At 37.0% G+C, this 72,089-nt stretch overlaps 1 protein-coding gene across 4 annotated transcripts; it reads right to left on the reverse strand.

Moving 5' to 3' along the window:
* Nucleotides 1-2,198: 2,198 nt before the first annotated feature.
* On the reverse strand, nt 2,199-40,777 carry LOC124380328 (calcium-binding protein 7). Of its 4 annotated transcripts, XM_046841189.1 has the most exons (6): nt 40,066-40,777; nt 39,636-39,854; nt 8,091-8,234; nt 7,513-7,625; nt 6,171-6,321; nt 2,199-6,002 (listed from the first exon to the last, which is right to left on the reverse strand). In XM_046841189.1, the coding sequence occupies exons 2-6, from the start codon at nt 39,742-39,744 to the stop codon at nt 5,872-5,874; spliced, it is 648 nt and encodes a 215-aa protein (XP_046697145.1). In that variant the 5' UTR covers nt 39,745-39,854; nt 40,066-40,777; the 3' UTR covers nt 2,199-5,871. The 4 variants fall into 4 exon arrangements, with proteins under 4 accessions (XP_046697145.1, XP_046697144.1, XP_046697147.1 ...); XM_046841188.1 differs by having other exon boundaries at nt 39,636-40,777; XM_046841191.1 differs by lacking the exons at nt 39,636-39,854; nt 40,066-40,777 and adding an exon at nt 37,653-37,698.
* Nucleotides 40,778-72,089: the final 31,312 nt, after the last annotated feature.

A 72,089-nucleotide genomic window follows, 5' to 3' on the forward strand; every position in this document is an offset into this window, starting at 1 on the left:
TGCCAAAAATGATTGACATATATGCACACAACATACTTAGGCATACATTCACATGTCAGAAATTACTCTGAACTAATACACCTCTTTCATCTTTATACAGCTCCACATGGCAGTATGAACATCCTCTTTCCTAACACAGCAGCACATTTCCTAATTAGCACTGCTTTCTATTTTACCCTAATTCACCCAATTATGCTTAAAAATAGTGATCATGTCCTTTACGCACAGGTATATTGCATATTTTAGTTAGACTATTATTTTATTGATTTCATTCATCAATATTTCTGATTGAATTAGTCATAATTGACATCATTAATTAAAGAAATCTGTAAGGTCCAATAGTCTGTTGCTTTTTGACTTCCGTTTCTGCTGTCAGAGTTTAACTAATCCAGCAGATACTGTTTGTTGAGTGAAATTATGCGACTGATCATAAAGGTCAAACATCCTGCTACAGCATCCAAAGACATCTGTGGTAGCAGCATAGAGAAGAAGCAAATATGGCTGAAAAAAACAGGTGTCCCAATAAGGTTTTCCATATAGTCAGTCTAATCTATCTATCTATCTATCTATCTATCTATCTATCTATCTATCTATCTATCTATCTAGCTAAATATACCAGCTAGCTTTATTATCAAACAATGTCTATATTAGGGCTGTCAAAAGTAGCGTGTTAAAAACGCATTAACGCAAATACATTTTTACGGCACAAATTTTAATAACGTGCGATTAATGCAGCGCCATTTTTCTTTACCGTTTTTATTAAGCATATAAATAAATAAATATAAAAGAGGCGAAATTTAAACCTTCGACGCAACACACATTTAGTCATTATGTAATTGTTTTACTTAGATATAAAAAATAATAATAAACTCCACCAGAAAATTATTTTTAATCAGTAAACATTTGTTTTACTGATTCGCCAAGTCTCAAATCAAGCACCAAAATCCACACGATGCACACATCCGGCAATTAAAACCGTCCGTGTAAAAACAAGGCAAAAGTTCAGTTTGGTGTCCTGATGTTTTACGTAATTTAAAATGCCATAATTACTTTAAATACATTTACAAGTATATTTTGCCTTCATGCTCTATGTTGAGTTTGGTTTCAATAATAAACATATATTTGCATAATGCATCCATATTTGTGCATGTCCATGTTGATTGGAGTATTAAAAACTTGAAAAAGTACACTGAGAACAGATAAAAATATGCAAATTAAGTTGTGAATAATTGCGATTAAATATTTGAATTGATTGACAGCCCTAGTATATATTATTAGCTACTGTATCTTGCTTACGTAAGACTGCTATTTTTGTCATTGGAGTTGCTAAACATAACTAATTGCACAATGAAGCTTGGAGGTTACCTACTATTACCTCTCTTTGTATAATGAATAAAATAACATAATTATTCAACAGCATTGTTGGATTCTCGTATTTGATCTGTCAGATGCTGGAGCTGTTGCTTTTCTAGAAATTTCTATGGCAGCAACTCCAGTTCCAGCTACAAATTACAGGTTCATATTATTGCTCTTCTTGTAGTCAGATCATAGCTACAGTAATGTTTAAACAGAATTCATAAAAATATTGTAAAGATTTCTGATAGATGTTTATTTAAGCCAGGAGTCTCCAGTGTCAGCAGTTAAGCTTTTTACTTAAGCATAGAAAAGTCTTCCTAAAAGATAGTTTTGCAGTTTATAGATTAAGTCAGAATTTAATGATAGTTAATTACTGTTTTAATGCCAATAAAGGAGCAGAAAACTAATTGTTACACTTCAGGATGTTGTTAATGTTGTAATTAGAAAATAACCAGTTGGACAGATTCTTTCTGTTCATGTAAACGCATATATCTTTTAAAATATGTACTTTAGATTTTATTTTTGTAACTCTGGTTGCTCAGTCATGGATTCAGGCTTCTGGACCATCCTATTCATGGTAATAATTAGTAAGGCAGAAGTTTTTCCTGATCACTAAAACCCCAAAACCACATGGAACCTATTTTGTACGTGCAATTTGGACTTCCGTGTGCTGCTTTTTACATCTATATACTGTCAGTGGGCCACATTGCACATAAATTTAGCAAAAAATAACAACCAAATCTGCTGAGATTGACTAGTGAAACACAAAGATGAACCCCTGCTATATACAGAAAATCTAAACTGAATTATTAACCCCCACCACACACACACACACACACACACACACACACACACACACACACACACTCTTACCCAAGGCAATATTTAAAAAGCCTAGGAAATGCGTCATGAACAAACCCAGACATACAGCTTACTACATCATGAATAACAGGGTGGATTTTTCAGGTGGTGATTAAACCCACTCGTGAGATTAAATATACAGGAATACATTTCCGAATAGGATGTGAATAAACTGCAATAGGTTTTCAGTACATAACATTTCAAAATATGTATCGAATCTATTTTATATATCTATAGCATCTTTTTTTTTTCTATAATACATTGTGTCTGGACAGTCGCAACTTATCAAAGTCATTTCCTGAAATCACAGTAAATCGTTGGTAAGATGCACTCAGTGCACCCATCTAGTATTGTGTCATCTCTGACACATGATCATGCATCAGCAGTGCAAAGGTTGTTGTGATTAATGAGAGGAAACTATTACTGTACATAGGGTTGACCGCTTGGGTTATGCATAGTGATTTGCAGAAAAATAAAATGTTGAATTTTTTATTTATTTTTTTTGGTGTTTGATGCTTGCTCACTCATGTAATGTTGACAGTTTGAGCCTACTGTTGCTAACATAAAGAAAACCAACCAGCAACTGGTGGCTGAACAGAATAGTAAAATAATCACACACTTGCCTAAAAAGACACAAGACATCCTTCACTAAGCTACAGTATATAACAAACTTATTTTTAAGTCATTTGGAGCATTTACACATATAGACATTTGCTATTCGTAATTTTATTTTAGTTTTTTTACAAAATTTCACTCTTATTTGTGGAAATTTGCACATAAACGGTTCGCTAATGTGAATCCTAATTGATCAGCTTCGTCTCATATTAATAATGTGAGTTTCTGGAGTCATATATACTGTCAAATTTTATTTTTCCGATAACACACACACAAATTTCTTTGTCATTGAAGCAAAAAAATCATAAAAGACCTATAAGATTATCTATTTGATTAGGACAAAAGGAACGGAAGGAGAATTAGAGCTGATGAGCTGCGGTGGCTGAGCTGTATTACTGGAAGATTTAGCTCTCGCTACAATGCTCTTTTACTAATTAACCATGCTGTCATGCGGTGTCTGAGATTTCATTAAGTTTTGTGTCACTAACTGAAAGGCATTTGTCATGGGTATGCTTAGTAATTTACTTAATCAATACTTACAAAGGAATACTATACACAAGAAAATCAATGCTACTGGTATGTTTTTCAAATGAAGACTTTTTAGTTTAGTTTGGTTCTGGAAAATTTCACAACACAAATTTATTGAAGGATCAAGAAGCTTTTGGTTATGTCGCAGACAAGCAAGTTTGAGACATAGTTCATAGCTGTTTTTTAAAGCAAGTGTGTGATGTAGAAACAGGCTGTGCAAAGACTAAACTGGCATGCTATAAGTCCCCATTATTTGTAAGCAATAATAGATAGGTTATAGGTTTTGTCATCTTCAAAACGCATTTAAAAATTTAAATTTCTGGCCAAACATAAAGATTTATGTCTTGAACCAGACCTGCTTTGCGTTTTTCTAGAAACGGAGAACCTGCAGTTAACATCTCTTGAGATTGTGACCTCTTTTGCGCATCTATAATGTATATCTTGGAGTGCAAGGAGAGATGTACAAACTTTTCAAAGCAATCTATATCCTGCTGCTTTCGTGTCTTGATCAAGTCAAACATATTGCTGTACACCTTGAAATCCTGAGTGTGACCCAATCTTTCGTCTTCCCATTTCACCTTACAGTTTCTTTGTGCTATTTTTTGGGAAAGTTTGCAATCTAAAACCAAAGTGGCCAACCTAGAAAAAGCTGGTAGGCATGCTGAAGCTGTAAAGACACAGTTTTGTCAATGCTGCTTTACTGATTCCAATCCCAGTTAAAAAAAATTGACTACTCTGTAGTAAGAATAAAGGGGGAAAAGTCAGTAAGAAATTTTCACAGCAATGCCATAGAAGAGCCATTTTTGGTTGCTCAAAGAATCTTTCAGTAAATGATTAAAACTAACAAATATGCACATTGTTTAAAATTTTCCAACTTCTAACTTTTTAGTCCAATTTAGTAAATTGATTTGGGTGGGGGCGGGGCTATTAATATTATAATACAAATCCCTGTTGCTAAATCATAATAAGACGTTTCCATGTGCAGTATTTATTATCATTATTATTATTGTTATTATTTATATTGACAATTTATTTGCACATCTCACAGTTGTATACATACTCTGTATACTGGTTGGTGCTGCATCATTGTTGTGTTGTGTTGTGTTGTTGCACTGAATGTTGTTTGCACAAAGTTGCATACATGCAATCTATGTAATGTCCTGTATAAAGATCTGTTTGTTCTATTTTTTGTCTTATCCTGTGTTAATTCTTGTGGTTTTTTTGTAGCACCTTGGCCCTGGAGGAAAATGTGCTGTACTGTATATGGTTGACAATTAAGATTATTGGGTATAAATGACCTTTTTTTGGTTCTATGGATGTAAAAGGTTCTTCACAGGACCATACACCTTGACAAAGAACTATTGAAAAACCTTCAGTTTTAAGAGTAAACATGATTATTGCTTCCACATCAAAATGATTTTATTAAAATGAATCTTTCTCAAATTTGGTTAAGATTTATTTCTACTGTTATTAAAAATGAAAATAAAAAGGTGACGTTTTTTTGAAAGCCTGGTGGGAAAAAAACTTTCTACTAAAGATGGAATAACTAATCAAAATCACTGGGCCAATTACCAATTCGGGTTGTTTGTTTTCTAATGGCTATGTAATGGTAGTCTAAAAAGTTCCAAAACCTTAAACTAGAGAATCTGTTGTAAGGTTATTGCTAAATATTTAAAGACAGACTTAAATGTGAAGTCCAATGAAGACATACTTTTGCAGTCAGGAGAAAATAAAGCACAGGAGATCAAATTGTCATTACTAAGTCAAATTAAGTCAAATCTTAAGGGTTGTCAACGTCTGGTTCCCAGTTCCAGAAGAAATACAGAACCTACATCACCATAAGAAGACTTCAGGGCTGCTGCGCCCCCTTTGGCAGTGTGAAATATTATTACAATGTGCTCAGTGCAACATGAAAGAAAGCACAGAAACTGATAAACAACACATAACACACCCACACACACATTTTACAACATGAGCATATCCTGAACAGCCCTTGTAGTCATGCACATGGACCAGCACGCTTTATAGAGGGTATATTTCAAGTCTTTAAAAATCAGACCTCCTTGACTCCTTCACTGGCATAAAGATAGAACGACAGATGCTATAAGACTACTAGAAGTCCATGCATCACTTCATCACTTCATGCACTGAAGGAGGAGGACGAAGATGAGGACGAGAACAAGGAGGAGGAAGGTCCTGGATTGGAGGTTTCCATGCATCTGGTACATCCAGGCCATTGAGAAATGAAAGTTTCTTAAGTCGCATGACCTGATCAGGATGTGGATCCAATCAAACAGTCTTTTTCTTTTTTAATCCTTTGTATTTTTTTTTCCCTCATTTACTGTATTCAGCTGAAGGTCTGTGTAAAACAGATTCAGTACTTATTACAAATTTGCAATTAAATGAATTACAAATTGAATCTTATGGTTCATGTAATGCAATATTTTTTTTTTTACAGTGCTGATTCCAGTCAATGTCGAATGTTCGCAGGTTTGTGATTGGATGCCGACGTTATTTCATGCCGCTTCGGAGCACCTGATTGGCTGCGATAAGCATGACGCTGATGATGAAAGCGATGGCGAAGGCGCAGATCAGACTCTTCCTTACACACGTCTGTTTCACCTGTTGTGTCGGACTCTCCGCTGAGTAGACACAGTAAAGAGGAAGACAAAAATCAAAGGACAGTACAGCAAATGACCACCAGGGTTTTTTTCTTCTAACAATGGTGCCTGAGACGAACTAAGACAACAAAAATCTCAGCATCTCATTTATTCAGCTCACAGTGGCAGATTTCGTTTGAATCATCTTACAGTCGATGTCCACTTGGCAGTCCTCAGGATTCTCAATGTGGTTCTCCTCTGTCATGATGATGGTTTCGATGTCTTTCATGGTCAGGTGATCGCAGAAGGTCTCGTAAAGCAGACGCTTCAGCTCGTCTACAGTGAGCTTCTGCATGTCGCACTATCAAAAAGAGCCAAGTTCACAGTTTCAGAGTGACACATTATAGGTTTCATAACGGACATTAACATACACAAATGCTGTTTTTGTCGGATTTGATGTCACTTTGATGTAACACCTGAATCAAATGTTTCATGTTGCATGGCCTTTTGCACAAGTTTTCCACTTATACAGCTTGATTACTTACTTTGCACTTTTTGTGTTTTTGTTTGATAAGAAAGAAAAGAAAGCGGTAAAAAGGCTTTTTACTTGTCACATGTACATTACAGCCCAGTGAAATTCTTTCCTCTCATATCCCAGCGATGTAAGGAAGTTGGGGTCCCAACCCAGGGTCCACTATGATACAGTTCCCCTGGAGCACAGAGGGTTGAGGGCCTTGCTCAAGGGCCCAAGTGTGGCAGCTTGGCAATACTAGAACAACTGACTTTTTTGATCAATAACCCAGAGCCTTTACCACTGAGGTACCACTTGTCTTATGATGGTTTACCAATTTCCTAAGACCAATCACAATTTAGTCATTTTTTTATATAAAATGTATGTTCTTTATGAAGATTCCAGTCCACATGTAGTCTGTATTTGCTCTTGTAATACTTGTAATCACCAGATTTTGGAGCATGCTCGTGGAGATTTGTGTCTCATGTTAGTAAAGTCTGGCACTGATGTAGGTGAGGTAAGAAAGACTGGGGTGCAGTCAAGATTCAAATTTTTGTTCCAAAGGGGTTTAATAGCGTTGAAGTCAACTCTCTATAGCAGAAGATTGTCCACTCCAATTTATGTAATGCAGATCTTCATGGAGCTGGCTTTGTGCACAAACTGACATGATGCAGTGTGTCTTCCACTCGTATCTCTCTTATTCTTATACACACACACACACACACACTTCTGCTTCTAAGCATCTAGGGCTTTGCTCAAGGACACTACATCACAGAGCTGTGCCGGGACACCGCAACCAGCTCCACTTAATCCATTTCTAACCCACTGTTAAAATAAGAATTAGCACAAAAAAGTGCTAATTTTTATGCAAAAAGGAGGCCTAAGTTAGCTGCTTAATTAATGCCAAATTGCAAAGTAAGTGTGAGGGCAGATACATTCCTGATTTAGCTGATTTGGTGTGTGTGGGACTACGGGAGACACGAATGGAAGAACACACTGCATCATGTCAGTTTTAATAAGACAAAGTCACATAGTAATTACCTTCCAGAACACAGAGTCGAAATCGGTGCCGTTGAACTTGTCAGGCATTCCGGCTGCGGAGATCTTTGGCCCCAGGAGTGTCACAAACTCCTCAAAGTCCACTTGCCCATCTCCTGTGAGAGAATGAGTAAAGGAGACAGAAAAAGAGAGAGAGCGAGAGAGAGAGAGAGAAGAGGTAGAAGTGAGATGTTTGAGTAGAATTAATTCTATAATTTAAGCACTACAGGCAAACTGAAAGAGAATTCAAAGGTTAATGTGATTAGAGGTGCAGTCAGTATTTGTGTATGTAAATAATAGTGTAATGATGTTTATAGATGGTAAAGGTATGAAGGCTATGAAATTCAGACATGTAATTTTGCCTTTTAAATTCCTTTTAGAAAAAATTATATATAGCTAGTTGCTATCAAGATGGCTGCAGTTGCGGGTAATGATTTTATTGAACCTGGCAAACAACAAAGCACTTTGACTAAAATTGGTCAAGGACAGACAGTAGATCAGGCAATTTATGCAAAGAATATCAGCACTAATACCAGTGAAGACTGTTTGGGACACCATTTTTTTTATATGCTTTGCCTCACCATCCATGTCCAGTCTCTGGATGATGACCTCCAGCTCCACCTCATTGGGCATGTAGCCCAGAGAGCGCATGGCCATGCCCAGCTCCTGCTTAGAAATGAAGCCGTTCCCATCGCGATCAAACACCTTAAATGCTTCCCGAATCTCTGAGGGGTCAAAAAACACCAAGCCACAAAAAAGAGAAATTATTAAATCATCAGTTGTGCGAAGCAACATGTAGGAGCCGTTTGAACGTAAGACACATAAAACTAAAGTCCCAAAAGTATTGGGACACCTGACTTTTCTAGGCATATGTATATCTAATCCTCGTATCCAGAAAAGCTTCTAAACTTTCACCACAAAGTTTAAGTCACACAATTGTATTGGGTGTCTTTGGATGTGCTAGCATTTCATTATCCCTTTAATTGAACTAGCAAACTCCAAACTCTTCAATGATGGCGAACCTCCTTAAAAGTTTAAAGCCAGCTCCATAAATATATGAAGTTGGAGTCTCCAGGCCTCCTAAAATCTCCACAACCTCCCTCCAATATCTAGTGGAACATCTTCCCAGAAGAGTGGAGGTTATTATAAGAGCAAATTGAGGCTAAATGTGGAATGGGATGCTCAAAAAGCACATATAAATCTTATTTCCAGGTGTCCACAAACTTTCTCCAAAAATCTTTTTTTGTATATGTTATAATTTCTTTCACTTTTTATTTATCTTGTTTGGACACACTTTTGTCTAATTCTAGTCCTTGAGTAACTGTGAAGTATGTATTCCTTAAGCACTTTTATTATTTATTAATATTGTATTTAAAGTTTAATTTTAGCAAATATGTGAACACTAGTATTAATGTGTACAATAAATGACCTTAAACAACACACAGCTATTTTTTATTAGGTGGTGTTAGCTCAGTAGTTAAGATTCTGGGTTACTGATGGGAATGTCGGGGTATCGCCAAGCTGCCACGCTTGGGCCCTTGAACAAGGCCCTTTTACCTTTATATAAAGAGCGAATGACAGAACAGTGAAAAAAGATATCCATACCAGAATATTGGGTTAAAAGGATTCAGTATTTAAAACACTCATTGGAATGCATTCAGCTCACATATACAACAGTCAGTGCTGGTCTTTGAAATAAAAACTTCAGCATGGAGGTCGTGTTGAAGTGTTCGAGCTGAACTCGGTCAAGCAGGATATTGGTTATGCTTGAATGCGGCATTTCAAGTCTCAATCTCTTTTTTCAGCATGCTAAAATTATTAGGAACTAATAAAACATATGGGAATTGAGGTTATAGAAAAAATAATCAACAACAGAGTGGTTAGTTTTAAGCAGGGGCATGAAGCATGTGTCAGTGGCTCCTAAGGTACATACTGTATGAATATGACTTTATTTTTAGGCATCTACAAAATGGATTGTTTTTTCTTAGCTGTTTACTTGCAATACATACAATACAATACATTGCAATACAATAGAAAAGTAATATCAATCTGACACACTGAGAAGGTGTCCTCCTGATTGATTTTATTCCTATTTTTTATCTTTTTGTTTCATTATTTTTTTATAATATACACGCTCAGACAATAAAGAAGGGCATTTTATTTAGTTGACTACGAAAATGAAATTCGACATTTCTGTCAGGGTCAATTTATTATTCCTGCCCTGATATATGTTCACACACTGTTAGTTATATTATTCAATTAGATTTTTAATCAAACCATTCATTTGCATTCATGAATTCAATTAATTAACATTTTTATTTAATATAATTACATGAAATATGTTCGCAGTTCTGCGCTAAATGGACAAAATTATCGGGAACACCTGACTTTCCCATCCATATGTCCTTCATTCTTTAAACTGTTACCTACAGTACAGTATGTATAGGATGTTTTAGAAAGCTGATTGCACCCCAGGCCTCCTAAACCAGAACCTGACAGATTTTCACAATAACACTCCAGAATCTTCCCAGTAGTGTGGAGGTTCTTATAAGTGCAAATGAGGATGTCTACAAATGTCTATATATAAATTTGTCCATATAGTGTATGTTTATTCTCATTATGAGCCTTTAAAAGCATTTACCTCAGCATAACGTGACCTTTAAAAGCATAGGCATTTACACAATCGGCAATTTTACAGCTCTTTGTAAGCTTGAATAGTCTCGCTTTTGAGGTTAGTGTACTTATATTTCATAATTATTTCTTGTATGCACACCTCGCTTCATCTAACAGACCTCTTAGTTACAATCAGTGGTGAAAAGTATTTAAGTGAATGTACTTTGTTACTTTACTTAGGTAATCTTATTTTGATGTAAAAGCAAGAAAGATATAAGCAAGTTTACTTTCTATTCAACTCATTTATGATCCAATATACCGTATTTTTCAGACTATAAGCCGCTACTTTTTTCCCACATTTTGAACCCCGCGGCTTAAACAACGAAGCGGCTTATTTATGAATTTTTCCTGGGTTTTTCCCAATTTCACAAACTTTAAGCCAAAAAACTGAGCGACATAAGATTAGACCAATGAAATTTCCGAACGGAAACGAAAAAAAACGCACCTCGATGCCAAAAGATGACTTTCTTGTTAGCTACTGTTTAGATACACTCCAGTTGCAACAGAAATCATATAAGCACAGACAGGTTTCCAAAACTCGTGCTTTTTTATTTTTCTTGGCAACAGCGTTACGGGTTAGTCAAAGAAACTTAGAAATGAGCATCAGGAAATAATAAGGACATATTCCTCGCTCTTGAACACAAGCAGTAATACTGGAAAAATGCAGTGGCATGCTATTTCCAAAATACCGCTATGCTCCTAAAGGAAGTGCAACATATTTCACCCGTTACACCGTGTGTAACGTGTCTTTCGTTAAAGCCTGTGTAAAGTACATTAGTGTAGACAACTGCGGCTTATAGACAGGTGCGGCTTATTTATGTTCAAAATAAAAATATTTGTAAAATTCAGCGGCTTATATATGGGTGCGCTTTATAGTCCGGAAATTACGGTATGTATGTTTTACTCCACTGTATTTTGTTGCCAATGACTATTACCAATTACATGTCGCACATCTGTTGATGTCATTAAGGATGAACCTTAATGACATCAACAGATGTGCGACATGTAATTGGTAATAGTCATTGCCTAAATGTTGCCTGTGAGTGGCTTTTTAGCACGCTGGCCTCATTTTCAGTCTAAAAAAGAGCTCAAATAAATTCCAAAACCTTTGAGAACCAGGTTTTGTTGAAATTAAAAAAAAAAAACATTTTGTCCCTCTCAGAGACTGAGCAGTGCATCAAATCACAGTCAGCCCTGAATATTTGATTTAATTTAATTTTGGTAGTAAATAATCTAAAATTATGGGTTTTTTTCTTCTTTGTGACATGAGACTGTAATTATATTTGTTTATTGAAGACACTTTTTTTGAAAGTAGTAAAGATCGCGTTACTACTTTATCATTTCTTATGGCCGACTTGTTTAATCTTTCTTTCATTCTGGCATATTGAAGACACTGTTGTGTTGATGGTTAATGCAGTGTTGAGGTGAACAATTCGATTTGTATTTTAGTGGCTTTTCCCTAACATGTGACTTGGTGTTGGACTTGTGCATTTTTTATCTTTTGTTCAGTATGAGTCAAATACTCAAGTACTATTCAAATCAGATACTCAAACACTTTTATCCAAGTCATAATGGAATTGGTGACTTTTAACTTGTAATGAACTCAGCTATGTTTTTTAAGTACACCACACCTCTGGTTACAATTGACACTATTCCTAAATATTTTCCATTAATAGCACATCTGTCCTTTTTCTAATATCACAACAATATTCCAACATTAACAACTTTTTGTATCATTAAAAGTAAGAAACAGTACAGTATGTCACACTTTTGAATCATTTTTATGTTTAGTAAAAAATCGGATATGCAGACTCTACACAATCATAATAAAAAATAATAGTCATTAAACAGGTAATGGACAAACAATTTAGCAACTGACTGGTATTCCAGAGACACTGACCCCTGCTGGCAGGGAGGGGTACGGTGGACATGTTGTGGAAGATGTACTCAAATAATTAGTTTCCTACATCATTTATATCATCAAGAAATATCATTCTCTCAGCGTTTTTTTTTTTTTTTTTAGTTCATATTTTCTCCACTATTTCAAAAATAAAGCTGCAAATTCTTATAGAGAAAGTCAAAGAGAACTATTCAGAGAAACTGCTATGTGGGGAAAAATTTTCAGGAGTGGAAACTCCTTCCAAACATGCTAACAAACATCTCCTTTGCCATTTCAATACATTTGTATTTTTCTTTTATACAAGTTCCTGAATTAAGCATTCAGCAGCATTATGGCAGCGAAAAACAAAAACAAAAATCATGAAAATAGAATTTAAAGAAGAAGCATCATTTGTAATAAATATTAATATATGACACCAAGCATGCAGCGTGATCAGAAATGATAACTTACTAATGAATAAAGCATCAGGTTGCAAACATTTTGAAATAAACCCAATCAACCTGAGACACTGGACTCTGAAGTAAAGTAGACTTTTTTCTTTCTTTACCCCTCTGCATCTTTCTCCAGGTCTCAGGGATGGTGATTATCAGTTACTGGTGCAGGAAAGCTGCATTGTTTAGCATTTTCCCTGCTCTTTCTACAGTAGTCCTGATTTCAGATCCGTCCATTCTCCTGCATCCATCCGTCTTCTATATGAAAAGCTTTCGGGTGACATTTGTACAAATCCATCCGGAAAAACCAATAACCTCGTCACATATATACTAACACTAGAAACCCTGCATCTATAGCTGTAGTACAAATAGCAAGATAAATGAAATGTTCAACATTATGTTTTGTGCAATCTGATAACAGTATTAATAATAATGACCAAAGTATTAAGGATCAAACCTCATGGATGCTGCAGGAGAAACTGTTACAGATATGCCATAATAAGAATTGGGCAAAATACTGTGCCATGCTGAAACAAGAAAGCCATGGAGCAAAGAGAAAGGGGAGATTCAGAGAATAAAAACACAACATGCAATCAAAGTAGCCTTTTTTTTTTTTTTTAGGTTAAAAAAATACAAATACTTCATTATATATTTCTGCTTAACAATGGAAGTCTATATTCTTGCTAGTTATATGTATATTTTCAGAGATGTTCCTCCTTGTGCAGAGCACAACATGCCAGCTTGCAGAAAGAGAGACAGCGGGTGCCAGCTCTTTCAGAATTCCGCATTCTATTCCCTGATGTCATGTGCTTTTGTTTTGATTTAAGTCCGTATGCACTGAGTATTTGTTTTCATTGTCACGCCTTTGTAATTTCATTTATTTAATTCCCGTCTAATTACTGGTCCTTGTGTTTTCCCATTCCAGCTGTTCCCTCTTCCGTGTTCATTAGCTTGTGTTTAAATATTCGTGTGTATCCATGTGTATTTCACGTTTTCACAGCGATCACTATCCTATTTTTGTTTCATGTTTCTCGTTTCCTGGTGTTGATCTAGTTTTGGTTTCTCATTCACGATTTTATTTATCAGTCGTTTTGCTGTTTGACGATCGCGTGACCTTTGCCTGTCTCACGTTTTTTGCATCAGTGAATCGGCATAAAAGTTAACGATGCGATGCATCAATTTTTAAAAAATGTGCGTCTTTACATATTTTCATCGCTAAAAAGCAATTTATTGATATTATTATTAATAGATATGCTATACTTAAATTATTTAGAAAGTGAACAATAATTCATGTGTAGATTAATTCCTCCTCCGCTAAAGTGTTTCTTGATCGCGTTCTTGCTGCTACGTGACTATGACGTATCACAACACTACGGAGACCGAGGCGTGTCCTGATAGTCACATAGAATACAGATTAACATGGCAGAGGTGGAGCTGTAACTTCCTGCAGACACAAAAGGAAAATAACGTTTTTTTATTTTTTAGTTATTTATGTTTTTGCCTGTTTGTGAAAGGGACACGTGTTAGAAGTCAGACGGCACGTAAGTATGAATAATATATATTTATAAATTTATGATTTGCTGTTTGTCTGAACCTAAGAAATAAAAGTACGATTTGAAATTGTATAGAATCATATTTTTCCAATGCATCGTATTTTATTGATTTGCATTGTGTTGAATAAAATCTAAATCTGATTGCACTGCATCGCATCAGTAGCTGCTTTATTAGGTATCTTCATTATGTATCTATAAGTTTTTATGTATCGTTGGCTATGCATCGAGATGTGAATTGTATCGGCCTCAGTTATGGAGAAACACATCCGTTATATGTGTTAAACAGCATATCAAAATGTGGCATTCAATGTATGAGCAAATCCCATTTAGCCATTCAAGGTCTTTAAAACTTGAATCCTCACACAATGGATGCCGTCAACTGACAGATACTGGACGTGCTGTCTTTAAAAATAATATAACAATTAATTTCTGCAATTTATACTCAGATATCATTCAAAATGTCCTCAATGCCAGAATCAAACTTTTAAACATAAATTACCCTCTTTTTTATTTTTTTTTATTTTTTAATATTAAGTGTAACCAGATGTTAAAACACCAAAATGTTATGACTATATATCTAAAAGTTTGTTGATTCCTAGAATGTGTATATTTACTTGGGCATTATAATTCCCCTTCAGTGGAACACCCCTGGAATGCCCCCTGTGCTACAGGAAGTCATAATTTGGCGAGGTTGGAGTGGACGAGCCGGAGTGTCCAGCACAGAGCCCTGACCTCAACCCCACTAAACACGTTTGGGATGAACTGGACCACTAATATGCCTCCAGTCCCTCTAGATCTGACATCAGAGTAATCAAAGTAATGCTCCTATGAAAAGCCTTCGCAGAACAATGTTGGTCAAGTGATGGTCAGATGTGTAAATGCAGTAGATAAGTCCATACAGTGTACATGAAACAAAAAATGAAAAGACAAAGCACAAATTATCATCCTTTGCAATAATATTTTCCCTAAGCCATGACTCATTTATTAATATAAATATAATATTAATAGTGCTAGTAGATACACAGACAGTAGGCTGCATGTCATCATACCATGTGACAAAAGGGGACTTGTATCCAGACTGAGTGACTGATATAAAGAAGTAAAATAAGAAATAAAAGAGTGCATAGTAGAATGTGACTCGATCATGCTGATTATGAAAGAAAAAAGGGCTGTGTGAGTCTCTTTAAAGGCAAAAGTACAGAAATAGATTTTAAACATAGAGGGTGTGAATGGAGGGAACGGCAGCACGTAGGCGAGGGATGAACTTAGATCAAAGAAAACGAATTAATCTTTCACTGGCCTCCAATTTTCTTTGTGTGAGCCCTTTAGACAAAATTGTAACCCACAAAAAGACCATAGTTAGTCTTAATCTGTGCTCAAGAAGAGACTGCAAGGGGGAGGGGGTATCCTATGCCTCTTATTCTACAGAGAGAATGGAGTTGGAATAAATCGAGGTTTTTGTCTGCAAATGTTAACGGGGGTTTAAACAGCATAGGAAATCATTCAAATGTCGAATTTGGCTAACTGTTAAAGACGTAATCTTACCTGAACCATGTAAACAATATAAGTCATCTCTCTTTCTTTTTCTTTCTCATCCCCACTGAACACCTTTGAAATGAACTTGACCCAGTCACATGCACCCTGGACCTCTATATACTAACATCAGTACCCAATCGTACTTATGCAATTGTGGATACTTTCATGTCTTTCGTTTTTCATTTTTGACGCTTTTTAATAAATCCTAATAAATGTGCATCTTTTCTGTTTTGTCTGTTCTGTCTTTTCGTCGTTTAATAGACACTTTGCACTTCAGGCCACTAAGATTCTGGAGGCAGAGCTTCAAACACATGTCTACGAATGGTAAAGGGGTTTAAGGAGCATCAGAAATCATTAAAATGTCAGATTTGTTAAAAACTTAATCCTACCTGAACCACCTTGAAATCAATATAAATTAGTGTAAGAATTTATACTTAACATGCGTGTTACATCGTAAAAGCACAAGGATTGGGGTTGGAAGCATGGCTGGAAGCATCAGGTTGACATTTAAGGATGGAATCTTCTTTTATCTTCTCTTAAATGATGGAGGAATATGTGTGTATGTAAATTTGCTGGGATTATGATAAGCTGTTTATAGCTGCTATAGCTTAAGAGAAAAGAGAGAGACTCTCTATAGCAGGGGTGTCAAACTCAAATTCACAGTGGGCCAAAATTAAAAACTGGGACGAAGTCAGCAGCCAAACTCAATATTTATTGAAAAATTGACTGCAATTGTTTTCCGTCTTTCCAGATGTGTAATGTTGAACCTTTTCATATGGAAACAAACTTTAGTTTTGCATAAACATTTTAATCTGGAACAACCAAAGTTTAATATTATAAACACATGAGAAATTAAATTTGAAATAAAACACACATCAGTGGTATTCTTATTATGTCTCTCTCTCTCTCTCTCTCTCTCTCTCTCTCTCTCTCTCTCTCTCTCTCTCTAGCCTTTAGAATTTCTTCAGAATCTAAATCTTATTTCACAGGCCAACAACAACACAACCAAACATAATAATAATTACCTTCAATTAAAAAAAAACAACAATCTTTCAACTATTACCAGTCTATGTCTTGGAGAAGAAATAGTGCATAAAGACAACATTCATTCAAGCTCAGTTTGCTACACTTTGATTTACTCTGATCCACTGGTTGAAGCCAGATACATGTCTGGGGTTTAGGCTCTGAGATGAGGAAATCCTCAGGATTGAGTGAAGGTGTTCATCAGTGAGACTCCTGAGTGGTGTTTTGTTCATCTTCATTAAAGAGAACAGTTGCTCACACAGATATGTGCTGGTGAACATAGAGAGCGTTTGAGCAGCATGGACACGGAGTTGGAGCAGTGTGTCGTGGAGGAAACATGGAAACTGTGCAGCACACACAGAGTCGTACTTTGACTTGAGCGTGTCTCTACACTGGAGTTCAATCAGCTCCATTTGGAGGTTGGTTGGTGCGCTTTCCACGTCAACCACAAACAGATTACTGAGCAGTTCAAATCTGCATTTCTGGGCTTCAAAATCGGTGAATTTACCGCTGATTACGCAGAGTTTTTTAGCAGTCTCGGCTGACACGCCAAAGCACTAACAAAGCATTCTGGTATTAGCGGTGTATGTGCTATATACTGGCGGGCAGCACTAATACACATTTGATATGATCCTGTGGGCCAAATATAATCCTGCAGGCCTGAGTTTGACACCCCTGCTCTATAGCATACGAGAGCAAAGATTATATATTAATAAGTAGTACACTGTGTTTCCTTTTTGCAATACGTTTACATTTACGGCATTTAAAAGAGGCTCTTGTCCAAAGCATTTATCCCAGTGTGCATTTATCTCATTTATACAACTGAGCAGATATTGGGTAAAGGGCCTTGCTTGAGGGCCTCGGAGAGGCATCTTATAATATATACACAGGGCCACTGTGCTCCAAGGTGCTTTGTCCCCTGCTTCTGAACAAACTGGAATATGTGAAGAAAAGAATTTCACTCTAATATATATGTGACAAATAAAGGCTCACTGTTGATTAATTTCCTAAACACCCGTACCACCCACCCACCACTTACAGGGTGATTCCTTATTTGATGTCTACTTTTCTACTCATATGCTTTACTGGGGCCAGGGGTGCAGCTCCATATTTGCTGAGGGGTATTCAAGATATTGTATTTACCCACTTTTTGGGACAGGGTAAACAAGAAAAATGACACTACATGCAATGGATGCAATGGCGGCACCCCTATGCCCACTGCACATACTGCATACTCCATGTATTATAGCATGTGTGGGAATGCTTATATTACATTATCTTGACAGCCTGAATAAGTATAGCAACAGCTTTTTCTCCAAGGTCCAATTTCAATGTGCCCTTTAGAGTTACAAACTATTGTGGACTGTACCTTCCTGATGTTCCTTTAATTAAAGGAACAAAAAGACCCACACTAGAGGCTACCACCGAGTATTTATTCCTGAGTGGTCACAATGACCGCATAGGAGACTCTGTTCATCCAGCTTAATAAATATCTCAGCTTGTCATCATGCTGCATACCAATGAGCCTCGCAAGCCTTTGGCTTCAGGTCTCGAATCTCCTCTAAATATCCTTAGTCACTCTTTTTGTTGGTTTGATATTGACGTCTTGGCTCTTGCTCCTCTCTTTTAAACGGAAGGGTTCGGCTGCTCCTGATACACACCCACGCTGCGTTTGATGTATGAAGGTGCGCTCACACTTCAAAGATATGTAATGATTCCTGCTGTGACTTCGAGTGAGACCGACATTTCAAGTGACCCTTTGGAAATTGCTCCTGTGCGGGGTTAAATGGATTCCATATACTTCTCGGATTTATATAGAATATGAGAGTGCACACTCATGAACATGCTTTCAAATAAATTCCTCGAATCTAAATGACGTCCCTGATATAAATCTTCAACCGGGACACTATGAACGATTTATCAAGCCAGTTAAACTGTGTTTTATGCTGCCAATATGCTCACATGCATCATAATGACGGGGACAGTAATTCATTCTGTCTGTAGTTTCAGTGTAATAGGTGTCATCTGAGAGCTGCACAAGCTCCTCCACATGCTAGGGTTACATTTGTGGACTTCCCTACTAGCTCTTTATAGAACAGACTAAAGTAAAAAAAAAAAAAAATCAATGTTGGCAAAAATATAACCACCCATTGTGTGTGTTCTGCACTTATTTTTTTTTTATCTTCTCATAAAACTCAGTCCATCTTGCATTCTGTGCAGACCTTACTCCACATTCGAATACCACTGTAAATGTATTTCAACGAGCCTCGAGAGCCTGCAAATGGGCTTAATCGCAGCACTGGTTCAGAAAGATTTTCCCCTCACTTCTGTGTCTGTCCCTGCGGAAGAATTGTTTTATGGAGAAAAAGTAAACAGACCCAAGAAAAGATATATGCTCAGGATAGCCAGTTATACAACAGTCATCATATTGCTGATACAGTGGATATTAAAAGTTTACACAACTGTATGAAATTGCAGGTTTTGAAATATAAATACAGAAAAAACAACATAATTGTTACATTTGTTACATCTTTAATGCAATATGATGCATAACATTATGACCACCTGCATAATATTGTCTTGGGCCCCCTTTTGCTGCCAAAATAGTCGAGACCCACTGAGTAATAACAGCATGAACTTCTTCAGAATTTTGAGCTACAGGAGCTCGTCTGTTGGATCGGACCACACGGACCAGCCTTCGGTCCCCACATGCATCAATGAGCTTCGGCCGCACATTATCCTGTCGCCGGTTCACCACTGTTCCCTGCTTGGAGAACTTTTGATAGATACTGACCACTGCAAACCGGGAACGTCTCACAAGAGCTGCAGTTTTGGAGATGCTCTGATCCAGACGTCAATTTGGCCCTCGCCAAAATCGCTCAAATCCTTGCACTCACCAATTTTTCCGGCTTTTAACACACATATATATATATATATATATATAGTTCCCTGGTGGTCTAGTGGTTAGGATGCGGCGCTCTCACTGCTGCGGCCCTGGTTTGATCCCCGGTCAGGGAACCAACCCCAGCCACTCTTAGTGCCGGTCCCAAGCCCAGATAAATGGGGAGGGTTGTGTTAGGAAGGGCATCCAGTGTAAAAACATGTGCCAAATCAAACATGTGGATGATCCGCTGTGGCGACCCCTAATGGGAGAAGCCAAAAGAAAGTTTTTGTTTATACACACATACACAGTATATAGAAAAAAAAAAGAACTTTTTTGGCAATAATCGTAAAAAAAGTTTTCTTAGCTCTAGCTGACGATTTGTTGTATATATTATTGCAGCCAGATCTTGTCATTGTACGTCCGTGTGACTCAACACGCCTGGCTGAGATTTGTGATTTGGGAGCAGTGAATAAAGCGAGACCTCCTTTGTTAGCACGCGTCCTCATAATTACATGATGACAGAAGCCTGTCTCCGACTGGAAAGCTGTCGTCTGCCAAAAAAAAAACCTCTAAAGAAGGATAAAAAACTTCTCTGAACAGAGGCTGACAGACAGCACGGAAAAAGAGAGAGAAAGTTAAAGAGTGAGAGAATGTGAGGATTAAAAGCTGCCGTCTGTCTATTTTTGTTTTTTTATCATTTTTGAGTCTTACCTCTGACAAATCACATAAGTAATCCAATTACTAGCGAAGTTGATACATTCTAAAAGATGGGTACGGATTAACCTTTAGATTTATGTATAGCTGTTAGTTTTTCTTCATTTGAAGATTCTTAGTTTAATATTCACATCGTGAGTCGCCCTATAAAAGCATCCATCTGTTGACCTTAATGTGATTGACAGCGTTTGATTACTGAAACCGCAGAGTCATGAGGGGTGTGACATCATCGTGACTAAACGAAGACAAGAATCACTTAGCGGAATGAGCAGGACAGGAATCAAATAGAAAAGTAAGAGGGGAAGGAATGGAGCAAGATGGATGTAGCTAATTGAATATGGCCTCGTATTTGCTAATTAATAATCCTAATGGTGATATATTGTGAACCCAAACCGATACAGCCCTGAAAATATTTCCCAATAACAGCACATTAGGATAACACCACAGGATCTTTGACAACAGTAACATTTTAACACCACACATATTAGGTCCTTTTATAACTTTTGTTATAGCATCCATTAAAGTCTGCATTGTAGGACTTTTGGGCTGTCCCAGATAAAAGATGTGCAAGGTAAGCCGTTAATAAATGGTGTTCGTACACCGTGTAGTGAGAAAGGTTTTAAAGATTCCATTGTGACGGTCTTGTTATATTTAAGCGACGGCTGAAGACCCACCTCTTCCAGAAACACGTAAATTAGCACTTTCCAAGTTTGCTTTGTAAAAATGAAGAGTTATAGTTTAATTTATATTAAGTAATCTAGCATACCAATGTAGATTTATTCATTGCTGGAGACTCAAAGCACTTTTGTACGTCGCTCTAAATTACCATCTAACAATGTATTTGCTGTGTCTACCGACTAGCCAATAAAAATTCAACACAGCCATCAACGAAACATTGCGCTAAAACCTAAATACTGTGGATAAAAAAGAGCTAAAAGAAGTGAGGAGGAAAATCTTGAGGTGTGGCAGCAGAGGTCTTGCTCGTTCGAGATGTCCTCTAGCTGCAACCATGATCCTGTCAAGAAAGATACTGCATGGACAACAAATAGCGAAGGAACTGGAGCAAGCAAGCTGTACAAATACAATCCTTTTTGTCGGCCAACAGAGTTTGAGTTATTTAATACTGTTACGCCATATGTTCGTTTCACAGTTGGAGAAGTGAAAACCCGTGTTTGAACTTTCACGATTGTTCAGTACACATAAAAATGCCAATTGCCAAAGCGTGATTCATTTGGCTTAATTTGTTTAACAACATGCAGCTGACGGTTTATTATTCTATACTAAATTTTGTTGTAGCCTACGATTCAATAAGTGTCATCATTGTACTGTCTATATACATAATTCCAAGTTTATTAGATCGGTGTCAAAGTGTGATTTGTAATGATCCTGTAAAAGCGCTGTAGAAGTCTATAAACAGAACAGCTTCGACATTGCTTTGCCACTCTGACAAGACACCCTTCTTCTTTTTCCCCTAATAAATATATCCTAACAGGAAAGGACACCATATCCCTCACCAGTCGCTCTCTCTTTTATCAGAATCAGAATCAGGTTTATTGTCCAAGTGTGTTGACATTTTGATGAATTTAGTTCCAGCTGTTGGTAACTCTCAAAAGTAAAGACATTAATAACCCTATATATTTAGCTTAGACTAGACAAGACTATACAGACAATACGAGATTATAACGACAATACAAATTAAATAATACAACAATATACAGAGTATGTAGAATATATACTCGATGCATACAACTTATAAAATCACTGTGAAATGTACTAACTGTTACAACATGTTAATACTAGAGTCTTCTACCAGAAATGCTAAAAAGTCTTTGTGAGCTGCCCTAAAAATGCACCATATTATTCGTTGATGTAATTTCCACTAAAACAGGAAATTACTAAGAGACACATCAAAAGGCTCCTTTTTTGAAATAGTTAATAGTGTTTAGCTAACCTCCGAGCTCAGGCTAACAACAGCGACTTTGGCAAAGTGTTTTTTATAATGTTAGGGTTGGGACATTTCAGATTTGAGAGAGAATGTGTTTGGACAGAAAATCTGATAAGGAATTGAAGTCATCAATTATGTCAACAAAATTGTTTGGTACTGCACCAAGATACTGTGTAGCGTCTGTAATACAGGTCTATGTGAATGATTTGCTGCTATAGAAACAAATCATATTGAAAAGAGCATGTTGATATAAACCTGTCATGTTACAGACAGATTTAATGTCTAATCTGTGGGTGTATATCAGTTTCTACTCAATCAAGTTCAAACAATGTAGTAATAGTGTGGTATAAATGTTCATTAGCTTACTCAAACTTCAAAAATTGTGAATCTGACTAAAAATATGGAAATTTTCACCTCTGAGAGCAGCAGTGTGTTTCCAAGTGCTGAGTTTATGCTAATATTTGTTAACCATAGCCTTCTTAGATGCAAGCCTGGGCAGTTTATAAAGAAATGTCAGCATTCTTGGTTAAATTAGCTAGTTTAAAACATGCTCAACAAAACAGATAAATACAGGTTTTTTACAGATCAATACATGTAGTCATCAGTGAGCCTGTTGTTCTTTCAAACCTTAGCAAAAATCAACAATTCTGCTAATCTGTATATTAACAATAGGTTGAAAATCTGACCATCAAGATTTAAATAAACATTTAGCAAATCTGAAGTAGGACATTTTGTTTGAGGAACACATAAAGGAATTAATTTGCCTCTTTTTGGCAGAGACAGTAACTTTCTTAGGACATTTTTCATTTTTTTATTTTGTGTTGTTTGTTGCTAACTCTTCACAAAGCAGTCCCCAGCTTCAATTGAGTTGTACTCACTTGTTGATTTGCAGCCAAATCGCATTTGATTATGCAAATAATGTGCATCTCTCATGCGATGGAGATAATGCTGCTGATTTTTGGACAGCTTCTTAAATTGAGGAGGATTTGTGTCACTTTTCAGCTAAAGGAAAATGAAGGAAACACTACTAGCACACAATAATCACAATATCCCCACTTTAAATGTAAATTTACTTGTTACTATGGTTGTTCTGTTTTTATAAGTACCCTTCGCTCGGCTTGATGTTTGTTGTGCACATTCTGTTATGCTGTAAATGAGCCATGCTTGACCCTGCTACGCCTACTATCGTCTAAACTCACTTATATGCTTCTGTACAGAATGTGCCTCACATTTGCTCACAGATGCTCAAGGTAATCGTTCTTGCCACATCACTGCTTCTGGTCCTTGGTTCAATCATGAGCTCACATTACAGCATGTTCTTACATTTCGCATATTCTTCTTGTGCCTGTGTGGGTTTTCTATGGGTTCTCCGGTTTCTTCCCACCTCCCAAAACTTTCAGCAGGTTAACTGCTGTATGGAGTTTGTGATGTATTCATGACGTCCACCCTCAAGGTTTTCCTGTCTCTCAGCAAGTATTGGCAAGATAGAAAGATTCACTGCCAGCCTGAGCAGGATAAAGTGTTTGCTGAAGATGAGTTGACATCCAATGATTGTAAATATATTTGCATAAAAAAACCTCTTCCTCATCTAATGTATACCTATAAATTATCTTGTATTATGGTCTGTTTCAATACATAATTCTGACTGGTGAACATGAAGGAGTAGTTCCAGTCAGTTATAACAAAATTATACATGAATGTGCCGCTTCATAAAAAACTGCAACCATAGTAACATAGTCGCTTATAGAGTGAGACAGCTATTGTTAACATTTCTTAAATGACCTAACTGAGCCAAATGGAGGATTTTTGCATGGTGAATACACTGAGTTTGCTAAATATACAAGATAAATTTGATGAATTAGAGAAGATAAAATATAATGAAAAATGGCACCAACAGCTTTATTAGTGTAAGTATGCACAATCCCCTTAGACACAAACAATCTCCCTCTCATAAGTATTTATTCAAAATTATGGAAAAAAATTACCCTTATAGCATTTCTATATGTCTGTGTATAATTTAAAGACAAGAATTCAAGATCAAATGACCCGTATATAAAATAACTGAAGGGTTTATATTATCCAGTAATCATGCAGAATAATTCACAGTCGAATGTAGGTTTCATGACTATATATATATATATATATATATATATATATATATATATATATATATATATATATATATATATATATATATATACACACACAATACAATACATTGTACACAATACATTTCTACAGACAATACTGTAGAAATGCAACTTGGATATATTTTAGAGTAGTCAATGTGCAGTTTGTGTTGCAGTACAGATTTACTGTCCTCCAAAAATAACTCAATATACAGTCATTTTTGTCTAAATAAATGTATGGCGTTTAATCATACAAAGTCACATTTCCTATTTATCATTGCTTGACAGGACCATACAATGTATGATTTGTATATCTTGTATTAGAAGTTAAAATTTGGTACAATTCTCTCATTTTGTATGACATATAGTCTCACATACAATATGTGTATGTGTCTTTTTTCTCTCTCTCTCTCTCTCTTTCTGTCTCTCTTTTTCTCTCAATGGTTTTCAACAAGTCAGAGGACTAAATCCAGTTCCAGCTAGAGGTCATTCATTTTTAATTAGACTTGTCGATTGCAGTGACAGGGCAAAACAAGTGGTGGTGAAGTGAAGGTGGTGAGGGCAGGGATTTATGGAAATGTGAAGTGAGAAGATGCGGCAAGTGCACTCGGGATTAAGGGATGATGGGACACCACTTGAGTGAAAAAACTGCTGCTACTGAGAATGTAAGACTTTCGCAAGATGGTATGGAGTCTATTTGATGGTGACAGGTCATGTCTGTGTGTACAAGATAACATTATTGACCTAAAACATTCAAATGAGGAAATCCATTTTTGATTGTTTCTGCGAAAGCTAGCAGCATCGCATTTAATGTTCAATGTGAGCCAATGATACCCTTCTGCAGTAGAGTACACAAGTTGTAGAATGTCATTTGAGACTCAACTGTAAATAGTGGGGCTTTTACAAACAAACTGATTAAAAGGGGTAACAGAACTGGTGAAAACAATCAAATAATAATCCAATGCCAGGACAGGGGGTGGAGACAGGACTAGAGCAGGAGAAAAAAAATACACATGGAAAAGAAAAAAAGAAAAATGATATAAGCATTGCAATGGTTTTTAGGCAGCAGAAGCCCTAAAGTTAATTTATTTCAGTGATTAGACTCAAATTGTAAAACTTGTGTATGAAATAAATTCAATGCACACAGACTGAAGTAGTTTAAGTCTTTGGTTCTTTTAATTGTGATGATTTTAGCTCACATTTAACAAAAACCCTTCAATCTCAACAAATTAGAATATGGTGCCATGCCAATCAGCTAATCAACTCAAAACACCTGCAAAGGTTTCCTGAGGCTTCAAAATGGTCTCTCAGTTTGGTTCAATGGGCTACACAATCATGGGAAAGACTGCTGAGCTGACAGTTGTCTAGAAGACAATCATTAACACCATTCACAAAGAGGGGAAGCCACAAACCTTCATTGCTAAAGAAGCTGCTATTCACAGATTGCTGTATACAAGCATGTTAACAGAAAGTTGAGTGGAGGGAAAAGTGTGAAAGGAAAAGATGCACAACCAACCGAGAAAACCACAGCCTTGAGCCTTGCTTGTCAAAGCAAAATCCATTCAAGAATTTGTGTGCACTTCACAAGGAATGGAATGAGGCTGGGGTCAAGGCATCAAGAGCCACTACACAGAGACATGTCAAGGAATTTGTCTTTCTCTTCACTTGGGAACCACTCACTGCTGCTGAGGATGGCTTCTCATCAACAGCTTTAAGATCCATAAGATTACTGTGAAAGGGTTAAGCTGAAGAATCATGAAGATGGTTTTGGAATGTTAGGAATATATACAATTTGCTGCACTAGATTGGGTCTATGGTAGCTCAATTGTTAAGGTAATTGTTGGATTTAATCTCGCCTCCTTCACCTTGTCTCCAAAACGTCCTACATGAGTCTAATAAACTCATTTCTAATCCTGTCCATCCTCGTCACTCCAAACGAAAATCTCAACATCTAATTTATGACTTAAAAAATTATTTTTCACTTTAAAGCTGCTTTTGGACAATATGCATTGTTAAAATGGTCAACAAATAAAATGTAATTGTCAGTTAAACTAGATGCATTTTTAGCTCCTGCCATTGGGTGTGCATGTTAAAGTGTCAAGCTGAGCTCAAGATTCAAAGTGCTTACATTTGCACTTAGCCTATAGCACACCCCATGCAAAGTACAATCCAACCTGTGTGTTTACTCATTTTATACATTACACCCAGTACAGAAATAGAAACTTCGGCAAGCAACGTCTTATCATTTTTATTCAAATATTTCCGCACCCACCAAGGGGGAGAATTCGTTTAGCCTGCGGCACTGACTATACAGTCCCAGCATGGTTTTTGCATAATGATATCTCAGCTTTGTCTCTTTTATTGTTTTCATTCTGTTTTATTTGCATTCTGTCACTACTTGCCAATAACCTTGTCATGTCGGGAAGATGCACTGACATTGAGAAGTAAGTGGAAAATTGTCTCAAAGATCACTGACTCATAGATCATTTACAATAAAAATCATTCTAATTTATTTGTATGGAGTCAGTCATTGTGTTTTATAGTTATATAGCTGTAAAAGAAAAAAAACACAGACATTATATACATTATTTCTCCTTTGATTGTGTTACTAAGAAACCACAAGCTTTAACTTTCACTGGTACAGTACAAAGCACTAACACTGGAGACTCCTTCCATAAAAGCTGCAAAAAATACTATTAAAAAAAAAATTACTTTTTGTTTTGTTTCTAGTCTTCCAATACTTATTAGTCTTTCATTAATTATTAGATTATATCAGTGGTGGGCTTTGCATTTCACACCCAGGCCTTCAGTGGTGTTCTACCTGAATTGATCCACCTCTTAATACCATCATTATGATGCCTCAGCTATAGAAACCATCAATATTATGGAGAAGTGCAATAGAACAGAGCTTTGCATCACAAACAGGAATCTCATACAGTGAGAATGAATGCCATGACTTAAGCAAGAAACCCAATGAACACAATGTAACAAGTCTCCTTTCACTGGAGCCACAGCTGCATCGCCCACATACATCATCTCTGGCAGAAGCATTGATATTTTCCTTATAAAATGACCCTGGTTTTGCATTGTATACAGGAAGGAAAATGCAAAAGTATAAATGGTTCACTCAAAACACTTGAGGACTGTTTTGGCCAACCTTCCCTCACCATGTCCAGCTTTTCTGGAAAAGTTCATCTTGGAAATATCCTTGTAAGTTTAACTCATTCAAATCAAGTTCTTCTTCTCTGTCAGACAGCGTGGGAAACAAAAACAGCTATATAATCCACACAAATATATTTGAGTTTGGGTAATTTGGTAACAACATTTTGTTACCTAATGAATATATCCAGGCTGAACATCCACCATATAGAACACAAGCAGAGAAAAGATGATGATGATCAAGTGATCAGGAATGTCTCTGTTCTCATTCATGTATATATCGCTGACTCACTCTGTCTCATCCATGTACGTTAACCCCAGACTTCCTGTTGCCTTCTGCCCTGCTCATTGTTCGCTTTGTAGGCTAACCTACTGTACATCTGTGGTGTGTGAGAGCCAGGAAATGACACACCAGTGGCGGGTTGAAAAAGGCGACCAATTACAGAAAATAGGTTGATGGGCTGAAAATGAGTGCAATGAGAAGAAAAAAAATAACGAGCCTGGTTTGAAAATGTAAGTAGGAAGTACAGATATTTGTGTAAAAATTCAATAACAAAGTAAAATGTTGTCAGGAATATAAAGTACTGATACTAGAAAAATCTATTTAAGTACAGTAATTACAGTATTTATACATTACGTCCCATCTCTGGTCTAGTGCGGAATCAAAAGACATGAAAATGTCAACGTATTCAGCCTGCTAGACGACCAAATCTTAGTCTGATCGTTAAAGCAACAGCTTCAAGCAACATGGATTGCGGATAATTTAATACATATTTATAGACAAAAATATTTTAAAACTTTAGTCAGTGATTTTGATTCTTGCCACTGGATTATGGAACACATTCAACATTAAATTTCTGAGTGAGATTGAAAGCGATTGAGCCATTTCTATAAAAACGATAACGGTATTAAAAGTAAAAATAGCATTTTTTTCAATATTTTGCAGAATAACCATCTAAGCTGTATTACTACAAGCCAAGCTACGAAGAATGATGGAAATATCAGCTTGCTCTCTAAAAGGCACCTTGCCACACAATGAAGGCTGCTAAACTGGGTTTAATTGGCTTCTAATCATCCATCGAAGTATGCGGGGAATGACATGAACGTCTCCATATTTAGCAATAATCTCATGCTGAGTTAAGTGCTGGCTAATCATAAGCAAGGAAGACTTTCCAAATACACACCTGACAAGCAATAAAAAGAAAATTATGACCTGTTGCTCAGATTAGAAATGAGTGTTTATTAAAGGGCTTAACCAGGTCTATCATAACAAAAATACCCACACAAGCATAATAGTTTTCTCATCGTGTAGTTGGCTACCGTCGCTTGGAATTAGGTTTACTTACTAAGCCACAGGTATCAGCCCAATAATAGGTAGATTAAATACCCCTTAGTTTATAAAAGTGGACTAATACAATGATCTTAATTATATATATATATATATATATATATATATATATATATATATATATATATATATATATATATATATATATATATATTTACAGACCAAAAGTTTGGACACACCTTCTCATTCAAAGAGTTTTCTTTATTTTCATGACTATGAAAATTGTAGAGTCACACTGAAGGCATCAAGGGCTATTTGACCAAGAAGGAGAGTGATGGGGTGCTGCGCCAGATGACCTGGCCTTCACAGTCACCGGACCTGAACCCAGTCGAGATGGTTTAGGGGTGAGCTGGACCGCAGAGTGAAGGCAAAAGGCCCAACAAGTGCCAAGCATCTCTCGGGGAACTCCTTCAAGACTGTTGGAAGATCATTTCAAGTGACTACCTCTTGAAGCTCATCAAGAGAATGCCAAGAGTGTGCAAAGCAGTAATCAAAGCAAAAGTGGCTACTTTGAAGAACCTAGAATATGACATTTTTCAGTTGTTTCACACTTTTTTGTTATGTATATAATTCCATATATAATTCCACATGTGTTAATTCATAGTTTTGATGCCTTCAGTGTGAATCTACAATTTTCATAGTCATGAAAATAAAGAAAACTCTTTGAATGAGAAGGTGTGTCCAAACTTTTGGTCTGTACTGTATATATATATATATATATATATATATATATATATATATATATATATATAATACATATATTTAAAGCAGACCAAACCAGAACCTAATCCAGAAGTGTAAACGAAAGCAGGGATGGGCAAACAATGTGAATTAGTGCAAGACAAGAACGTAAATAATAAAACAGTAGGTTTTTGGATCATAAGGTCATGAGTTTAAGCTCCAACTTATTGGACCCCGAGCATGGCCCATAACCACTCCACTGTTCAGCTGTATAAAAGAGAGAAAAGCCACTCTGAAGAAGGGCATCTGCCATAAATGTAAATGCAGATCAAAAGCAGACAAACTTAGAACTTCAAACAAAATGACTCGATGTAGGGCAGCAAAACGTGCATTACGTGGCACCAAAATGCTGAAGAAGTGGTATTTCATCAACAGCTGTAAACAGTGTTGATAAGGAAATGACAAATGACAGGGGTTGAGATATAGCATGAATCCAAACATGGCTATACAAACAAAAAAAATTGCAGAAGAGTGCTAAAGATGCTAACTGGAATGTGCTACACAATGATGTGATGCAAAAGAGGGGAATCTTTATATGACAAATTTTTGCCTGCTCGTTTATAACCAAAATCAACAGTCTGGTAAAGTGTGTCATACCTGTAGTATTGGACGGAACGTTATTTTAGTATTATATTGAATTGAATCTCTGGGAAAAACCTGGGGTAGACGATTTGTTAGATTAAGTAGGAATAATTTCATATCCATTTCAACAAGCTGATGCGGCTTTCTGGAAATGTTTAAACAGTTGTAAATTAACTCCCCGAAATAGTTTTTGTTTCCTCTGGCTATTATAAGTCATGCAAGTGAAACAAATGATTTGAAATGCCTCTGATTGTCGGCGCATACAAATCAGAGTTTGTTCAGGGATTCAGAGTTTTCCTAGTAAAAAAAATAATAAAAAATGTACGATGCAAATAGGAGATAACTATTTTCCTGCTCCATTTTTTATTTCTCAGTCTTATGAGGAACACGCCAGGGGGTGAAGCGTCGGATCTGAGAAACGCAGAAGACCCGTGGCTTATGGAGCACCGCGGCTGTCAGGAGGCAGATCGTTTCCTTAATGCCGCAGCTTCTCTGTCAGTTATTTATGCATAGCTTTCTAGATGTTGAGTCTACTTCTTGTCTTCCATCTAGATCGTGCTTTCGCTCTTTACTGGCATACTGGTATAAACAAATGTATCATAAACATCATTTAGGATTCTTCTGTCCATTTAAATGACACTGATATGAGCACTGTAAAGCCACAACTCTCTGCGTCTTATTACAAACTGATTACGGGCTAATGATATGAAGTTTTTCCTAATAAAATGTCAGCGATAGATAAACAGGAAGTATATAATTGAATAGCGGGAAAGATTTATTCTAAACATAAGCCAGAAGCACAAAAAAGCCTGATGGTGTGAAGGTTATAAATCATATAAATAATGAAGTGAAAATAAAGTGATTGATTGCAATTTAATCAAAAACTTTCACTGTTTTAAATGTACCTTAATTTAATTTAAGAATTTTCCCTTTTTTAACACTATAATCAACATGCGCATGGACAAATATTGATGCTTTATGCAAATGTATGTTTATTATTAGTGAAACCAAACTCAACATAGAGCATGAAGACAAAATATTCTTGTAAATGTTTGAATTACGGTGCTTTAAATGGCGTAAATCATCAGGACACCGAACGGAACTTTTTTCATGTTTCCACACGGACGGTTTTATTCGCCGGATGTCTGCATAATTTTGATTTTAATGCTTGATTTGAGACTTTCCGCATCAGTAAAGCAAGATAAAAAAAATATAAGATAAAGATTAAGGAAAAAAAATCATATTAAATGTGGGCCACATCAGTGTTTGTCATTGCTGTCTATTCTTTAGCTAATTATTTTTCCTAGAATTGGTGACATTTTCTCTCTCATTTGTGTCTCCGGAAATGGTGTAATTGAGTGAAACATGAAATAGTTTTTGCACAATAGACAGTTTGGGAAAGGTCAAATTTATAATGTTTAGAGTGTAAAGATTAAACACTATTAACATGTGTATATAAAAAGCAGGTTCTTGGTAAGATAAAAGAGAGAGAGAGAGAGAGAGAGAGAGAGAGAGAGAGAGAGAGAGAGAGAGAGAGAGAGAGAAGCAAAAAAGCCATACAATAAATAAAAACAAAAAGTAAAGCAAAAAAGAAAAAAAAAATTTTTTTTTTTTTATTTGTATAATTGTTATTATTATTATAATATTAATAATAATAACAAAAACTAGAATGAATTCATTAGTTTTTCTTCTTTCGGCTGCTTTCATTATGGGTTGCCACAGATTTTGCGTCTCCATACTACTCTGTCTGTACCCTGTCCTCTACATCTGCCTCTTTTAACCCAACTACCTGCATGTCTTTCCTCACCACATCCATAAACCTCCTTCTTGGTCTTAGCTTTTTCCTCCTTCCTGGTGTCTCCATCCTCAGCATTCTCCTGTTGATATACCCCATGTCCCTCCTCTGCACATGTCCAAACCATCTCAGCCGTCTCTTACCTTTTTCAACCATTTCACCTCATCCACCTTCACCACCTCTACTCCTCATAATTCCATTGCCCTCCCATGCTTTTAATAATAATAATAATAATAATAATAATAATAATAATAAAAATTATAATAATAATAATTCTTACAGCAGTGAGAATGCATGACTATAAACACCAGATAGAGATGTCATATAACAATATAAGCACTGTATGCTACTGCCACCCTCCACCCCCACCCCGAGGGCAGTACTGAGTAAATCCTGCATGGCGTCCCATTCGAGGCCGCTGTCACAGTATTGAATCTGCTCTAGGTTGCATCTCAGAGGACTTCATCCGTCACTGCTGATTTTTACTGCGCTGTTTGTACTGCAATGATTTTTCAGTACATTTAAGTATTGACGTTTTTATTGAACACAAGCTCCCATTTAGTGTTTCTCCTGGCACTGACTAAATCCTTACATAGTAGCGAATAAAAAATTGCTTCATTACCTAAAAGAAAGAAAACAAATGATAACCTCTGGGGGGGTGGGAATGTAGATGTTACCGCACTTCAGTTGTTGATTCGGTGTGAACTTTTTTCATGAGGGATGAGTTTCATCAGCAAGTACATGCAAAGAGCTCAGGCGCATAGATACATCCCTGGACTATGCTGAAATTTCCGGAAACCTTTACCCTAATTATGTGTCTTCTTTTCACCGACAGTCATTTATTACCCAGCATGCTCGCCTTCACTGCAGGCACCGTGTGCACTTTCCTGCCAACTGGATGGTGGAAAATGTCTTCTTCTGAATGGAATTTAAAGCTATCTATCTATCTATCTATCTATCTATCTATCTATCTATCTATCTATCTATCTATCTATCTATCTATCTATCTATCTATCTATCTATCTATCTATCTATCTATCTATCTATCTATCAGTATTTCTATCAGTCTACCTATTTATATATTTGTCTGTTTGTCTGTGTGATCTATCTATCAATAAATCTGTCTTTCTATCTGTCTGCTTGTCTGTTTGCCGGTCTGTTTGTCTGCTATCTATCTGTCTGTCTGTCTGTCTGTCTGTCTGTCTGCTTGTCTGTTTGCAGATCTGTTTGTTTGTCGTCTGTCTGTCTGTCTGTTTATCAACATTTTTTTTAATCTGTCTATTTATCAATCTGTCTGTTGTTTAACTCTCTGTCTGTCTGTCTGACTGTCTGTCTGTCTGTCTGTCTGTCTGTCTAGTTATTGTTACTTTCCAAAAAGAATAAAACTGTTCACACTCGATGTGAAACATACTGAAACATAAATCATTATTTACACGCGTTCTCTCACGCCACCTTCGTCATGGTTACCCATGACTGATCCTGCGTCTTCATGTCCTACAGGAGTATGTGAAATTATGCTGTGATCCATGACTTTTCAGCAAGTGTTTGATGGCAGGTAGAGATCGTTCTCTCTCACACGGGAAAACACCATTCTCCACGCTAGCTCGTGTGCCGCACAGACACCCCCTAATCCCTACCCTTTCATCCAGCATCCAAACGCAGATTGAATCACGGATGCAGTTCCACCTCTGCCATGTCTGCCAAGCGCTTTAATCAAGCTCGAAACAAGCTCAGCGGCCGATCGTCATGGTGCAGCGGAATGCCATGTGGAGCACGTGGCCAGGTGCAGGAAACATCTGGGAATTTCCTCAGAACAGCAAACACTGTCAATCAGAGTGTTCCTGGCATAGCATGAGGCAACTCTATATCCGGAACGTGTCTCTGAAATAAAGCAGCTGCAGTACGACTGGCCTTTCACTTTCCTTAATACACTTGTGAAGGTTTTTTTCTTTATCTGCGGTGTCAGGGCTGCTGAATAAAAACCATTTAGCATGGAAAGAATTTCTCCAGATTTTTAATCCGGACCTGAAAATCGAGATCAGATGGGATATCTTTCCAGAACGCTGAGAGCATGTTCTCATTTTTTTTTTTAGAAGCTTAAAGAAAGCAAACTTTCATTGTAGATAACAAATCAGTTAAAATCCGATCATCGTTCGACACGCATGAGATAGGATCAGATGCTAAACGGGTGAGACACATTAATTTAAATAATAAAAACGTGAATTTGCATTAAACTAAATGTTTCTATTCTATATATATCATTTAGTTTAATGCAATACATGCTTTTATTATATTTATTATATTTATTAAATTAAGTAATAAATCATTAATCATTAACAACCCTTCACACCCTGGACACAACATCTTTCAGCTCCTTCCTTCTGGCAGGCGCTACAGAACTTTGTCCACAAAAACTGCCAGACACAGAAACAGTTTCTTTCCCCAAGCAATCACCCTCACTAACAACTGACCATAATTATATTCCCTGCTTCACATCTATGAGTACTGCACAGAACTGTCAGTCATCACATTATCTGTATATGTTACACACACTATTGCTGCTATTTACTGTACAAAGTTTTATAGTAAACTCTTTATCATACCTGACACACAATACTGTCATTTGCACCACCATGCACTCCCACACTTTATGTACATTACTGGTCTGTATCCCTATTTATTACCCACACTGTCTATATTGTCTAACATTGTTTGTATTGTCTATATTGTCTTGTATAGTCTGTTTTTTTCATGTATAGGTTTTTTATTTATGTCTGTACTTTTGAGAGTAACAAACAGCTGGAACCAAATTCCTTGTGTGTGTCAACACACTTGGCCAATAAACCTGTGTGTACATATATATATATATATATATATATATATATATATATATATATATATATATATATATATATATAAAGAGAGAAAACCTTTTTTTTTTAGCAGGCATTTTATTTAAATTTGTTATACAAACATATATTTTGAATGTTTCTAATAATAAATGATGTAAATACAAAAATGTATTAAAATTTAAATTATTATAAAATTAAAATCTAACATGGACTTAAAAACAGAGAATGAAGTCACCTTGTTCTCTGAATCTTGACAATTATTATTGGATCACGGATAATAAATAAATGCTGGCATCCAATGTGGCATCCTATCATTTCATAATCATAATCATATTCTTACTGGCAATGGTGAGTATACGTTCTCTGACTTGAATTTCTTTAATTTTCTTATAATTCCTCCATACTCCGTCCCTAATGTTATTTTTCCTCTCTTTTGGACACCAAGCTGCTACCTTGATTCGTTAGCTGATAAAAAAAAATGTAAAATTAATTAAATAAGTGCTTGGTAGCTCTTTACACAAATATGAAAATGTATACAGCTGTGGAAAATTAAAAAAATGGTTTCTGAAGCAACATTTCTGCCTGCTTTGAGGTCACATCATGCAGGATTACATGTAAAACATGTGCTGCTGGTTGAAGAGGGAAAAATGGCTACTGTGAAATAGATAATAAAAAGCCTCTGTGACCATTCGCCTGCTCTGGTTGCTGATTTTGGATGCCTGCATTCTTCTCCAGTGGCAGGTCATTAAATTTACTGGATATCTGTGCTTGGATGTTTGGAAATAAATTCCTACCCAAAGTCTTCCGAGTGAAGTATTCCCAATTGGTGGCCATCTTGTTTTCACAAGAGACATGAGCTGAGTCATTTTCAATCAACCAAGACTCATTTTTAAACGTAAGAGACACGTGTACGTGAAAAAGGTCAACAGGATGACATTTAAAAGGCACAATAATGCCAAGTATTATAAAATATGATCAAATAAATGCAAAAAAAGTTTGGATCTATCGTTTAAAAAGAACAAGCTAATGTACAAGTGTTTCTGTGTATACACTGGTGTAAGAATCTGATGTAGGAGTCACGTTTTTGCTAAATTCTTTGCCAATATGTTTTTTTTTTTTTTAACTAAAATACAGCACTTTCCCAATCGGTAGCAATACATCAATGTTTTAGTCTTGAGACCACTGTTTTTATTAACTATCTATAATTACATTACTTTCCCCCAAAACTTTTAGGACACATTTGGATGCACACAGTTGAAAAGGATGCCTTTGGATGCAATAACATAAAAGTTTGCCTTCACTTGAACTTAGAGACCCAAACCTGTTCCAGCATGACAATGACAAAGCATAGATTAGAGAGCTAGATCTCCTGCTTTAGACCTCTGAGCTCAACCCCATTGATCAACCCCTCTTTACTAACACCCAGGTGCCTGAATGGATCTGCACAAATCTCCACAAACACACTCTAAAATCTACACACTTCCCAGGACTGAATATGGAATCGATTGCGAGAAAACTCAAACGAACAAATCGAATGGTCATGTGCCCACAAACTATTGTCTGTATTGTGTATATGTGAATAATATCAGATATGAGATGCAGTTCAGTGCTCTATTCTTCTGCACATCAGACATTTTGAGATTTACTATAGTTACAGACCCACTGTGAGAGAACCCAACACACTCTCGCCACAGTCTATCTTCAAAGTTGGAAGGAACAAGATGTTTTTTTAATGTAATTGAGTGAAAAGTAGGAAAATCTATTTTTTTTAATTAATTGTCCTCTGATAAACTGCAGATACTTGAAGAAATGTATTAAAGTGTTGTAATGAAGTAAAAATACTTCTGTAGTGTTCATCACTGCTGTTTATGTATTTGGACTACTAGGCTCTCAGGCTCGTTCTTTGTACCCTTTTAGCGATATTAGATACCTTAAATGCCATTTACTACATCTCTAAAGAAAAAGTATGTTTTATTGTCTGGAATTGTCATAATACTGACATATTGACATAAATACTGTAACATCCTGACTTTTTAATTATTTTTATTTATTTATTTATTCATACAGTTAGTTAGTTCGTTAGTTATTTTGCCCTCTGTGCATTGTCTTTACTGTTTTGGTTAATAGTGGTGCACTCCTAATGTTGACTTTTATGTACAAAATGTTGAAACAAGCTACTTTTCATAATTCCTCATGATATTTTCACAGCAGAGGGTTTGGGTTATTTAGACATCAAGATCAGTCTTATTTACATTTACATTTAAATTAACAGATGCGCTAATCCATAGTGACTTCCATTTATCTTAGTTATACCACTTGGCAGTTGGGGATTAAAAGCCTCAACTCTCAAGGGTCCTGAGCTTCCAATGGGAAGTTCAATGTCTTATCTACAGAGGATTTCTTTCATTGCATGTCGTCTGTTTGTTATCTCAGCAACGTACACTAGTTTTTCACTACACTACGTTTTGCTTCACATGGCATCATGTGATCTCGTAAACCGACAGATCTCGATCTCGATTTTCAAGCATCCATAATAAAAACCCTTCATTAGAATTTATTATCATTGATTAACTGAGCATACTTGACCTATTGACAGTATGCTAAGTCGCACATCGCAGGTGAATCGTCTCGTCGCACAATGCTGTTAGTGTTTTACATAAGTTGACCGTCACTCTGGTAGCGTGACGTCATCAGTATTGCGTCAGTGTTAGCTACTCTAATCCACAGAGTGGCTCTTGTGTGCATCTTTTCATTATATAAAGTGATTTACTGAGGTGTCATACATAGAATATTCTTTCTTAAAGCATTAGACACAAATATCAAATGTTAACGAGATCCTACAAGCAAAAATAATATAACTTGTTTATTTTTGACTCACGTCTGTGTTTTAGCTCCACTGTCTTTCTCGCTTTCATATCAGACAACACTAATCCGCTCTTGAAGTGTGTGTGGGAATGTGCCTGCCTTTGTTTGTGTGTTAGTGTGCCTCTTCTTGACAGTGTTTACAATTTGCCTTGCATATCGGAGGATGCGCTGCAGTCTTGTGGATCTGCATCCTGATGCAGGTGTTAGAGACGTGTGTGTGTGTGTGTGTGTGTGTGTGTGTGTGTGTGTGGTAGTCTGACAAGATGGTTTTGTTCATCATGCTGCCCGTTGTAATAGCCTGTCACCTCAGCGAATCGCCAAGCACTCACCCCTCCCCTGCTTATGGTTTATATTGGAATGAGCCACAGCTGACACCGTTTCCTCTCCATATGAAAGCCGTATGTCACAATACAATTTTTTATGCCTTTTTTTTGCATTTTGGAAAGATATGTTTCCACACTGACGCATCTCTTCTTTAGCATAGACCCTCCAATCAGTTTTTGGTCAAGGTGTCTTCGATGTATTAAAGCCATGAGTCACAGAGCTGAGTTTAGAACTGAGTAATGAAATTCGTAAACATAACTTGTTCCCGTCTGTGGCCAAGTACTTCCCAAAAGGATAAGGAGATTCAGAAACGCTCATAGAGACTCAACAATAATTTGAATTATTGCTTTAACCTTGAAGGAAGTCAATAGACTACAGCTGAAAACTGGAATTGAAATTGATTTCAGTTCTGTCTCGCACACGTGGACGGGTTCTCCTTTAAAATACTTTTTTTTCTATTCACTTTTTAAAATTCTAATCAACATTACGCTCGCTGATCATTTGACTTGCAATTGCAAAAAAAACAAATAAATAAATAAAAATTAAAACGCATTTTTGTCAAGAGGGAAGAAAAAAAATGACTTCAGAACCTCTGAGTTTGCTTTTTGATTTAGATTGAAAAAACTAAGTTTTGGAGAACTGGAACACTTGATCATGGTTGATTTTTCAACAAATTAGGCTTGAAATTGTTAAAAAAGAAAACAAAAAACTAAGAAAATAAAACAATTGCACTAAAAAAAAAAAAGTCAGCAGCTACCAGAAGAGTGTTGAAAGATAATAACAATAAAAAAAAAAAAAAAAAATATATATATATATATATATATATATATATATATATATATATATATATATATATATATATATATATATATATATATATAATGTGTGTGTGTGTGTGTGTGTGTGTGTGTAGGTATGTGTGTGTGTGTCTGGCATGCTTTATGCAAGATATATAAATATGGGACCGTATAAAATAATAATAATAATAATAATAATAATAATAATAATAATAATATTAATATTAATAATTATAAGATATCAAATTAAACATTAAAGAAAGTGAGTGCTAAAAATCTCTAAATATTCCATTAATATGATCATATAAACATGTAGATTCTGATTCTTGTATTAATATTATTCTGTTTATTTATTTCTTAATTGAATACAACTGCCAATAAATCTGTTGCAACAAAGAATTGTTGGTTTATTCATAATTTAGTAACTCGGTTACACTCAATATTCTTCTCAGCAGCAGTAATAATTAGAAATAAACCAGTGGAAAGTTTCAAGCCTGTACAATATGCAACAATTTTTCCAAACACTTAGCCAGAAGAACATGAAACATTATTTTTTCCTAATGAAAATGCATTTCTACACAGCATTCCTTCAATGGAAGAACCCCCAGAAACCCATGAGAGTAGATTAACAGGTGCTCTGAGACTGGAAGTGACAATGGATGCGCTTCTTATCCATGATCATGCTGCCTTTCAGGGAGGAAAGACCTCGCTCGTGTTGGAGATTAACAAAGATTTAAGTTCCTAATATGCTAGAGGTGAGGAGCCCACAAAAGAACCGAATATGACTGAGAATGAATGACGGAAAGGCTTCATGGATTGGTGCGTAATGATGATCGGATTAAAGCTCATCCAGTGCGCGAGGCGCTCGGACTCACCCTCAACCTCATCTTCAGGTAGGTTGACCGGTGTCCCGTACGAGAGGATGTCTGGGATGGTGCAGATCCCTCGGTACATCAACGTGGAGGTGACGGGGTGCATGGGCATGTCTGCGCGCCGGAGTCCAGATCTTCATATATGACCATCAAAATCAACTTTTCCTCCACTTCCAACCTCAACGCTCCTCGGGCGAGAGAACACGACGAGTCGAGCTCCTCCTGGGGGGGCGAAAAAAAAGGCGCAAAGATCTCTCATCCGAGAGCAGGAAAGCAGAAACCACGGCGCATATTCCTCTCCTGCGAGGCGCGCGCCGAGCTGTCCGCGGTCCTCAGGCGCGCGCGACTATCCTGCATCGTCTACCGAGCTCTGCTCATGCCGTGCATCGCTATGTCGGATCTACACACTATATTCTCGTGAATGCATAGTTACCTGCTCAAGGTGACTGAACTGCGCCCCGATGATTCCTGTGCAATACGTTTTTTTTTTCTCACCCGTTGCCAAGGCGACGCGTGAAGGCGGTCCTTCTTTAACATACAGTATTACCTCTTAAGAGCCACTGGATGCATGCTGTTCCAAACCTCTCATTCTTCTGACATTCCCTTTTTTTTCACAAAAAATATATTTTGCATCAAACCTTCATCTCAGTGGTCCAGAATTGTTCTACATGATGGTTCTACGCTATACTGGTACTGCCCTGATTGGTCCCATAATTATACCCAAAAGATTTGCTTTTCCCCCCTAAAAAATAAACAAACACTTGATCATGTCAAGAAAATGCAGCTGATACTGAAGACAAAGCAGATTTGCACCCAAACACTGCTGCTGTACTCATAAAGACATGATCACAAACAAGTCAGCAGTCCACTTACATCTCCCCAGAAGGGAAAGAGGGGGCTCCAGGATGGGTGACTGGGCAGCTGAACAGGTGACTTTCTCTCCTCAGATCAAAGAGATCCCCTCCTCAGTTTAGAAGGTTTATTGTTTTGTTGCATGGCAGTTCTCGGGGTCTGGGATCATAAATAGATCTGACTATCTTTACACATACATCAATTTGTGTAACTGCGGTAAACCTGAGGACCTGTTGGAATTTAGGAGAACCTGTTGGACACAAGGAGAACATGCAGACGAAAGGATCCCAGGATCAAATTCTAAATCTGTGTAAATCTGGAGACCATAAGGACCTTATACCAAATACATTGATATATGTAAATATGTGTGCATATTTAGACACCAGAAGATATAGTTAGTGTAATCTAGATGTTATTGGAACATCTGAATCCAATTCCAATCCAGAAGTGACCACAAATCCATAATAGAATCAAGTTCAGACATGAATCACGTGCCGATGAATCCTTCTAAATACGTATTTTAACATTTGACTCATGCATTTCTCAACTGACTTCCAACTGGTGATATAAGGGTTAGAGGTCTTGCTCAAGGACCCACCAGTGGCAACTTGGTGGGTTCGGAAGTTACTTGTTTGCTGTTACGCATGTTTTACTTTCCTGAAGCTTTTGTTCCTCCCCTGCATTGCATTACTACCTTCATGTTTGTTACCTCCTCATTTTGGACCATAATCTCAATATCTAATTTGGATTTCTAATTAATGGCCCACACTTTTAACCTCTTGAGACCAACATGTATGCTAAGCTCACTATAATAGCCAGCATACAGTAGTTTTCAGGACTTTAATCTCCTGAAGATTCCAGATTGTCTATGGCGTGGACTCAATAAAGCAAAATTGCACTCTGATGAGAGGGAAGACATATTATTTTCCCTTGTCAATCACAGAGACACTGGACAATCATTGGCATCTTAGGGCTCATATACATTTTGAGAAATGAGGTGGACAGAAAGTGTGTTATATTGCCCTGTGATGTGGTTGACTTCATACGAGGTGGTATCAAAACTGTCTCTGTTTACAAGAAAGTACTTTATTTAGTGTTTACACACTATCAGCTTCAAAATAGTCCCCTTGCACAGCAATACAGCGCCCCCAGTGTCCTGAATTCTTCTTTTCAAAGCGTGTCAAGCACCTTCTGCGTGTCAAAACGGCGCCTTTTGAGTCGAATCTTCATGTTCTGGAAGGAAACGAAGTCCGCAGGAAAAACTGGCGAGGAGAGTGGGTGCGGAAGTGAGATCACGTGGATGGTTTTTAGACGATCATCAACCACAAGTTAATGAATGGTTTCGACATTTTCAGCGTTAGAGTTTGTTGAAGGTGTTCCTGATCTCTCGTTGTTTTCAAGTGATGTTCTTCTGTTTGTGTGCCACTCAAAACACATCGAGCGTCTCATTGCAGCATCTCTGTATGTCAAACGTACGTCATGTCACACATCTCTGTGGTAGATTTGTCCAGTTGCACATAGAATTTCACGTTCGCTCTTAGTTCTAACTTGCTGTCTATAATGACATCGCAGATGTGGAAACAGACGTGGACCATTAGTCTCGAAACTTTTATGATACCACCTCGTACGCTTTCCAGTTTGTACCTGTTGTACATTTAAACTCTGGATCGGCATGACCACAGATGTCAAATCTAATTGGCCGTCTTCTAGTCCAATCATTAGTTTAAATCCAATTTGCTATAAACAGCCCTAAACTGTAAATAAATTATATCTCAAACTCAATTATTTTTCAAGCCCAAGGACATTCTGTCTAATCCCAGTGATCAGAAATAACCATTTTTGCTGGTCTTCAGAAGGCATGATTTTTCCAAGCACTGTGTTTTGAGACTCCTGCTCTAACAATGTGTTGTATAGGAATAATGGTCCTCAGCTGTTTCAGCTTATTTTGGATTGATATTATAGTGTGTTGATCTATATAATTAAAATGTAAATGATTTTTATTGGTCAGGATTCTCAGGGTCCTCAGGGAGCTCTTGTCCTGTTTGACAGCCACCATGTTTCAGCTGCAGATGGACAAAGCTTGCTAATGCTGCAGAATTCTGATGTCCTCTCTGACGTCTAGTAGATGCTGGAACACAGGGAAAAATATGTTCTGCAATATATAAAAGTTTCCAAGGACCCTGACATCTTGTGTTCTCAGACAAATTCAATTTGTTCCTGTAAAACCTTTACACTATAAAATCGCAAATGGATTATAGACTTTGGGTTTTATGTAGTTTTGGGGTGATGTTCTGGACATTCACATAACAACACTGGAAAATTATTGTCTTAGGTGGCAATATGGATTAGGTGAGTGTGGGAGGTAAGGAATTTTGATCTCAAAATCAAATATTTATGTCCTATTTATGTCTTCTCTCCCTCTCCCTCGCTCTCTCTGAACAGAAAAGCTGAGTGTGTTTATGGCCGTTAGCAGAGTAAAGCTGATTAGCAGGATAAGTGGCGAGTGCCGAAAAAGCCGCACTCCTGTTTGTATACATTTTACGTCGCTGCCCGTTAGCCATGCTGGGGGGGGGTTTGAGCGTCAACATATAAATTTCATTTCCCACACGCATTCTTATCCCAAGCAGTGTGCTGATGGGATTTATTGATTCTGTCGCATCAGTGAACTTAGTAAATATCATATACGATACACAGCTGGCATAGTAATGGGGGTGTTGCCTGCAACAAGAAAATGTACTGTATATAAAAGCTATACACATGAATTGACTCTTTATACATCACCATCAATATTCATACTGTTGCATTATTACTAATTGCATTTATAGTGGTCCATGGTCACTGTGGAAGTGAAATGTTTCCTTTAAGAACTGAGAGAATAAATTGTACATGGCATTACATTGTACAGTGTCCAAAAATCAGTTTCACCCCTGTACATATAAACCCATACCCTCATTTAACATATTGCTATTTATTGAAAATCAGTCACTAATGCACTTCTGGTTAGATGCTAACTGCATTTCATTGGCTCTGTACATCTACTTTGCAAAATGACATTAAAGTTGAATCTAATCTAATCTAATCTAATCAAAATCCTCGATGGGAAAGCTCGCCATCATTTTGCCTACACATACATTGACGCAGTATGCACCATGATCATGTACATGAATCTGTGACAGTCTTATATTGCGCCTGTTGTTTATTACTTACGAAAATAAAATTATGAGTTTTCTGTATATTTATAGATCTTATGTATATATACCTAGAATACAGCAATGCATTGTGGGAGTTTATGAGGACATGATGTATTCTTCTGCAAGAAATGGAAAACAAGGACAAATAACGTGCTTGTTTGGCCACAGCATGAGAATATTAAACACCAAAAAACAAAAAAACAATCAATGTGACCCACAGTTTTGAAACGGTTTTAAGTTAAATCCATAAAGAAGCCAAACACAAACAAGGAGATTTGGCTATGTAAAGAACCTCTTTAGGAACTGTGGATCATTACTTATTCATGCTTTCTACCTGGAACCCCTCAAACCCTTACCTAGAACCTTAACTGATGCCGATTACATTTTCAGTTAATTTGCTCTAAAAGTTTCAGTGATGACAGTTTTAGTAAAAAAATCAGAGCATTAAAACCAGTTTGGCCAACGTCTTTTAAAGGTGCTGGTTTGGATCAGTAGTATGGTTCAGCTTGAATCATCAGTAGGGTTTGTATTTGGTGTGGATATACCATGCAGAAATGGAGATGTAGTTAAGTTGAAGGTGTCTAAATTGGCAAACGACAGTTGTCGCATTTATTGGAATATCATTCCTATTTTTATTCTAGAAATTCTAAATGGTTTAATATATGTAAATTCAATCCCCCCCCCTCCCCCACCCAAAATTTAAAGAAGAATTCACGTATGTTATTAGTTGTGTATATATATATATATATATATATATATATATATATATATATATATATATATATATATATATATATACTAGGTTAAAAAACTAAAGAAAACATCAAATCCAAGTGTTTTATACAAATACAGACAATATATAAAGCAAAATAGCCAAAATAATCTCAGACCCCAAAAGGGTTCTAAATATAGTTAGTTTGTTTTGTGCTCAAATAAATCTACAACTCTTGGTCTGCACTAAACATGCTAGCTAATATTTTTAGACATTTTTACTGTTTTCAAACTTGGAATTGTCTTGAAATTCTAATTTTAAGCATTGATTTTTAGAAAGTGGCCAATAAAATAAAAACTGCAGTCTTCTGGAAAAAAACAAAAAAACTAAAATTGTCTATATTCAGAATATTTTCACTCTTGTCTAAATTAAAGATGTTTTTTTCTCTAGATTTCTAAGCCTTTTTTTGCAGTGTAACAAAGAAAATTTCAACCTCCTCTAGTGTCTCTAGTTTGTATATCAAATTCATACTAAATTGCAAAACAACCGAAAAACAAAACCCTACAAGGTACTACAGTAGAGATCCCCATCCACCAGGTCACAACCCAGTACCAGCTTGTGAAAGAATTGCTTCCAGGCCATAAGAACATTCATTCAATTATTTATGGTGCATTTTGTCCTTCAAGAACCTCAATCAAAATTTCATACGGCATTTTCGAAAACATCATTTCCTCACAAACATCACTCAAACATTTCTTCAGTGGAGGAGGGAAGAAAAATCCAAAGAATAGTGACAACTGAGACAGCTATTGATGAGATAAAGTAAACAAATATGACTCTAAAATACACACATCTAATGTGTATCTAAAATGTAAATACACACACACCACTCGTGAAAATATTTTTAAAATGAAACTGGTATACAAAAGGTTGAAGACCCCTGTTCTACAAAGACCTGAGAGAGAGGAAACAGTTATGTATGCAGTTACAGAATTACTGTATAAACAAGCAGGCAGTATTCGGTATTCACTCACACACCATCTTCAGTATTCTGTTGCATGTTTTTTCCCCTTTTTGTTGCCAAATATGTTGGTGACATATTTGCCAGCAGGTGTTTGTTTCCCCTTCGACGATGACACCGCGAACACAAATCATTTTTAAAATCCATGACATGGAAACCGCGTTCACCCAGCGTTTGGCTGCGTTCTCCGGGCCAGATGTATATTATTAGAGCTGTATCTCGAGCTATGATGGATTTGTGGCCTGACAATGATCCTATTGTGGTTCCCACCTGTGAACCCGAGTTGCTGCTATGGGACACAGGTGCACCAATGAGGACCTGATAGACTATTATGATCAGAGCCGAGTTTCTGTCTCTGTCTCCTTCTTTCTCGCTGTTCCTGTAGAAATGGACTGAAATAAAGCCTGTATGGTCTTCTCAATGCTGATGGATGGTCTTTGCTTGCAGGTTTATATAACCCAAACACACATAAGCACACCGGTATAAAAATGAAGCAGAAGGTCTATTCACTGTCATTCAAACGGTTACCCCTGACTGCCTATGAAGCGCTTTGTCAGTCATTCTCTTCTTCAGATATCTCCTTCTTTTCCTCTCTTTCTGACTTTCTGACAGCAGGAGGTCTCTCTCGGCTGCACCGGCTCTCCTTTGAGGACTGGCACCCCTCTCTGACAGTCAGATAAAGGCAAAGGATGTGCAGGTGAAAAGCAACGAGGGGCAGTAAAGAAGAAATAAAACCACAACTATGTCATTTTTAGGATGCAGTCCTGAGGAAATGTGGCTGAAAACATAAGGTCAGAAATTGCAATGTCGTGTATGTCTGGACAACAGAATTGGCTCAGATCATTTTTAATCACTAAACATTTGTTTTATTGATGCTCCAAGTCTCAAATCAAGCACCAAAACCCGCCATGATAAACACATCCGGCAATTAAAACCGTCCGTGTGGAAACAGCAAAAGTTCTGTTCGGTGTCCTGATGATTTACTCACAGTGGAACCTTGGATTGCGAGTAACGTCCTTCACGAATGTTCTGCAGGATGAGAAAATGTTTTATTAAAATCAAACCTGCATTTACATGCGAACACGCGTGTTAACATGCAAATGGTTCGCACTCAACTGAGACAATGGTTCTTCTTTATCGTGTAAAACAAGCAAGCTCAGGTCAGTTTTCCAGATATTCGTCCTCATTCGGCGTAATCCCTCGTACAGGCAGCATTCGCGCAAACATACTGTTTACTATAGATTTGTGACCATGTGTGTTCTCATGGAAGGAGATTCTCCTTCCAGCAATAGCCCTCCTTCTCCTCCTCCTCCTCCTCCCTCTCATCTTTCTCACGCCAGCGACGGCACTTTTCCAAGGTAAAGTGCAGGGTAATTTGTTTTATTTTAACTTTATATTGTGTACTAATAATTGTTATTTGTTTCAGATACATCAGGGTCAATAATTTGTACATAAAATACCATTAAAAATGATTTTTATATGAATATTTTTGGGTGTGTGTAACCGATTATCTGAGTTTACATTATTTCCTATGTGGAAAATTCGCTTTGCATTGCAGATTTTCCCAATGTAAATGTTACTTTAAAACATTTACAAAAGATATCTGCACTATGTTGAGTATGTTTTTTTGAACTATACTGTGTGGAGCGTCTATGTAATGAACAGGAAGCTTTTTTTGGATACGATATGGTGTCTAAGCTGGCGATCACCGTTACCATGGAAACAAAAGTAAATAAGGTTGTGTAATAAATCATAGAAAGAGCTGTAAATAAAGATAATCCCACTTCCTTGTATGAGATGATGGAGCATGTGGGTGCAGTAAAGGTGCGATTTTTTTTTTTTCTTTTGTAAGATGAACTGTGACATTTCAGGCTTATGATTGTGAGTCGTCTGAAAAAATTGCCCTGAAATGTTGCCGAGATGGCTGCTGAGAGGACAGACAAAAATGAGTATAATTTACAGTATATAAAACGTATGTAACTTGTTACAGTAGATAAACTAATCTGTTGCACAACATGGTGGACACATTCACACAAATATAATCTCTCCGGGAAAAATATGACTAAGAACATGCTTTGTGTAGCATGTGGGGGCGTGGTTTGTTGTGTCTACATTATAAGGAAGGGTTTCGAGGATGAGTCAGATGGAAGATACCTAGTGTGTTATTTTTCCTTTTAATACTTTAATGATCGTACACCATGGAATTAGTATTTTCATAGAGAAAAAGTACACAAAATAACACAAATCAAGCTATTTTATAATTAATGGCATCCTGATATCTTTCTACATTGCGATATTGTATGTTGTCTTATGTTGAATGCAGTTTATGTTAACTGTAAGATCATGCTAATGGAGCACAAGTATATATCACTGTGTCAGAAGAAATTAAACTTGAAACTACTATGTTCTCAGATTGAAAGCATGTGTTTAAGCATGTACACTCTGTTCTCCACACCTAAAAGCCTTAACCAAAAATAGCAGTTTTTTGGCGAAACCATGCTATTGTGATGAAGCAGTAAAATGGAAGTTGTCTCCTCTTTCACACCTACCCTGTTATTGCGCTCCGTATTAAGCTGTGTATTGGCACTTTCCTTCTATGACAAACATTCCCAACAAAAGCGACCTCTTAGGCACTGCAAAGATGAAACTGTAACCTTCTCTGAAATTCACACAGCATAAAAGGTCCTCGCTATGGGGCCATTTGTTCAAAAGGTCAGCCTGCGCTGGACCCATCAATAGCATCTAGAGGACTAAGCCAAGGCTAAGACTCATGCTGAGTAATGAACTGCTCACAGAGCCACTCTTTGGCAGAGATAAATGCCCCAGTGTAGGGAACTGTTTTGCAGGTCATGTGCAGGGTTCATTACTGTAGAGGGCAGTGTTGAGCACAGGAGTTGCTTGGCAATAAATACTTTCACCACAGAATGGAGAAATCTATATCATCATTACCTTTATGGCTCACATACTCACAGGCTACAAGCTTTTACTGACCCGGTAGAGACTCGCACGTACATGTGTGTGCTAAATATGAGTCAAAACATTATTGAAGTAGCCGTCATAACTTGGCATAAATCGTTTATTTCATTTATTTAAATTTTTTTTATTTTAGTAGCCATTTTTTGTCCTGGTCAGGGACTATAGGTTTAATTGGAATTTAGAAGGTAAAGGAGCACAACTTTTAGTGAGAGTGTCAACAAATATGTCGTAAAATTTGGTGCCAGATTTTGGCATCAACATGATAGCAAAATATTTTGATTTGGCCCCAACCTATGGCAGACTTTAGTGCCACGTTAAAAAATATACAGATTTAAGACTACGAGAATAAAGTCTTGTAATAAAGTCTAAATATTTTGAAAGTCAAAATCACGACAATAAAGTCGTAGTAGTATGACAATAAAGTCGAAATATTTGACAAATAATATAAAAATTACAAGAATAAAGTTGTAGCAATACTAAAAAAAAGTCTAAATATTTTGAGAATAAAATAAAAGAATTGCCAGAAACCTTTTTGCTGTTTTGCATAAAAATGGATGTGGAGGCTTCACATAAAGTGGCATTCGTGGAGTTCACCCAGTTCTTATATTCTTTTTGCCTGAAATTCATGATGCAGTGAAGTGGCTGTTTGAAAAGAGGAGTGCTTCCCAAAGGGGCAGTACCCCTGTGACAACACTATATTTTAACTCTGTATACTTCTTATGGAACTTTTCTTAATTCTTATTGTCATTTTTACTTTTTTCCACAAAATATTTTGACTTGTATTGCAATGACTTTAATCTTGTAATCTTTGATTTTCTTATTTTTTTAACATCACCATCGTACCATCCACCCTCTAAATCACCATTGTACCATCCACCCCTTCCCCCAACCAAGTTCTATAATTATGTGGCATGACACAAAGCGAAGTTTATTCCTTATAAACCAACATTCTCCCAATTACCCCACCAGTCATACCACTTTACCATTATAACACAATAAACCACATTATTGCTTCATGGTTTTGGTAGGTTTTTACCCCTAAACAGACAAGTTACTCAACACACACCACTGTGGAATGAGCAACCACGATCGCATCAATGAATCTGACAGTTCATGACCGATGAGCATCCATCTACCACACCAACCCTCTCCGTGGATTTTGACCCATTCAGGTGTATAAACACTGTTTAGTGTTCCAGTCCGTCTATCAACACAGAAACAGGACACTTGAGAGTTCCAAAGGAACCATAGTCCTGGCTAAAAATTTAAATGTGGTATTGAAAGTTTTAAAATTGGACAATTGTAGAAAAATTACAAAGAGCAAGAAGATGCTGGATCCAACATAAGGAAAGTAGCTTTGAACTTAGACCTCTTCCAGCATATATCAGATAACATTTGCACACTTTATTGGCCACAAACTTCAGATATTATTGATAGCCTCAAAATCTGATTGGCTGTCAGCATTTTATAAAACACTGTGACACAGATTTTTCTGGAGCAAGATGTAGAGAATAGATTGAACAATCAGTCTTCAATCTGTCTGCTAGATGGCAGCGGATAATGCTAGACTTACATCCTGCTTATGCCTGGTCTACACCAATAAACTATCAGAGCTTCCATAGGGACATTTTAGAGTCCAGTTGAGTCTTACATGTTCTCATGATCATCTTGTGCCTGGGGAAATGCTCAAGAGCCCTTGCACCTGTAATCACTGAAGATGAATGGATGTGTATATCGTTTCTGTATTGTTCCACAGCAAGAAAAGCAAACCTGGCTACAGATCACTGAAATTGAAGCAAGTAGAAGTGTTGTTGGGAGAGCGGTGCATTGAGTGCCGTGTTTTAAAGGGCAGTAGGGTAAGCGCAGTGAACTGTGTGACAACAACTAAATTAAACTGTGATGTCGCGCTTATGCATGCAGTCATGGGTGAAGTTTACTGAAGATTGCAACAGAAGAGAAAAACACAAGCCTACATTTTATTTGCCAGGAGACCACTTGAAGGTAGACTGTGTCAACTCCAGGAGTGCTGCCATGTCCTGAGGGATTGTTTTTTAAAACATCTGATGATCGACCTGACTGTATAGTGCACTCCATCATGGACTAGAGATAACAGGTCCTGACAACCAGAGGAAAAAAATCATATCATGGGGGAAAAAAAATCTAGGAATGACAAAAACAGAGTTAACTAGTGAAGATTGTGGGCCACATTAACAATCCATTCAGATGGACAGGGTATGTAGACCAATATTTATTACTGACAGTTTACAGATTTACACCCCAAAAGGTTCATTAAAAAAAAAAAAAAAACACTCTGAAACATATTAAATACAACACAAACTCTCCAAAAATTGGGACACTCTGTAAACTGTAAATAAAAAACTAAATCAATTATTTGCCCATATTTTATTTAGAATTGAACATAGAAAACATATCAAATGTTTAATCTGTGGAAATGTCCCATTTTAAGGAAAAAATAAGGTATTTTTTAGGGAAGGCCTTATATATTTTAGCAAGATAAATCTAACTGCATACTGCTCTTTTACAATAGCATGACTTTGTAGTAGAAGAGTCTGAGTGCTGAACTGAACTGCCTGAAACTTTTTTCGCATCATGAAGCAAAAAATACAACAAAGAACACCCAGAACTGTTGAGCAGCTAGACTCCTGTTTTAGACACATATGGGACAACATTCCTCTCTCAAAACTTTTTGTTAATTATTCCATTCTATTGTTCCATTTCGCCATCACCTCGAGTTGCGATTTTATCTGTTCACAGCTCACTAGACGCCGAACACCTTGGCAACTTAATGATCAATAAACCAGTGGCAACTTTGTTTTTTTTTTTTTACAACACTAGTAGCAGTAATGGGAGTATAATAGTGAAGCTGGCTCTTGCGTTCCCCTTGTAGTTCATTAGCAATCATCTCTGCTCATTGTGCATTCAGGATGGGCTGCGTCTCATCTCGGCGTTCACCTGGAGGCGATTCGCCGCTCTGCCTCGACATCCATCAGCCTGCAGATGATGAGGGTGTGAGCATTAATGTTTATGCTAGTGGGTTCCTTGTATCTCTCTTTCTCTCTCCCCCTCTCTCTTTCTCTCTCCCTCTCTTTCTCTATGTATTGACAAAGACTGCCTGCAAGCTTTTTAAATAGCTATTTTACACGTGCCCTGCGACCTCCCCTAGAGCAACAACGCATATCAGGGCACCGGCTAGCACTGGTTTAATATATACTGTTTATAAATCAAACAAAAAAGAAAAAAAGAAAACACGTATAAATAAAAGTAGAAAGCAGATGCACTAACAGGTCAATCCCGCACCTTGTTTCTTTCAACATTTCAAGCCATGCACGTTGTAGCGTGGCCATTTACAAGCTTTCATTGAAGTGCTTTTAAAGTAGCCACATATTCAAAAACATGATTTTTTTTTTACATCCATTTCCTCTCAAATAATTTATTCTGATTATATGCAAGAGACAAATCATAACTCCATTATCTCTAATGGACTGGCTTGTGTTTTGATTGTGTGGAGTTGACTGGAAGCTAATGGAATTGAATAGCAAAACAAGTATGGTAAGCTAGTTAGCTTGTTATTGCATTAATGCAGACTCAAAGGAAAATATACTGTTATTTTCTGTGTGAGAAACAACTCGGGATGAATCGTTATCCTTTTCTTAGAAAGCTCTGAGGTAACGTAATTTTTGTGTCTTTAATGTTTTTGTTTTTCTTGTGAGGTGATGTTTTGTGTACGTTTCCTGATAGCTGGAGACTTGTATTAAAAGTTCTTCTTTACTAATAAACATAATCAAACCAGTGGCCATTTTATTGACCTGTATTACATATACTATATTTAAAAAAGTATTGGGGCACCCGACTTTTCCAGCCTTATGTTATTCTCGCAAAAAACATTACCACAGTGTTGGAGGCACACGATTTTATAGGATGACTTGGGATCTGATAGCATTACATTTTCTCTTCACTTGAACTAGGAGACCCGAATGTGTCTCAGCATGACGATGCTCTTGTGCACAAAACCAGCTTCATGGAGGTACAGCATGTTTTACATAGGTTGGAGTGGAGATTTCCTGCTATAGAGCTCTGCTATCAAACATATTGAACACCTTTGGGATGAATGTGCATGCTGACTGCACCCCAGGCATCCGGACCTCACCTACAACAGTACCTGATATTAGTTACACCCTTGTGTCTGAGCAAAATTCTCCACAAGCACAATCCAAAATCTAGTGGAACATCTTCTCAAAAGAGTTGAGGGTATTATTACAGCAAAAATGTGGAATAGGATGTTTAAAAAGCACATACGAAACTTATAATCAAGTGTTCACAAACTTTTTCTATATAATGTAGGAAATTCATCGATTTATATTTGTATATATTCATATTTGAACCATTTTTCTTTATGGGTCTAGCTTGGAATGACTTTTTTATTAAAGGTTTTATGGCTTATTAGACGCATTGTTGGGCGCTTTTGTCTTTTCATGACATAAAAAAAAGAGAGAATGAATAGCTTGCAGGTCTAGGAAGCAAATAAGATCTGTACTTGCTCTCTCCAGAATAATAATTACCCCAGAGAAAAAAAAATGTGCCTGTGCCATCTTTAATCTGTCCTGCAGTCTTTGTGTTTGTGGATTTTTCTTTTTTATACTCTGCTCAAATTTGAACCAAATCTCCAAATCTGTTGGGCTTGAAAGCTGGAAAAAACTCCACAGTCCTTTGAAATGACAAACAGAAGAAAAAAACAAATTACAACGGTTAAAACTACTCTCAGAAAACAATAGCGTGATGATTAATCTGAGAATTAGACAGGAAATTATTGTCTGAAAGAAAAATGCACAAGGCACATAGCAAATTAAACTGCCATCATCCAAACATGTTCGTTACTCGATCATGGCCCAAAGATCCTTTCACTAATGTAAGTCATTTTTTTGTTTTTTTTAAATTATGTCTTTATTATTCTACTGTTTTCATACACATACATCATTGATTTGAGTCTGCAGTGCTTTTCGGGGTCACGAGTGATCTTGAACTGGCTTTAAAGTCGTCTTTATGTAAATAGAAATACAGTGTCTCCATTATGTTGTGAAGATTCGATTATACGGCATCCAGAATGCTCTCGTTTCAGAGACTGGGTCCATTTGGGTATATGTCAAGAGGCAAATTGCCTTTAATGCTTTCCTGCTATAAGTACTGCCTACCATTAAATGAGGTCAGTCAAGATGTTACTGGGATCCATTCATCCTGTGAAGGAAAGAAAACACCAGCTAGGTTTTTGGATGGAAGTCTTAGTGATTAGACTGTGGGAAGTGTATAGAAGACATTTACTAAACTTTTTTGAACACATTTAGTCTTCATTTGCTCTTATAATAACCTCCACTCTTCTGGAAACATGTTCCAGGATATTTTGGAAGGTGCTTGTGGAGATTAATTCAGCCATGAGGTTGTTAGTAAAGTCAGGTACTGATGCAGGTGAGGTGAGTGGGCCTAAAATGCAGTCAGCATTTTAATTCATCCCAGAGGTGTTCAATAGGGTTAAGGTCAGAGCTCTATAGCAGGAGATCTTCTACTCCAAACCATGTAAAGCATAGAGCTTACTGTGTGCTTTGGGTCTTAAGTGAATGGAACATTTAATGCTACCACTTCCAAAGACATCCTATAAAATTGTGTGCCTCCAACTTTGTTCTAACAGTTTGAGGGAGAATCACAAATCGCTGAACAAAATCTGTCACCCCAATAAGTTTGTCTATATGACAAATTTGTGTAATGCTAATCAGAGACGCCGTTACCAACCTAAAATGTATTATTTTTCCAAAACTGCACCTCCTAAAGTGTTTTATCAGTCAATGTACATTACACCAAGTCAATGTGCTACTGATTGTAAATTTTTACTAGTTAAAAAGACAAGGCATGCATTAATAGTTGCAGAATGGTAATAATAAGCTAATTGTCATTGTAATCATTTGATGTTTCTAAAAAACCTAAACTTCTTCTTCTTCTTTTTCTTCTTTCGGCTGCTCCCATTAGGGGTCGCCACAGCGGATCATCCGTCTCCATACCACCCTGTCCTCTACATCTGCATCTTTCACACCAACTACCTGCATGTCTTCCCTCACCACATCCATGAACCTCCTCCTTGGTCTTCCTCTTTTCCTCCTTCCTGGTGGCTCCATCCTCAGCATTCTCCTACCAATATAACTCATGTCTCTCCTCTGCACATGTCCAAACCATCTCAATCACACCTCCCTCACTAACTAACTAAAAAATAAAAAAAGCAGTGCTGTTAGTGAAAAGTCGTGGAACAACTTGTTACTGACACCAGATGTCAACACAAATCTTTAAGGGTTTAATTGTTTAAATCTCTGTATGAAGTGAACTGATATAAATAAGTGCTGTAAATTAGCATGCACTAATGTCCGAGCTGTTGTTATACTGTATACCCCTAAATAACATCTTTAGTGTAGTCTTCTGTTAAGTGTACAAAAAATAGGAATATCCCATATACCACTTTGATCCTCAAACAATTCTTCAGCCCGTCGGACAAGGTGCTGGGTTTATATAAAACTATTATATTAAGCTGGTCTTTATTGTATATGTACGGCTTCCAGAGGTTGCGCCAGCTACAGTCGTGTCCCAACTCGATGATTTTGGACCTTCAAAGAGAAGAATGCCAATATCACGATTATCCCAAGACATCTAGAGATGTACCAGTTCCAGTTGGATCCAACTTCATGAAGATTTTTGACATTTGAGGACAGACAACCTCTTCATCAATACTCAAAATAACATTCTACATATGCTGTTTCTCAATCATTAAACATTTAAAGGCTCTGGCATGGAGGAGTTGCTGTTGAATATATATAATGATCTCAGATGTTGCACTAATATATGAGTTGCTCAGGTGCTCCTGGTTCTACAATGCCAACGGACTCTACAGAAAGACATTACTAATTACTCATAATCACACACTGATATTTCTCACCCTCTGGTGTTTGTAATGTTTAAAGCTTCATAATCATGCTTTTACTCAAATGAGGATGGGTTTTAGCTCCTGGTTCCTCTCAAGGTTTCTTTGTTATAACATCTAAGGGAGTTTTTCCTTGCCACAGTAGCCTAGGCTGCTTATCAGGGCTGTGTTCTGACCTGAACTTAACGAGACCTAGCAAGTTTCGATATGCAAGTAAAATACCCTTTCTGAAATTGACTGTATCCTATAACAGAGCATCCTGAAAAGATTTCCACATCTCACACCGCATTAATTTGCTAATGAAAACATTTTTCCGCTAATTGAAATGATCAGTACTACATTTTAGCAGTTAATAGTAACATTTAATGTTGTGGAACATCCATGTGTTAAGCAGCCATCAGCATCGTTTATTCTGGCTGAGGAGCACATGTTGGAATATAGAGCTCTTTTGATTCTGTGGTTATTGCCAGATCAGGTTTTAGCAGCACTCCATTTTACCAACCATCCCATTCAGCAGACAGTGTGGTCCATCTGGTATCTGAGATAGGAGGATTGTCCATTGCCATGTTTTTTTTTTTTTTAGAACACTGGTATGGATTTTGGGATGCGGTCGAGCTCGCCAGAATGATAAATTCCAGGGATTTGCGAAGGGAAATGCTGCAGTTAGAAACCCAGCAGGGAAACACACAGCAGCATCTGCTAGGCAAGATCCATCTGGCTCTGGCTTCAGCTCCTCTGGACTGTTTACAGATGCTTACTGCAACCCAAAGTAGGAGGAAAACACCATCAATCTGACAATCAAGAAAAAGGCCATGAACATCCATCTAATGAACTTGAAAAGCAGTTGAAAGGAAATGTCCAAGGTTGTCAGGGGATATGAAGATCGCCTCCAGGACTGCTACTGATATAAATCTTGTCAGAATCTTCAAGTCTCTCTGCTGGTAAAGTGCACAAACAAGAGTGACTGTAAGAACTGAAAGTCTCCAGCTTCTAAAAAAAAAGTCCCCAAAGCTTTAAAGCATCAAGTGGAAAATTGGCTTTGAAAAAAGATGTTTGTGAGCCTTGCTTTCAAAATGGGGTTACCTTAGAACATAATAGTTCTTCAGACATTTGAGGAGCTTTAAAAGTAAAGGGCGTCCAAAAACTTTTTGCTGCGTCAACTAAAAATAAAAGAAAGAAAAGGTGTTGTATTAATTACCTGTCAATCATTTTACTTTGGGACTTTGGAATGAACACTTAAAGGAGGGCATTGTAAATTACTGATTGTATTGTTGATGCTAATCAATGTACAATTAAAAATGCTTTCTAGCTTTCTAGGTATGGATCCAGAAAAATGTTACACTGAACCAAACCAAAGGATTAGAAAGAAACAGTGTAGCAAAGATAATAAATGTGTTAAAATTGGCATTTCACAACTCCAGTGAAACTGTAGGTGGTCTTGAACTGTAGTCGATCGCTGGCGTTTATGTTCATTATTTATCCAAGAGCTGCTCACGGTACCAAAAAATAGCTACACAGAGATAGATTTTTTTTTTTTATAGGAAAAAAGGGATATTGTGAAGTGTTTATTCTCCACTTTAAGTTCAAAACGAATGTGTTTTCAGCTGTTCTTTGAGACTAGCGCTGAGAATCAGAGAGTGGGTGTTATTTACTTAAATACAGGAAGTCAGATATGAAGATTGTGAAGGCTCCAATCATTAGCATGCAGATGCACAGGTTGTTTGCTCACAGACACAACACATTTACTTGCCTCATCCATCTTGAGTAACTGATTTATCCTGGGCAGAGTTATGGGGGCTTGAATTTGTGAAACATATTTGGTGGCTATATTTGAGAAATAGGAAAAGATACGTATGTTATACAGGTACAATCTATAATGATAACCGTTACATCAGGCAGATCTCTGTTTTCAATTCGGCATTAGGAGAATGTAGAACATGGCGCCATGATGCCAAACAGATCCACTTCTAATCGCCTTATGTTTAGCTATATTCCAATAACTGTGTCCAATGTTGCCATTAAGGCATGTTTTTATTTACCCAGAAACAACTGATTGGTTCGTTTTCATTGGTTCTCTACTTGTACTTTGCACAATGACAATAAGATTAAATTTAATAAAATGTAATTGTATAGATGTTACTTAAATAATCAATGCTTAAACAATCATTTCTAATGAATTTAATGAATGTTTCTGGGCACGGAAAATGATGACACGGCTCCTTTGAGATAAAAGTATTAAGTCTTGCAAATTATTCGATATTCAGGCAAATAATGGCAGAAGATCTTAAAGAAGAACCATTTATATCTGGGTGAGGAAAAAACACAAAAAAGGGGGAAAAAAACTAGACTACAAATACACATTGGTAAAAAAATTTAATAAATAAACAAAGCTAAGATTTGCAATTAGTCAGTTTGCTTGGTTCTCAAAAAGAAAAACACATATTGTAGTCTGTGTTTTTGAGACAAAAATGTTTCTTTTGTTTCTATGCAACAAACTATGTAGAAGAAAAAAATACACAATTGGAAAGTGAGTGAATGGAAAAAAGTTTTGTGGACGGATAAGTCCAAATGTAATATTTCTGGCTCAAATAGAAGAACTTATCAAAGATGGAGAACAGAAGAGACGATGTTATCAGGCTGCCTCACCCCAAACAGTCAAACATAAAGGTAAAGGCTTAATGGTATGGGGTTGTTTTGAAGCAGTGGAAGTTTGGAGACTTATTTCAGGTACATGAAACCAACATGGCTCCCATTCCATACTTCAACTCCATGCAATTCCATCTGGACTGCGGCTCATTGGAACCGACTTCACCATACAACAAGACAATCGATAATTATTTGAAGAGCAAGCAGTCATCTGGAGTTTTATCTACAGTATCTATCATGGAATGACCTGCCCAGTCACTGTACCTAAATCCTATTAAACTGCTCTGGGATGAACTGGATCACAAAGACAGAAAGAAATCTCCAACTAGTGGAGAACTCATTTGGCGAGGCATGGCCAAGTATTTCAGCTGATTGTTTGGAGACTACCAAGAAAGTGTAAAGCTGTTATTTATGCTAAGAGAGGATTTTTCAATAAAAATAAAGTTCGTCAGTATGTACATTTCAATTTGTTTGATCAAAGTAAATCTTCATACAATTAAATTACCTAAATTGTATTGTAATATAAATAAAAGGAACATGGATGTGTCTCTAAAAACCATTAAAGACTACGAAGTTTCACACTTTTGACAGGCGCTGTACTTAAAATGGAAACAGTCAGTGGTTAACCAGCTAACTACCTTGTATCAAAAGTAAGAATGGTCAAGCTGTATGTTAAGTTGCTAGCTTGGTACTATTAGCTAAGACAACAATATATTGAATGGTTCTGATATATTGCTACTTTATTTGTCATAAAAATGCTCTAAAATAAAAATGCATAATTTCTGACCAGAGCTAATGGAAACTGTAATACATTGTTGGCTAAGCAGCACTGTAAAACGCCATGATAGTTCGATTTTACTCCTAGCCACTGTGTAGATCAGCTTACAACAACATGATCAAGACTTACACTGGGTCATGTTTATCTAGCTGTTTATCTAGATATGAACAGATTCAGATTGTATGAGCATTTAAACCAGAAATTTGGGATTCATGAAAATACAGAGATTTCCAGAAAAATATAATTCCGCATGTGTGGATATTGTGGGAAAGGATGTTTATAGACCAGTTTTTTGTTGTTGGTTTTTTTTTTCAGAGTATGAAGCTGGTTTATAAATCGCCCTCTGATTTGGCAGGAGTCTTCTTTTAACACCGTGCAACACTCTTAACACATCAGCCAAGACACTTGAAACAGTTTTAGTACAGCAGTTTTGGTGTGTGGCGTGCTCGGTGTGCGGGATCACCCAGGGACTGTGTGAATCTTCATTTATTTATTTATTTCTCCCCTCAATTTTATTGTCACTTTAATTTTTTTTTTTTTTTTTTTTTTTTCAACTCTACATTTTTACCTTTCCAGGTGCTGATACACTGCTAAGTATTTTCTTTTACTTGGATACAAGTGAAATAACTTCTGCTTTTGTGTCTTTTTTTGTCGTTTTTCATTGTGCTTTTTTTTATCCTCTAAATTCTGTGACATTTTTTTATTTTTGGGTGCTCAATCTGTATGTGTGGGTACAAAGATAATTATTGGACAAGTTTAGACCAGTATGGTTTATACAAAAAACACACAAATTTACAAATGGGAAAAAAAAGGAGGACCAGTGTAAAAGAGCATTTGATCTTCTTGGTTTCTTTTTTTTTTATGTTTTACCACAAACTATAAGCCTCCATAGTTTGCTGCATCTCTGGCGCAAATGGCAATCTGGTTTACCAACATCTTACTTTATTTTTTTACTTTTTAAAAGAGACATTGGCATGGACAGGAGGCGGAGCTGGAGGTTGCAGAGTTTAAGATGCGTAAATTTTCATTGGGAGTGATGATGACGGACAGGATTAGAAATGAATTCATTAGAGGGATCACGCAGGTAGGAAGCTTTGGAGACAACGTGAGAAAGGCGCAATTTCAGATTTTTTTGTAGTGATGGGAAGATCAGCTCATTTTAGTGACATGGTTCATAAAATTTAGTTTATCAATATGAACTAATCTTTTGTTTTTGTTTATTTGATCAGAAATAAAATGAAATGTAACATTTTCAATAGCAGACCCCCAACACGTCTACATACAAACTTTGAATATAGTTCAAATAACAAAACAATGACAATGCAGCTAAGAACAAATGATGATAAACAGAATGAGTAGCTTCACCTCTTATATCTTCTGGTCTGTGCCGTTAGTCTTTTGTTTTGTCACGAGACTTCAATAATTATTGTAACAATAATAATGTCAAAATTCAGACCAAAAACCTGATTGCATTGTGAAGCGTATATGGGAGTCGCATGAAAAACTTACTAAAAATATAATTATTAATTATAAAATGAAGTAAAACAGTACTGTATACATTAAATAGCATTTTTTGGGTGGTGTCCGTGTATAGTGTTTTTTTTGTTTATCTCAGACAGAAACATGCAGGTGGTTGGTTTGATAGAGGCAGTTGTAGAGGACAAAGTGACTTGGAGACGGATGATCCGCTGTGGCAAACTGAACTTTTTATTTTATCACTTCTACTGCACCAAAAAAAGTCCAACACAGTCCAAGTTTAAGTTCTGAAACTGAATCCTATTCAGCAGTTTTTTTCTTCATCACTTGCTCAGCAACCACCTCCACTGAGACTATGTTCTTTATTTTGTCCCCCATATTTTGTTCTGTGACAAAGTTCTTTCCCTAATAGAATGAAATGCCAGGCAGCGTTCTGCATCATGCTGGGAGTTAGCGCAAATAAAGATTTAGAGTGACTCTATGCTAGCTGGGCACTTTAGTGTTGATTTATGTGCAGAATGGATCTCTCTGACAGCAACACCAGCACTCCATCTCATCCCATTAGGAGATATTAGGAACAGGCCAATCTGCTGGGCCTGTGGGGGTCTCGGTGCCCACAAGAATATGAAGACAGAGGTGTCTAAAGAGTGTGTTAGAGATGGTAATGTTTTTTTGTTTGTTTTTTTGTTTTTGTAGACGGTGCAAAATATAATTGACATGAGATATGAGCGAAGGTGTAAAACAGACTTTTGGACAAATCCTCTAGTTAAAAGGTGTTTGGTTTGTACTGGGGTTTGGGTTTAAAACCCAAAGGCTAACAAGCACTCTCAGTTATTTAGCTAACAATAAGATTATCAGTCAGTGAAATTACTGAGAAAGTTTATATTTATTTAATAGGTTGTATGTTTTATGAACTCTGTTGCTCTTTTGCACAAAACAGAGGGGAAACTGTATTTTTCAATCAATAATCTGACATTGATCATTTAATTCAATTATGTATTGAAGTGTTACATTTGTTTTATTATTCAATTGTGTTTTTAATTTCCCAATGAGTCCCAGAAGATATTCTGTGTCCTATAAGAGGAACAGTAGCCCCAAGAAAGTGGCCAGCGACTAGAGGGAGTTAGTGAGGAGACCACTGATCTGTAATTGTGTGTATTTCCAGTGTTTAAATAATAAATTGCAAAAGTGTAGTCCACTAAAGAGTTTGAAGGCTAAAATCCACTATAAAAGTGCCTTTTTAGAAATATCCCAGAGAGGTTTTGACAAAATATGGCTAAAATACTGTCACTATCACACTAAAATGGAGTTTTTCCACAATTAGTTTTGTTGAAGTTGGATGCACATAATCGTCTGGAATGTCTCTGTATGCTGTAACATTACGATTTCCATTTTCTGGAAATAAGAGGACTTTACACATGTACGTAACAAGCTTTAGGAACACATAGTTTGCCAAGGTTGAAGTGGAAGCACTTAAGAGTCCTGCACAGAGCCCTTAACTGAATTCCCAACAATAACCACTGAAGATCTCTTCACTCAAAATCAAACCTGACCTCACTAATACTCTCTTGGATCCCCGAACACTCTGAAATTTAGTGAAAATGTTCCATAATGGTAACAAAGAATGGACCAATTCCATTTTATTGGATGGTTTTTAAATGGGATGTTTAACAAGGATATATGGGTGTGGTGGTCAGGTGGACATTTGGCCATATAGTGTACTGTATATATACGAGTTCATATATTGTCTCAAATAAACACTTACGTTTCCCACTCAAAGTTATAGCCACTAATCAATGGGTTGCAGATGGACCCTTTTTGATTAACCAGATATCTGGGCAGTCTTTGAGGTTTTGAAATGGATACGTGCAATAAAGCCTAAATTTATTGCTTTGTTCCAGGTGGTGAAAGCCATATTAGTAATTGGACCTGTGTGTGTGTGTTTGTACTGAGATGATGTGCAATGTGGAGTCAGTGCCAGACAGACAGATGAGGTACCACCTTTCCTCCTGCCAGGGTCTTCCCTTCTCTCTCTCTCTCTCTCTCTCTCTCTCTCTCTCTCTCTCTCTCTCTCCTTTAGCTCTTGATAATTGTTTTCTCCACCTGTACAAATAGACTTGTACTCATCTTCCTATCTTTCTCTCTTTGTCTTTTCTTTCTAGTAGAGCTCTCACAGACTGCAAATGGTAACAGGTCATACACTCAATCATTATACTCTGCTCTGTTCATTCATTTATTCGTTCATTCAGTCTCTGTGTCTGTCTCAGTCTCGGCAATATACAGTGTATATATATATATATATATATATATATATATATATATATATATATACACCGTATTTTCTATAAAGCGCACCCATATATAAGCCGCACCGACTGAATTTTACAAATATATATAAGCTGCACCTGTCTATAAGCCTCAGGTGTCTACACTAATGTACTTTACACAGGCTTTAACGAAAGACACGTTACACACGGATGAAATATGTTGCGCTTCCTTTAGGAGCATAGCGGGAATAGCCTGGCACTGCATTTTTCCGCTATTACTGGATGTGTGCAAGACGAGGAATATGTCCTTATTATTTTCTGATGCTCATTTCTACGTTTCTTCGACTAACCTGTAACGCTGTTGCCAAGAAAAATAAAAAAGCACGAGTTTTGGAAACCTGTCTGTGCTTATATGATTTCTGTTGCAACTGTTAGCGAGTTAGCGAGCTCTCCCTTCACCCAGACTCAACGCGCTACAACGGCTTGTATCTAAACAGTAGCCGACCAAGAAAGTCATTGTTCACTGTCTTCCTCCTTCCTTTCACAACTATTTCTTTTGAGAGTTTATCTTTTGGCATGGTCGTGCGTATAAAAAAAAAGTTTTTTCTCCCGATGCCATGCAGAACACAGTTGAAGTGCGTTTTTTTGTTTCCGTTCGGAAATTTCATTAGTCTAATGTTATGGGGTTCAGTTTTTTGGCTTGAAGTTTGTGAAACCGGGAAAAAACCTAGGGAAAATTCATAAAAGTGGTGGCTTATAGTCCGAAAAGTATGGTGTGTATATATATATATATATATATATATATATATATATATATATATATATATATATATATATATATATATAGCAAAAGTATTTCCACATCCTGTCATGTTATAACCACAAAATTAAATTTATTTTATTTGGATTTTATGTGATGGACCAACTCAAAGTATGGCAAAATTGTAAAGTGGAAGAAATATTATACATGGTGTTCAAAATCTTTTAGAAATAAAAATCTATTTTTGTGCAAATGTATTCAGCCCCATTAAGACATTACTTTGTCGAACCACCTTTTACTGAAATTACAGCAGGAAGTCATTTTGGGTATTTCTCTACCAGCTTTGCAGATCTATACACTGTAATTTTTGCCCATTCTTCTTTGCAAAACAGCTCTAGTTGAATCAGATTGGATGGAGAATGTCTGAATGGGATTTAGGTCTGGACTTTGACTGGGCAATTCTAACACATGAATATGCTTTGATATCAATTAGTACATGGTAGTACAATGTTTGAAAATTTTTTGATTGAAAAATATATATATATATTTTTTTTTTTTTTTTTTTTTTAACAGATATTTTTATTTATTCATTTATTTTAATCAATATCCATTACATTTTTATTATTATTTTATGTGAGTCCATTTTTAATTGTCGCTCTCTGGTTCTCTGGTTGATGTCCCCTGGGTATGGTTGTCATTGGGTGGTAGACAGACAGACCCAGTTTGTAGTGGGGGGTGTTTTCCCTCATTTTATTATTATTTATTTTTTACCAGGCTTGAAGTTGACTATCTCTGATTTGGGTGATATTCGGGGATTAATATACTCCCTCATCCTCAGAATGAATCCAAGCGAACCAGAAAGACCTTCCGATTTTCTCCAGATTGATCTTAAACCTTCATGTAAATGTGTGCATTTATCACATTTGCTTTCTATCTCGTGACAGCCAATCCTCCGCTGAGCGTGGAGCTTCTTGCTGTCGGATGAGAAAACGGCGTGACCCCTTCACTCCGACTCGTCTGATAACAGCAGATAGCGAGCCAGGCTGGACCAGAGTTCCTGCATGATTGACAGTTTCAGGTATCAGATTTCGAGGATCCAAAACACTGCCTGTAACTATAAGAGCTCTCAGTAGTTTTTAGCAATTTCTTTCGTATTGCTGTCAAGATTTTTCTTTTGCTTCAGCCTACCTCTGCATTTTCTATTTCATCTAATTGTTCACAAAAACACTGGGAGGGTTGCATTTAAGATTTCTTTTGGACTTTACACATTAAAGGCAGGGAAATGATTAATTTTTAAAAAATCTGCAACAAAAATTTTCTAGTTTTGCTGAACAATATATTTGGTGTTTTTGTCTCAGAATAAGGTTCTTTGTAAAGTAGAGGTGGAAGTAGCTGGGTCCATCATTTTCTCTCCCCAAGAAGCTGCATCTTTTAGCTTGTTTACCATATTCGTTTGACATGTCCCTCAACCACATAGCAACAGATCAGAAATAAGATGGCAAAAAAGCAAGAGAGAGAAAGGAGCGAGAGCAGTAAGACAGTACGAGCAGCCGAGTTCTTCAGCAGGTAATCATGCCACTTTTAGCTCCTTTCCAGCTGTGCCATGTCATGTCTTCTGTGTGAGTGTGTGTGTGTGTGTGTGTGTGTGTGTGTGTGTGTGTGTGTGTGTGTGTGTGTGTGTGTGAGAGAGAAAATCTAAAATGCTATCAGCTCTTAAGTAATGCTGTTAGTGATATGAACTAAATATAGTTACATTGATGGCATTAAGCAGACTCCCTTATCCAGAGCGACCTACACCTGAGCAGTTGAGGGTTAAGGTACTTGCTCAGGGGTCCAGCAGTGGCAGCTTGGTGCTGCTGAGGTTTGAAATTGTGATGATCTGAGTCCAGAGCATTGGAATTATTCTGATGCTTTCTACTCTATTCCTCTTAATAACTCACCCAAGTACGTGCTTTTTGAGAATCGTATTTGCATTTATAGTTCCCTCCACTCTTCTGGGGAGTTGTTCAACTTGAATTTGGAGTGTGTTTGTGGAGATTTGTGCTCGTTGTGTTAGTAAAGTCAGGTACTGATGTGGGTGAGGTGAGGAGGGATGGGGTGCAGTCAGCATTCCAGTTGACATACCAAAGGTGTTCAGTACTGTTGAGGTCACAGCTCAATAGCAGGAGATCTTTCACTTTAACCCACGCAAAGCATATCTTCATAAAGCTGGTTTGGTGCATATTGTCATGCTGGATCAGGTTTGAGTCTCCTAGTTCAAGCGAAGGGAAAATTGTATACCATTGCATTCGAAGACATGCTGTACAGTTGTGTGCTTTACAATAACAGTTTGGTCAGGTCAGGTGTCCCAATAGTTTGGTCCATATAGTGTAGATCCATCATGGACACTTGCGTATTTGCTGCATAAGCAGTTTGACAGCAGTACCATGGCATCTCCATTTTATGCAAATGGTATCTTTTACAGAAACCAAACTTTAGCATTGTTTTCTGCCAGGGACTGGGACACTGTGGGCTCACTGTCAAAGAGCAGTGAGTGCCCTATTGTGCCCTTCACATCTCAGATCGATCTGAAACTCCTATATTGTAGTGTGTGCCAAGGCAAATTGGATGAAAATGAGTATAATGAAGTGCATGAAATCAATCCTGCTACTGGCTAAAGACTGACTACTTTCTTTAAAACTTGCAGGAATGAGACTGCGTACAAGATGCAGTGTAATTCACTTAAGGTGAAGAGCCATGAAGTCAGGTTCATACTTGAACGTGAGTATAGACGTCTAGCAAACTGAGCCATTGGAGTTGCCAGTTCTTTCTCCTTTTTCGAGGTTTTCTCTTGTGTTTTTATACCTCATATAACAGCAGAGAGAACAGATAACTGATAAAGAAAAAGACACAGATACAGAAATGGTTACACTTGAACCAGGATTCGAACCATGAGTAACAGAGAGTACCTCAGAGAGCTCCAACAAGCTACCGGATATTTTCCAGGGTGGATATTTTTCATTTTACTTCACCTGCTGATGGATTTCACACTCCTTAGTTTATACAGAGCAAGACTCAAACCTCAACACTCTAACAGCACCAGCACATACATCTGTCCATTGAGCCAACAGGTAGAAGTGTAGAATCTTTTTGAATCATCAGGCACTTTGGTGTTGCCCCTTCCTTAGAGCTCGTATAAAAAGAAGTTCTGGGTTTCACACCTGGAGACACAACTACATGTAGCAGTGGTGGTAAATGGAGGTGGTAGATTAATGGTAAAGGCATTGGATTTTGGCTCTGAAGGTTTTCAGATTAAATCGCATCCACACCGAGTTGCCACTCCTGGAGTATTTAAAGGCTCTGGCATGGAGAAGCTGATGCTGGATCTGTGATGATCACAAATGTTGAGCTCAGTAGCTCCTAGTTTTATAACCATAAAGACTGTATAAGACTGTAGAAAGAACATTACTTATAATCTTATACTCCAGTGCTCATGTTAGTTCTCACTCTCCAGTGTTTTGTATTGTTGAAAGATTTATGATCAAACTCTTGATGTCACCCAAATGAGGATGGGTTCCCCTTTTAAGTCTGGTTCCTCTCAAGGTTTCTTCCTCTTAACATCTAAGAGAGTTTTTCCTTGCCACAGTCACCATGGCTGCTCATCAGGGATAAATACACACCATTCACCTTTACTGTTGATTTCTGTAAAGCTGCTTTGAGACAATGTCTGTTGTGAAAAGCGCTATAGAAATAAACTTGACTTGAAAACTTGACTTGATCACTGCTGGGCCCCTGAGCAAGGCCCTTATCCCCATAGCTGCTCAGTTGTGTGAATAACATATCAACATAAGTTGATAAGGGCATCTGCCAGATGGCGTAAATATATGAACGTTTTTTTATGCCAGACACACAGATACGTGCTACAAACTGAAATCTTGCGTTTTTAAGATATTTCCTGCTGTCTCCTATTTCTCTCTTTTTATTTGCAGAACGAAAGCATGAAGTCGCTCGCTGTACAAGAGCTGCCACGTTCTAACTCAACACCGAATCCATTTCAGAGCAAACGTCTTTGTTTTTTAATATTTTATGACGTCTCGAAAGTGAAACTGTTTCAAAATGTCAGTTGAGGAAACTCCATGAAGGCACACATCCAATTATAATCGGCATATGATTCAACCATAAGGAAAATATGTCCTGATGTGTTCCACTGGACCAGAGAACTTCAGCTGAGCTTCAGTTAATTCTATAGGGAGACCGAGATGGCAGGTAAGTAGGGATGAGTGTGAAAGAGGGAATGAGAAAGTGATGGATGTCAAGGATGTGAGTCAGATAGAACAGAAGGTTAAAAAGGAAGAGAAAGACAGAATCTTGGTCATGCAGTAATCATTACATATAGAAGACAGAGAGATGAGATCAGACAGTTTGGCAGCACGATGGCGTAAAAAAGATCTGATCGTTTAACGCATGCACTGTCCTGAGAAAGAGGCTCTGGTTGTCTTATTTCTATCTATTTTTCACTAGAAAAAGTTTTTTGCCGAATAAGACGTCAACATTTTTACACTATATCTCAAATTTCTGAGGTAAAATTTCAGGGTTACATGATCGAAATTCCAAAAGGAATATAGTAAATAAACCAATTTAAACAAATAATCGCATGCTGATACTGTTTAGTTTGATGTTTAGCAGTTCTTCAGTCTCTTCCTCAATGTGTTTGCATGGATGCATAGTTCAGTGTGTCCTCCTAATAAAGGTCAGTAATCTGTGACGGGTACTGTATAAAGGTGTCCAGATGGGAGAAGACAACCTAATTGAAGACAACTTTACAACTTAATTAGGGACCATGAAAAAGCTTAATTCATCGGCAAATAAAAAAGCGGCTGCTTCTTGCCCTTTTTGGCCTTCAGGAAAAAAATACCCCTCCTTGCACTTTAATCTATGACGGCCGAAGCTCTGTCATGGTCCCTAATTAAGAGTTTGTCTTCGCCCATCTGGACACCGTCTGAATACAAAAGTGTTTGAATAGGCGATGGTGGTGATGCAGTTTAATCCGAGATCACCTGCATCTCAAACAAAGAAGAGACTTGAGGCATGCCTTGCTTCTACCCTGAGAGATGGTGGGACTGGTGGAACATTGCCAGAAGATTAGAGAGAGTGTGAGTAATTTGCTATGAAGTGGAGGTAAGATACATAATTTACCTACCATGCATTCAAAGGGCAGTCTTCTAATCCTTAAAAGCATAGATTACAACCAGTAATCTTTACATTAATGCTACATTGGGCATTTATTTTAAGAAAATTGAATGTCACATTATGTAAGTTGGTATTACAGTTTTATATAACAGCACAGGTTAGATTTTTTAATTTAATAATCATCAGTATGTTGATATAAGGGGTCAGGAGCTTTTTGTATAAAGGTTTTATACTTATGTAACTTTTTTTTTAGAAGTCTTCAGTGATTTCAGGTTGATATTCTGCAACATGCAAGCACTATGCCATGCAGAGGTGTAAAGTGTACCTGGAAATCATACTTGAGTAAATGTTAAAAGTCACCAATTCCATTATGACTTGAGTAAAGTCTTAGTGTATCTGATTTGAATAGTACTTGAATTGAATTCAATTAATTTTTATTTGTAATGCGTTTTTAACCATGAACATTGTCTCAAAGCAGCTTCACACAGAATGCGGTGATAAAAATGAATATGTTCTTTATAAGTGTAAGTTTGTCCCTGATGAGCGAGTCGGTGGCGACTGTGGTGAAGGAAAAACTCCCCTAGATGCCATAAGTAAGAACCTTGAGAGGAACCAGACTCAAGAGGAAACCACAGTCCAAATCCATCCTCAAAGCTCCCGTGTTGAGTACTTTAGTATTTAACTCGTATTGAACATAGTCTCAAAGATGCACTAAACCTCAACACCAAGCCACATGTTAGTAAAAAAAACACAAACAGATGATTTGTGAGGTTTTATTTCCTAAAATATAAATCAAATTGTACACTGCATTAAACAAAGATCCACACAACAGCCTCTTCAAAAAAAACAAAGTAGTAAAGCGATCTTTAATTAACAAAATTACAATTACCGTATCATGTCACAAAAAAAGTAGAAGAACCAGTAGTGTTCAATGGACAAATAAAATGGCGATATCACCTCTTCTTATACTCCGACTAAATTAGCCATGAAAGGTGAAGCTGCCGTGCAAAATGTAATTCGTGATGCTCATTGTCAATTAAAATATAGTGGAGTTTATATATTGAATCATAAATGTATTTGAGTCGAGAGTAAGAGTTGCTTTTATCTTTTAACTCAAGAAACTTAAGTAAAACAAGAAAGTAGCCAGAAAATGATTTAAGTACAATAACGCAGTGCATTTACTCGTAATTTTCTGGCTACTTTCTAGTTCTATTTATAAACTTTTTACTCCACTATATTTGAATATTACTTTACACCACTGATGATCAGAATGGCAATGAATTTCTGTGGTACGAGGGAAAGAACTAACTTCAGCTTTTAGAGTGGAGACTGTGGCGTCCCACCACAGTATATAGTTTCTTATTGTTATATAACGGAACACAATTGTATTTTAGTCCATTACTTTTATTTGTTTATCGCAAAGTAAGGTTTTCATTTTATTACTCGATTTTCTAATAAAATTTGGCATTACGGATTTTTGTCACCGTACCGGCTCAATAAGTAGGACATTTCAAAATGCTGTAGTTGAACATAGTGCACTTTAGTTTTTTCCATTAGACAATAGTAATGCCTTAAAACAGAAAATAATGCAAATCTAGGCCACCAAACTTGCTGACCAAATGAAGAACATATTCAAGGATATCACCCATGAGTCATTTATCCATTGCTATACCGCAGAAGAGGGTACATGCAGATTTACTTTGTTGCCAATTCTTGACTACTTGAGAACAGGACATGGCCACTTCAATCTGTTTTGCACCTGCGATGGAGTGCCGGAACAGAGGAAATGCACAGAGGCACTGGGGCATCCGGAAAGACAGCGAGGTTGAAAAAGGGCTCGAGTGACAGATGGAATTTGAACCTAAAGCTAATGAGACGTGTCTTGTGGTCGGCCATGCTGTCACTGCTGATGAAAGCGGAGGGTAACAGAGGTGGGCACGGTGCCAACAGGTGCTCTGAATGCTCATTAATACACGTTCCCAGAGCTTGCTATGGTGCAGGCACAGTGATGGTTTTTAAGGAGACAGGTCTGGTAATGGAAGGAGGGAAATTATGAACACTTGGCACTTGAAGATATAAAGGAGAAAGTGGATAGATTTATATAAAATAAAGCATTTAATTATAAGATACCTTACGTTTTTGTTGCACTTGTGAATTAAACAAAAGTGGAGTACTGTTCAGTCAACAAAAAGGCAAGGTATACTGTATAAATTTAGATGATTTGTGGTGAGGGAATGTTTTAAAAAGCTTTCCACAGAGAGGACAAAATGGACAATCGTAATTGCAACCAGGACTTTTAAGTTTATAAAATAAAAGAACAAATTTCAAGGAGTGGAAAGTGTGTGGAGTGGAAGTCATTTTTCTGCTACATTTATACACTTTTCCCAGCGTTCCAAGCATTGAATGTTCACAGGAATGACTGCTTCATTACCACACACTGTTCCATGCATGCACTAACACTGACGTATGCCATCTTGATTAATGATCTCTGGACTGGCCTGTGACATGTGCGCCACCTATCAGTAATAGGACTCGCTAGTCAGTTACTACTACGTGCAGTACTGCCACGCTAGCATCCATTTTATACTTCCAAAAAATTTGGTTTGATTCGAACGCCCCTCATCTGAGTTTCACAGAATTCCCGGTGTGAAACAGCTGAGGGACAGCAGCAAAGAAAAACACCTAGACAGAAACAGAATAAAAACCTGTCTCAAAAGGAGAGATCCTCCTTTCCGTGGCTTTTATAGTCTTGGGGGAAGAGAATACTCTGCATCGAGCACATGAATAAGAGCTGCAAGCGCTCACGCCGAATCATGTCACTGTCTCTGGAGATCCAGACGCACAGTTTCCCTGACGTTATATTGTACTTATTACCGTATTCAATTCGCAGGTATTTCTCAGAACAGCTTGTAACGCCTGTGAGCTTAATGGTGCCAACTTCAAGAATGATGTCCAATCATACACCATTACTGAGACTTTTTTTTTTTTACACCGCCACAGTTTTCTTTGTTTCCACACCCGATTTGATCTCATATCTGATCACACTAGATCAGATTTAAGTTGAAATAGTAACCGAACTATCCCAAAAATAAACTGGTAAAATTGGTTGGTTCTGGATCGATATATAGACACAAGTGGACACTGGAAAAATAAACATGAATAATGCATAAATTACCCTTTGCCAAATTTGGGGCCCTTGAGCAAGGCTCTTAACCCTTTATGTTCTGACCACAGCTTTCTAATATCGCTGGGATATGCAAAGAAACAATTTCAATGTGCAGTAAAGTACATGTGGCAAGGATAAAGCACTTTCCTTTCCTTTCATTTGATTTCCTCTCCTTTTCTTTCCTTTCCTTCTTTTCGTACATTTCATAGCAAACCATAACAGAGCTGGTTTGTAGTTTGACTGGGTTAGTTTGTTAAATTAGGCGCATTTTAAGGATGTGTGTAAACACCGAACAACATTCATGTTCAAGAAACAAAGTTATAAGATACACAATTTTCTACTTCCTGAATCTTTTGAAGGATTGAGGTCTCATTCAATGAGCAGTAATTATTTTATTTGCAAAAACTGTGCTTTTTTTCTAATTTGTCTGAATTGTTGTCAGGTTTTCGGGTTTGTTCATTTGTTTT

The sequence above is a fragment of the Silurus meridionalis genome, chromosome 27, assembly GCF_014805685.1.
Source record: "Silurus meridionalis isolate SWU-2019-XX chromosome 27, ASM1480568v1, whole genome shotgun sequence".
Lineage (NCBI taxonomy): Eukaryota > Metazoa > Chordata > Actinopteri > Siluriformes > Siluridae > Silurus > Silurus meridionalis.

Excerpts from the sequence above, each read along its gene's own strand:
- LOC124380328 (XM_046841189.1), bottom strand. The coding sequence starts at position 39,744 with ATGCCCATGCACCCCGTCACCTCCACGTTGATGTACCGAGGGATCTGC. Across the intron at positions 8,235-39,635 it reads ACCTGAAGATGAGGTTGAGG|AGATTCGGGAAGCATTTAAG; the intron begins GTGAGTCCGAGC and ends TTGACCCCTCAG. Across the intron at positions 7,626-8,090 it reads CCAGAGACTGGACATGGATG|GAGATGGGCAAGTGGACTTT; the intron begins GTGAGGCAAAGC and ends ATTCTCTCACAG.